The sequence below is a fragment of the Pocillopora damicornis genome, chromosome 11 (assembly GCF_964200805.1).
Source record: "Pocillopora damicornis chromosome 11, jaPocDami1.2, whole genome shotgun sequence".
NCBI classification, from domain to species: domain Eukaryota; kingdom Metazoa; phylum Cnidaria; class Anthozoa; order Scleractinia; family Pocilloporidae; genus Pocillopora; species Pocillopora damicornis.
The window spans coordinates 16,705,517-16,772,201 of record NC_142680.1 but is presented as its reverse complement, the minus strand read 5'-3'; the positions used below and the strand labels follow the sequence as shown (position 1 = coordinate 16,772,201).

The following is a 66,685-nucleotide window of genomic DNA, read 5'->3' as shown; positions in this document are numbered from 1 at the left end:
GTGATTTTAAAGCTCTGCCCTACTATATTATCTACTTAAATTGGTTAAAATCTATTTTATTGAGCTACTCATAAAAAAACGGTCGGAGTTTGCTCGATGAACTAATTTGCATAATCGGCTGTCACGCTAGCAATACCACTAAAAGTTTGAAGTCACCTCTGCGAAGAAAATCAATAATTGCAAGATGTTTTTATATTTTTCTGCAGCCAAACATCTTATTAGCAGAAATCAAGCGGAAGTTTTAATGATCTGGTCTGGACTTGAGCAATATCAACCAAGAAAGAAAGAGTACTTTTGACCAATTTCAGAAAGCTGTCCAACGAGTGTTTTTAAATAAATTATGACGAGCCTCTGAATAAACGAATATCAAAATTGAAAAGCTTTTTATACACCTTATATATCTCACAGTTTAAGAATACAAAATATTTTTTGCTGCATGCGGTGTGAAACGAGGACCGGGCTATTCGACTTTTAAATTTTCGATGTCGCAAGAGGTCAAAAAAGGGCCTTTTGAAGCTTTGACTTTTGAGAGCTCTAAAAGTTTTATTTTAACGTATTTCCAGACAATAATGTGGTTTAATTTATTTGTTACCAAAGATAGTTTATTGGGCAAAGTTTGAGTGAAAACTTTTTTTTAGATGCGAAATGCCCCGGACCGCTCTTACAGAGATCGCCACTTAAAATCATTTTTAACACCGTGAAAGACGCTCATGGTATTGGGAAGTATCTTGAAAGTCAACTTTACGTTTACGAAAGATATAGTTTTGATTGGTTGCAACAAACATTTGCTGTAATCGATAAAATTATTCACGGCCCGCTAAGCATTCTTCAGTCAATGCCTGAGTCTGTATTTTTGAAAGGAATCATAAAAACTAACCATGGAATTAGCTTTTTGTACAGCCACATCCAACATACATACATACATTTTATCACTTGGATTTGTATTTGCAGGTTTTCATGCGCCCACAGTTAGCTTGAGTGCTTTTCTAGGTGAGTCACATGTTAGACGTAAACCTATTACATAAGCTTTCAAAAATTACCAATAATCTAATAGTATTGTTTATAAGACAAATTCATTGTTACAGAATAAATAAATTTTCAATATGATATAGAGATATAGAGAGATTAGAAATTACAAGTTTGCCTAGGGCCTAGCTGAGGATATAACATGTTAGCTGCTATAAAAAAATAAAAATAAAGAAAATTTTAAAAAATTAAAAAAAAAAAAACGCGCTAGAATAACCTTAACCCTTTAAATGATTTGTCGAATGTCCATAAAATAGTCTTCTAAAATGAGAATGTCAAAGAGTTTTCTTTTTATTGTCTTTTCTCAATTTTAAGGGCACCTCAGATCAAAACTTTTTTTCTAATTCTTGAGAAAGAATGTAGTCGAATTGATAGTCTAGAGTTTTGTTTATGAAAGTTGGCAGAAGCAGAAGATCGAGTGTTATAAAAATGCATCTCAGAAATATCTTGGAAGAGTTCTCGAATGCTGCAAGATGCAGCATTCAAGTGTATCTACATTGGCTATGCAGGATAGCTTTTGAATTTCCTGTCGGTTTATTTTCTAAGTCTAAATGCCGCTCTGGGTCCCACTCTAACACCTTACAAATTACATTAAAAAACAACAACAACAACAAAAACAGTAGCCACTGTATACTCACAACAAATACTCAATTTCGAATGGAGAATAATACATGGGTGCAGGTAGATACGGAATTTTTGCTTCCAGGGCTGGAAATCCTTCTCAAACACTGCAGTTTATTCTATATAGTAATTTAATTTTGGCTGCCTTTGTGGATTTTGACAATATTTCAACTAATTTTAAGTTTCACAACACCACTTGAAGAACAACGATACAAATTTTTATGTAACAGAACACAGCTTTGACTTAATTTAATAATAATAATCTCTCAAGTAACGGTTAAGAATATATGAAAGTCATATATTTGAACTGGGGATAAAGACGTGAATGAAAGTGATCCTCGCAGTAATGTGCACTACTTGGACCAGCTCCCAGTTGGCTTGTTAGCTCAGTTGGTAGAGCGCTGAACCGGTATCGCAGAGGTCATGGGTTCAAATCCCGTACAGGCCTGAATTTTTTTCAGGCCTTATTTTCACTACTGCCTAAGTAGTGCACATTACTGCGAGGATCACTTTCATTCACAAATCTCTCAAGTGTTCTCCTGCATAGATGCATGTTTTTTGGAAAGTTTTCAATTTGACATTTCACCTCCGACTCTCATTTTAGAATAGACAAGACCATTGCATGCTTTTCTTCGTGGAATTCTTAGTAACCCCTTGCTATAAATGGCCACACGAAAATTGTCGATCTCTTCGCCTGACGAAGACCAGCAGTGTAGCAGTCGAAACGTCGCAGTCAGCATTGATGGATATGACGGCGACACGCAATTTAACAGTGTGAACGCCATAGCCCAGCTTCGGACACGTGGATAACTGATTCGCCTCTAATACCTAGGAAAAGTGCACTTAGTACTGCTGTTTTGCGTGGGAAGCTTTATGCAGTCGGAGGTTATGTTGGTGGAAGGTTTTTGAACACTCTCGTCGTATACTTCCCTAAATAAAATAGTTGGAAGTTGGTAAGCTGTATGAACCTGGGACGTAGCGGAGCGGGGATTGCAGTAGGTTGGAAACTTAAGTTAGAGAGTACCAGCGCTGCAGGATTCAATTCAATGTTCCTTGAAAGTTGGTAGTCACACAAACAACATATAACATCACGTACTCATAAATGGAAAGTGTCGCGCCATCTTTCCCTCTTAATATGTAGGGTGAAGTGGGGATTTACAACTCAGGATTAAAACAAATCGACATCTTTCATACATGACATATGATTAAAGGAGATACTGTTTCTTTTTGTCTGATGACCCATTTTGACTAACGTTTACGGAAGCCTATTTTAGACACTTTTAGCTACTAATGCAGATTGTGGGACAATTACTCATTTGACATCGATCCTTCGTGAGCGTATGAAAGGTCACGGAAGAATGTCACGATTCAGCATTCTCCAAACAAAATAGTTGCTGTATCAAAATGTTGGTCTGCTTTGAGAAAGTTGCTCTTCAGCTCTCCAGGATTTCGTCCAATTTTCCTTAACATCTTTGCATCACACAAACCAGGAATTTACATAACGTACCCATGCTTTATGAAGTAAAGCGATAGGCTTCTCTCCGAGCGTGATGTTTTATTTTGAACTCGTTCTCGCGTTATGGTCTCGAAATATTTTAAAATTAGCCATAAATACTAGAAAACAGGATAGATCATCATTTTTCTTCCCGTTAAAGTTTGGTTCAATTAATGCAGTGCAGAAGGTTACAGAGATCTCACTTCTATCCGTCTCTGATGATTTGGTTTTAATAATGTAACCAGGCCACTGTAAGGAGATTCTGAAGCTAACTTTTTCAGCGTTAGCCCTTAGCTTCGCTTTAACAGCCAATTTACTTCATCAACTCCCTCAGGTGATAACACAAAATTATCTGGAAAAAATCTCTACAGACAAACCACCATAGTTTCTTAGCTTGTCTGCTTTAGAAACTTCAAAATCATTTATTCGTCTCTGGTCGGAGGTCCAAGCGCTTTCGTTTAGCTCGCCAGTTCAATATTCGATCTTGTATGTGCGTAAGAGGGTAAATTATAAAGGAATTGGCGTCTTCGCACAGCCCTGTTATTATCCACATCTGAATAATGGCTACATTTAAAAATGGCCAGGGTTATTTCTATCAAAGCACCTAAGGTTTTGTTGACAAGAGATAATGAAGGGCGATTTATGGCGTTGCTGTTTTGGTTGAGCGGTAATTCATAGTCTTAATTAACTGACAACCCGGTTCACGGTGGCAGTCGTTTTGCTCTAATATTGTATCTATAAGCGGCCAAACAAACGAGAACATTTATGAGTCGACATTGAGAGGAGAATGCGGAAATATTCTCTACAGCAGCGAAACTATAGAGCACTGACAGAGGGGAACCTTCGCTGCACATAGTGCAAAGCCACCCATTCTTAACATAGATTTCGCCATAGAAACTAAAACACTAACGCAGCAAACAAAAGATTCAGTATCGGAATTTTTTGTTCTAATTTTGACCGAAACACCACAGGCGAGGAACCGTTTTGGTCAGTCTTCGTCGAAATCTTCGTTTGATGCAACGCGGTTCTCCTTCGTAAGGCTAAACCTTACTCGCAACTTCCATTTCTTCTTTACCTCTTGAGTACGATGTATCACAACTCTCAGTAAAGCTTGCCGAAGATAGGTCTACATCGCTATCGCACATTATTTCAAGAGTATTTCAACGCAGACTGATACAAAATTACAAGCGATGCAAGAGATTTGCAAAAGTCAATTGAGAGTTTTCACAGTTTTTTACTTCATCAGCCACTACTTTGCGAAGATTTTGAGAGAGATTTCACCTAAGCAAATTGAAGAAAATCAAAGGCAAATCAAAATATCGCTGACGAGGGCCCCTCTTCGTGGAGGTGGAGCGTTCGCTTAATAACGAAAATCATTTTGATAATATTTACTACAGCAAACGATAGTTGGAACCTTGCTCATTGCCTTTTGATAGCCTTTAGTGACCTTGCAAAGCGAAAGCATAAAAACTTTTCCGGAAAACATTACGCTGGCGCGCGCGCCATTGAGTAAAACCCCGTGGAGTCTCCTTGAGTATATTTCTATAAGCAGGGCTCATATTTAGTTGCTGTTGTTGTCGTTAGTCTTTTCCAGGCGTTCGTTTAGTAAAACGGAGTGACATGGTAGAAATGATAGCAGCAATGGAGTGCAAAACGGAGGAGGCTTGGGTCGGGTCGGGTCGAGTGAACGCCTATCTTTACCTAACTCGACCCAAGCCTCACTCTTTTTTCGCTCCGCCGTGGCTATCGCGCCGTTCACTGTGCACTTCGTTTTACTAGCTGATCGCCTAAAACAGGCTATGTTATCACTCGATAGGCTGTCAATAAAAGCTTCTTTTTTTTCTTTTTTCTCAGAGGGCACGGTAACGAATCCTGCAGTCTGATTGGTTCTTTATCTGATCAGTATTCCTATCTCTGCCCACGGGCCACGGTAACGCTTTCGTAAGTCGCCGAGTACATCCCTACTCTCGTTGCCACTTTTCATAAATGTATCTCGTTTTTCCGAGTGGGCAGTATTTTTAAGCAATGATGTTGGTCACAACCTCAAGCCGATAAATAACTTATGAATCCTCTCTTTTCTCTCTATCAAGTCACTGTGGTTGACAGAAAAATATTGGCTTGAGAATGAATTTGTATAAGCAATCGTGTCATTAAGTGACAAGCGGAATTAATTTTAATTGTTCTCAAAAATTACCTATGAAAGTTAACACATGAGGTATTTGGTTACAGTTGAACAAATCGATGGAACTTTCATCCATTTAATATCTGAATTTTCTCATACAATTTGTATTCGTAGTAAAAGAGCGAGCGAAGTTTTGATTTCAGTTTTACAACAAATGTACGCTCTTGGTGAGTCTTTCCAAGTCTGTTCAATTTGGAGATTTGTACCGTAAATTGCATAACAGAAATTGGAGGAATTCGATGAAAAAAAGCCGCATTAAATCTTCTTGTGTCTCGTTGGAGTGTATCATTCCAATTTAGTTTTTGTGGAAAACTTACTTAATGAACAGAGGTAAATCTTCGTTCATGAATTAATCGTCGATGAGAGTGAATAGTACTTTCCGTTGGATCATAGACTGTTTTTGAAGGAAACATTGTCGTGACAGTCCTTGCCAAACTAGCTTCGTTGTTTTTCAAAAGTGTTCATGCGCTTTTTTTTTTCCTTACGCGCTCTCTAATTGACAGGTGTCAGATATTTGTAAAAATAATGTTTCAAAGTTTTTTTGGAAGCCTTTTAATTAACAAATAGAGAAGCCTTGACTGTGCTCTGTTCTGTTATAAAGCACTTAGGAAGCGGCTAGAGCACTCAAGAACAGAACAGAGCACAGTCAAGGCTTCTCTATTTGTTGTATAATAAAGAATCCATAAATTCCCCGAGCATTACTTTCAATTTTCAAAACAAACTTTATTTCCAAAGCGAAGAACAGTGTCGTCAGCATGCTCTATACTCTCATAAAGCACGCTACAATAAGCCAATCAGAATCCTTGTTAGAATGGTTCAAATAATCGGATTGGCTGTACAAGACTAAAGCTGTCAAAAGTGTCAAATCATCAAAGTTCAAAAACCATCAAAGTCCACATTCTACGATAGTTCACAAACTTAAATAGTTCGGCAAGTCGAATTTAACACTTTTGCCTGAAGTTTTTAAGTCTCTAATACAGAATCTTGAAGTGAAATGTTCAGTGAAGGGCGCACGCGAGTTTTTTCACATGACAAGGTATAAAACAAACTGTTCAAGGCGAGTGTTTTTTGAATGAACGACAACCGAATTCACCGAAACATGAAGATCGCTCGGGATACGGCAAAACTCGGCTGCAGTGACTTTCCACTCAACACATCGGAAAGAATATCAGAGCAAGCTCTTATTTTTTCACTCGAAGGGCGGCCGATACAATTTCTGAGACTTGCTTTACTGTGATGACCGGAGATCGCCATGATGAGCGAGCCGCGATGGACTTTAGCATGATCATATTCGCTCAGACACCGTCGTGATTAGAATGAATTTTAACAGTTATGCCAGTTTGGTTATATTTTTCATCATTTCTGTTTTGTGCTGTTTTGTTTTTGAACACTGAACTTTAAATACTATATGAGTGTTAGCTGCGTTTGATTTTTATTTCCGTACATAAGCTTGCTCTAACTGAGCGTGAATTAATCTTTAAAACTCGGAATGTCTATTTTGTTTTTCCTTTGAGGATTTTCGCATCTGCTCACGTTTTAATTACGTAAATTGCGGCGCCTGGTATGTTTACAAACCGTTATTTGGTTCCGGCTCGCTTGTTCCGAAACTTTACTTTCAATTATCGGAAAAAAGCTAAAAAGAAGTCCCGGAAAAGGTCGAACATAGTACAATTTGGCAGATAGCGTGACAGCTTTAGCTCAGTTCTATACTCTATACTCTCATAGAGCACGCTCTCTCAACCAATGACAGCGCGCGTTATATCCGAACTTTATTATAAATCACCTTTATCATTATGCAAATGAAAATGTTTCGGTGAAGCTCTTCTCCTTAATTTGCATCACCTCTATTTTAACTACCGTTTACTCGATCAAAAATTGTTCTGTTTATGGAAGATCTTGCCGTATTTAGAGCCCTAAATCATTCGGGTTCAGTTTTGGCAAGAATTCAAAGTATATTATTTACTGGCTTAGGGTCGGTCTGTACGGTGAAAAACTGTGACCGAGGTCACAGTTTTTCCCCTATGGGACCTCCCAGCCGGCAAATAACATATATTAATGCAGACTTCGATTGATTATTACCGATATTTTCTTCGATTTAGTATTAGAGCGATTTATCAACGGTTAGACAAATGGAATGCAATCACCTGTCGTATACACCCAGACAAAAGAAGATACTGATGATGCCGGCTTCAAATTTGAAAGGCGAACAAAAACATTTGAAGACCTAATTTGCTCACATCATAGGCAGGTGGATTATAACAACAATCACTTCATTTTACCAGTCCACATTCTCCTCTCACTTATGGCATTTTTGGGGAACTTTCTCATCCTTGTTGCCCTTCACAAAGTATCTTCCCTCCATCCGCCGTCCAAACACTTGCAACGTTGTTTGGCAACAACTGATCTGTTAGTTAGTATTATTGTCAGCCAGCCTTTCATTGCCCCTTATTGGATGTCCTTGGTTCACAAAGAGTGGTATCTTTGTCGATTCGCATACAAAGCAACGTACATAACAGCCTATATGCATTGTGTTCAGTGTGGACAGACTTTTAGCTCTGTTGTCGGGGCTAAGATACAGAGAAATTCAATGTAATTTTGAAGCCCACCTACTTCGTGGTAGCAACCTTTTGGGTGCAGTTTGGTGTCACTGGTTTAAGTTACATTTTAGACTACCGAATAGATACGTAGTCCTACCTTTTATACTCCGTTGGCGACGACTTATCCTCCCTCCGTTTCCCCTAAGAATCATGTTATCCCCCCCCCTCAAAAAAAAAGAAAAGAAAAGAGAAAGTCAGTCTTTTACAATATGACCACTTCTTCCTTTTAATATCCTCTAGCTCTGACATTTCCACATAATGAATATACTGGTCTTGAATAATCGTACAGCCTGATTAAGAATTTGACCCTTCACTTGATTACTGACGCTCCTTTTAGTGAAAATTTTGTTCCATAGATTTCTTAGACTCCTAAATAACACCTACAAGTGGACGATGCGTTCTTTGGTTTCATCGTGAAACACAGGGATTACATGCGAAGGAAGGTTGTCAGTGGAGAAATATCAGTCAAGAAGCTTATTTCATCTTCTGTAGAGCAGCTCTCTTAAAAATGTACAACTCGGTCGTTTATCGTGTTAGATAAACAGCAATTCTATCTTTACGTTAAACTAATATACATTTTTTTTTAATGAAAGACTTTAACAAAGTAAATATATCATTATTATTTTTCTATATTTAAAGATTAAAAGTGAGACTTAATTTTTGACACAAAAGTCTCTTACAGGTGTAGTTGCGGTGGGCAGTTGACTTACATAGCAATGTAATACAATAATCCTGAATGTGTTTAATGCAATAAATCGTTTATTGTCGCGATCCTTCAAGTGCTAAATCTATGTGGATTAAAATATTTGAAAACTGCCCAAGGAAAGTGGCAGAAAGGAGAGCTGGGCCCCTATTTGTTGACCTAAGATTCTAATCAAGTTGCATGCCTCGCATGTTGATGATTGTTACAATCGCTCACGTCAAGTACCGTGCGATTATTTAAGATCAGACTATTTATTGTATGGAAATGTCAGGCCTAGAGGGTGTTTAAAGGAAGAGGTGGTCATAATGTTAAAGAACCTGACTTTTTTTTGTTTTTTTTGTTTTGTTTTGTTTTGTTTTGTTTTTTTTTGTTTTGTTTTGCTTGTTTTTGTTTTTGCTTTTGTTTTTTTGTTTTTTTGGGGGGGGGGTCGCATGTTTTTCAGGGGGAACGGAGGGAGGATAGGCCGTTGCCAACTGAGTATAAAACGGGGACTACAGAGAATTGACAGCCAATGAGAAGGGAACATTAGAATACTATGGAGCCTTATGGGGAATCAAGGAATATTCATCGTGACACAAATAAAATCCTCCCATCCATCTCCCCCATCCCTCCTTATTTAGGGTTACAAATACCGACCTGTTCAGAATGCTTAAATTCAGGTGCTTAAAGAAAATGCAACTAGAAAGTGGAGCGACTCACAAATAAGAAATGTATGCTCTGATAAAAGATGTTACACTTACAGCATTTCCAGCCTTAGATTACTGCTAAAAGTATCTGAAGATGACTCCGTTAGCTGGTTGTCTCTCAAATACCAAGTAACATTGACTTATGTAATCTAATGATGTTAAAGAATGGATGTCACATTTTGCAGGACGTATTAGTTGATAGCTAATCATCTTCTTTGTGAATAATAATTACTCCGTCATGCACCGATCAATTCGAATCTCAACGTTTCCTTTCCTCCCTCTCCCACTCCCCCGGGAAACCCACGGGCATAGGTCCGTCGTCCGTACCTGAGGGATAGGAATTTGAACCTTGCCCGGCTAAGATGGAAATTTTGAACTAGAATCGGAAGGGTCATAAGTAACTCACTACGCATTTGAACCGTACACGTTATAAACTCCTGCTTGAGAAAAGAGGCGATTTGGTATAGAAATCTGCAACACAACCACGAGTAAGAACTGAAAAATAGGGTGTTCAATTCGTATTGATAGCGTTGGAAAATCGGGAAATAAGGCCTTATGTCATTCATTACAAGCTGGAACAAATGTTTGTTTGGTTAAGAAATTCGATTCGTTATCTTTTACAGCAAATGTAAACTGGCACACAACTTGATTAGATTTTTTATTTCCACACGGACCAGCAAGCACATGGCAAATCATTTTCTAATCAGTAGTCTCCTCCTTGAGACAGCCGAGCAAATAAAAAATGGGTAACTCACTTTATCAAAGTCCTGAAAATGGGGAGATAAAAGTTGACTTGTATTCCCTCAGTTACCCCTTTTTCTCCCCCTTAGTTGCCCTGTATTTGTCATATCATTTGTTTCCATTTCGTCGTCTTTATGATATCCACTTTTCAAGTTGTAAACTTTATTTTGTTTTACGTCTTGCGGGGTTGATTCTGTAGATGTGCTGTGTACGTTGTCTGACCCGACTTAAAATACTCAGCTGACTGTACGCTACGCAAGACTCTGTACCTCAATAAGAATCGAAAGAGTTAATAATCAGTCTATTATTTTCAACTGTTATTAGCAGACGACTTTATTCCCTTTGGTGTTGGAATCGGATTTAGACTATCAAAGGGGAATCGTTCATCGCACAGTAAAACAGCAACAAAATGAATCCAATTACTTGCCCTATACATGACAGTGTGTTTGAAACATAAAAAAGTAACAAGAAATTTAGGGTAGTTTAGTATTTTCGCCTGTGTTGATAACGTTAATTGGCCACTATAAAAAGTTTAAAAGCTGACGTTTCGAGCGTTAGCCTAGAGCGATTGGAGGAATTTTGGATTGTGTGTGGGCTTATGTACAGAAAGTGGAGCTACGCTATTGGTGGGAATATGGTGACGAGAGAACAAGAATGAATTATTTCAGTGAAAAGCACTCGTTGATACCGTGGGGATTAAGAGTGCTGATTTGATAGATACATTTTTGTTCTACAGTTTTACTGCCTTCCGAACTTCGTAGGTATGGGGAAAGGCCGCAAATTGCCATATGCTGCTTAGAATGATTAGGGTGATTAAAGTGTCTAGCGGCTGGTTTGGATGCGTTCTTGTCGTTTCTTTCTACGTCGCTAAGGTGTTCTCGGAATCGGTGACCTATTTGCCTTCCTTCCAAGAAACAGGCCTATCTCACTATTAATTAGATATTTGAAAAAATGGGACCTCAAGCTTCTTGACCTTTAATTTTCTCCTGGCCACAACATACAATTCGGCTAAATTTTCGGTTTTCAAAGAAGTGGGTAAATAATAAATGAAAAGTTAAGATAACATCTTAAACTTGTCGCCGTTTCGTTCCCAAGTCCAGATAGGAGCGACACGAAGAGAAAAAAAATTCGAATATTTTCAGAATAACTTTGTATCTGTAACCGACATTAATTTAAATTTTAAGTTATTCTCTCAGTTTTCCTAAGCGGAAAACTATTCGTGGCATTACAAGATCACGTGAATTAATAATTCACGCTATTATCTGGGTAAGAAAACGAATCCGATCCACGTCGGCGGATATGTTGGTCAAGACGTCCACCGACAATTGGTCGACTTTCTATCGACTGCTGGTCGACTCTTGATATCCTATCACTGAAGCTTTATATAAATAAAGATTTTTTTTCTAATATGTTGGGGAATGAACCTAACAAAAGTGCAGTTTTACTTTCTCCTAATTACTAATTAAAATTCGCGTAGAGAAAACGGCTTTTTTCCTCTTTTGTGTAACAAACCTCACAGCTTTCGGGCATTTTACATAGTCAGACGCTACTGATGAATTTTATTCTCTATAAATGCTAGTAAAAACATAGGGTTTAACTGATTTTGACTTGGGGGGTGCTGCTAAGGAGCTAAGGATAATTAACCTGCAAAAGGGTGGAAACGACAACAGGATGATGGCGACAACAAATATAACGGGAAGTGGAACACATACGCAAACATATAAAGAATCGCTATGCTCCACGGTTTGGGTAGGTGAGTTTAAACAACAGTCCATTTCATTCTCAGTAGTCAACATTCTCCTCTCCATCACAGCAATTCTTGGAAATTCTCTTGTCCTCGTTGCCCTTCACAAGGAATCTTGCCTTCATCCGCCATCCAAGCTCTTGTATCGTTGTCTGGCAGCAACTGATCTGTTGGTTGGTCTTGTTACCCAGCCTCACTGTGCTGTTTACTGGATGTCTGTGGTTCACGAACACTGGAGTCTTTGTCGGTACGCAAGGGACGCAAAGGAAATAACAGGCTATACATTGTGTGGAGTTTCTCTGTTTACAATGGCGGCCATAAGTGTGGACCGACTTCTCGCCATGTTGTTGGGACTGAGATATAAGGAAACTGTAACTTTGAGGCGCACGTATATTATTTTAGCTATCGTTTGGGTTGCAAATTTAATCTCTAATTTATTCTCTCATCTCAATTTCCGCATAACCTTTTGGTGCAGCATTATAGGTATATCATCTTGCCTGGTAATCTCAATCACCTCGTACACAAAGATTTTTCGCGCTCTCAATCATCATCAGGCTCAAATACAAGATTTCGCGCAACAACCGCCGAGCCAACCAAATGTACTGAATATGACGCGATACAGAAAGGCAGTGTACAGTGCACTGTGGGTGCAGTTAGCTTTAGTTGTCTGTTATGTACCACAATTTACAGTAGGAATTATGATCTCTCTTAGTACAAAGCGATTTTCGAATTTATTCATACTACATGGAATGGCAAATGTCTTAGTATTCTTTAACTCTACTTTAAACCCGTTCCTTTACTGCTGGAAAATAAGTGAAGTAAGACGAGCAGTAAAGCAGACCATCAGACAAGCAATCTTCTATGCAGAAGGGTAGACTGTTTCTTCTATAGCTAATTTAAAAAAAATTATAGTCAGTGGTCAGGAGAGAGGAGAAGATATTGCATTTCATTATGAAAAGAATATGGAAAGACATGAAGAGCCTCTTCTGAGTAGTACATTGTATACGAATTATCTAACGAACAACTAACGGGTGAAATATTGTAGTTTAGTGGCCATAACAAAACAATAACATGTCTTCGATTTGCACATTTGTAATGAAGTAGTGAAGGCTATTATTTTGGAATCAAAATATGCTCAGGAATTTTTTTTTTTGCGATCAAATCGTGATGAGATGCGTCTCCTTAACTCAAAAATATGGTTTAGAGATCAACGGATTTTGTCATGACTGGGAATTAGCCATAGTGTTTACAACGAAACTTTGTAAATTAAAGATGCGGACTTTGTTAACATCTGTTCAAATACACAGAAGGAAATGTTTAGAAAAGAAGTTGATCATCTCTATTTCATGTCTGACACATTAGACAGCTTGTTCGAACATTTTTCAGAGTCAAACGCCACTGATTTAGTGTTTATGTAACTGTTATTCAAAAGGTGAGGTTTGACGGATATTGACTTTTCATGGAAGATAAGTGAAAAGAGACGAGCAGTAAAGCAAACAATCAGACAAGCAATCTGCTATGCAGAGGGTAGACCTGTTTTAGCGTTAGTATGTACTGTTTCTTCTATAGCTAATTGAAAAAGGGGGAAGGGGGAGATATGCCATTTCATGATAAACGGAGTAAGAGAAAATCTGAAGAGCTACTTATAAGTTGTATATTGTATTTGAATTATCTAACGAAAAAATAACAGGTGCAGAATTGTAGTTTAGTAGCCATAACAAAACAATAATATGTCGCCATTTTTGCGCATATAAAATGAAGTAGAGAAGGCTATTAGTTATTTTGGAATGAGAACGCACTCCAGATTTTTCTTTGCGATCAAAACTTGATGGGATATGTCTCCTTAGCTCAGAAATGTGATTTACTAATAACGAGCTGTCAAAGGAGCCAGGCGCTCGATTTTGTCATGATTAGGAATTAGCCATAGTGTCTATAACAAAACGTAAATTAAAGATACGGACTTTGATAACATCTATTCAAATACACAAAAGGAAATGTTTAGAAAATAGGTTAATTATTTGGGACCAATCAATTGCCGAAGATTGAGCTCGAAAACTCTCACAGAAGAAAATTATGATAAGAGATGTTAAAAACAAAACTTCTAACATGGTTGATAAGACCAGCTAGCTATTTCTAAGTACGTTACCAGCATCAATTAAGACTGTTTATCCAATGCAAAATTGTAGTCCTCAGAAAATTATCCACAGATTTCATTGTGCAAGTAGTTTTAGAAGCCCTTTTAATAGCAAATTCGAATATTCATATTTGCTCCTATTAAAAAAGGTTTGTACGACAGCTCACCACTGCAAGGATCATTTCCGCGCTTAAATCTCATTTGATGGTCAAAAAATGAATTAACTTTATTAAAATTCGGAAAAACAAGAGGTATGATGGAAGGAATGACTTTGGTTCCCTTCAGCGCTTCCCTTTCGTCCTAGGAACCTTCACGAATATCACGGGATTAATGACAGGTTTTATGCAAATTTTTGATCAGTAAATGATTGTAGGAAGTTGTCATAAATGAAGATATGTTTCATCGATAAAACAAGAATCAAATAAATTTGGTCAGCGATGTTTAAAAGTTCAAAATTATTTTTCGATCGACTGATTTCGGACTGCGATTTCTAGATATCGTAGACTTCTGTTCTAAAATACTCCAGAAAATTTCAAAAATGTTTCTTTTTTCAGCTCATTTATTCTACAAAGCAATGGATGAAGTATTTTGGTGAAGCAGATGTTGACGGAAGTTGTATTCCGTAGACGGAAGTTGCATTGTAGGCCGTGGACAGAAGTAGTCTCGCATGCTACCCTTCCCTACTTAGTAAAAGTCAAAATCAATTTCTATGAAGCTCAGAAACTCACGTGGAAAGAAATAAAATGTTTGTAAAGTTTAATAGAAAGAATAAACTAAAATCACATTTCCGAACTTCTAAAAATACAACTTGAATCGAGAAGCTGAAATGTTCACACCTATCTATGACTGTGACAAAATGCTCTAACAAGCTGCCTTGTGTGTCAGACGAAAGCGAAAAAAAAGGGTCAGGTTTTTCTGCGAATTTGAATCAGCAATAGGCGGCAAAAAAATATACACAAATAATAGAAGTACTTCATTATAAGAAAACAAAAAACCCGGAGCGGGTTGCTTTCAACACATGCTGTGACCACGCAGAAGAATATCAGAGGCAGCCATATTTGAAAGCCGCCCATTTGCGGTTGACTTCAGCTGGTATAAAGTGGTCATTGCTCTATCATTGTGCTTTCCTCGGGAGCTCTTCAACATAAACTCCACACATTAATCATAGAGGCCAAGATAGGCTCATTAAATTTTTTTTCGAGGCTATGCAGAAGGGTAGACCTGTTTTAGCGTTAGTATGTACTGTTTCTTCTATAGCTAATTAAAAAATCATTCTAGAATTTTCAGAAGAGAGGGGGAGATATGCTATTTCATGATAAACGGAGTAAGAAAAAATATGAAGAGCTACTTCTAAATAGTATATTGTATTTGAATTATCTAACGAAAAAATAACAGGTGAAAAATTGTAGTTTCGTAGCCATAACAAAACAACAACATGTCGCCAATTTGCGCATATGTAATGAAGTAGAGAAGGCTATTAGTTATTTTGGAATGAGAACGCGCTCCGGATGTTTCTTTGCGATCAAAACTTGATGGGATATGTCTCCTTAGCTCAGAAATGTGATTTGCTAATAACGAGCTGTCAAAGGAGCCAGGCACTCGATTTTGTCATGATTAGGAATTAGCTATAGTGTCTATAACAAAACATTGTAAATTAAAGATACGGACTTTGATAACATCTATTCAAATACACAAAAGGAAATGTTTAGAAAATAGGTTAATTATTTGAGACCAATCAATTGCCAAAGATTGAGCTCGAAAACTCTAACAGAAGAAAATTACAATAAGAAATGTTAAAAACAAAACTTCTAACATTGTTGATAAGACCAGCTAGCTATTTCTCAGTACGTTACCAGCATCAATTAAGACTATTTATCCAATGCAAAATTGTAGTCCTCAGAAAGTTATCCACAGGTTTCATTGTGCAAGTAATTTTAGAAGCACTTTTATTAACAAATTCGAATATTCAAGAACATTTCGTGACTCTATCACAGGCGGTGTGTACACAGCTGGTCTTATGAGAAAACATTCTCTAGTTTTAATGACAATCGAGTACAAAAGTTGTTAACACTCCCTCTTAAATACCTACCCCCGCTCCTAATTAAAAAGGTTTGTATGACAGCTCACCACTGCAAGGATCATTTCCGCGCTTAAATTTCATCTGATGGTCAAAAAATGAATTAACTTTATTGAAATTCTGAAAAAGAAAAGAGGTATGATGGAAGGTATGACTTTGTATTAAAAACTATTACGCTCTAACCTCTTTTATGTGATTCCCTTCAACGCTTCCCTTTCGCTGTAGGAACCGTCACGAATATCACGAGATGAATAACAGGTTGTATGCAAATTTTCGATCAGTAAATGATTGTAGGAAGTTGCTATGAATGAAGATATTTTTCATCGATAAAACGAGAATCAAATAAATTTGGTCAGCGATGTTTAAAAGTTCAAAATTATTTTTCGATCGACTGATTTCTGATTGCGATTTCTAGATATCATAGACTTCTGTTCTAAAATACTCCAGAAAATTTCAAAAATGTTTCTCTTTTTCAGCTCATTTATGCTGAAAGCAATGATTGAGGTATTTTTGTGAAGCAGATGTTGACGGAAGTTGTATTCCGTAGACGGAAGTTGCATTGTAGACCGTGAACGGAAGTGGTCTCGCATGCTACCCCTCCCTACTTACTAAATTTCAAAATTAATTTCGATTAAGCTCAGAAACTCACGTGGAAATAAATAAAATGTTTGCAAAGTTTAACAAAAAGAATAAACTCAAATCACATTTCCAAACTTCTAAAAATGCAACTTGAATCGAGAAGCTGAAATGTTCACACCTATCTATAACTATGACAAAATGCTCTAACAAGCTGTCTAGTGTGTCAGACGAAAGAGAAAAAAAAGGCAATGTTTTTCTGCGAATTTAAATTAGCAATAGGCGGCAAACAAATATAAATTTGTGATAGAGTATTTCATAATACGACAACAACAAAAAAACAAGGAGTGGGTTGCTTTCAACACATTCTGTGACCACGCCGAAGAGCATGAGAGGCAGCCATATTTGTAAGCCGCCCATTTGCGGTTGACTTCAGCAGCTGGTATAAAGTAGACATTGCTCTATCATTGTGCTTTCCTCGGGAGCTTTCTTTGAATCTGTGAGACTCCACTGTACAACTAGATGTTCAAAAGTGGAAAAAAGGACTGAGAACGTTTAACATTGGATGATGCTTAGCAAACAGATTCAAGCCCTTTTTATTTATTCATCTATTATGGAATGGATGGAGAGATTATAGTAACATCAAATTTCGTTAAGGAAATTCAAAGGCTGCTGCGACACTGATGTTCGTATTAAGCTTCATATTAATTTTCTGTTCAATTTCGGACTGTTCAACACCTAAACTTGAATGCAATAAAAATATTAATAATTTTAAAAAAATCCAAAATTGTGCGCAATCTCGGCAAATTATTGATAAAGAAATTGGTTTTTACCGACGCACTTTTGTTCCGACGAATCCTATGCAATGACCAATCACGGGGCGCACGGCGTTTAGTCCGTTTTGTGATGAACACAAAAGGCAACTTGTGTAGCTGAAGAGGTAACAGCAGATATTTCTCACAGCAGGCCTTCCATTTTCTACGCAATAGATTATTTTCACGGAAATCAGTCTTCAAGCCTGAACTATGATTACAGGGAATATAAATTTGCCGCTGTTAGACGATGCTATATCCAAAATGTCGTTTACCAATTTGATAAACAGGTAACTAAGGCAAACAGCATTGTTCAGAGGCAAACTTCCGCCCTAAAACCAGAGATAACTTACACACAAAAATTCCTTGTTTGTAGCTAAGGATAACCTGCAAAAGAGTGCATTGTCAATGTTGTTTTAAATATATTGTTCACCGCTAGGTCTATTATCAGACTTTTTAGGGCGTAAAGGCTGAATTCAATGCAGTTTGATAGGTAGAGAGAGTGTCAGTGTCTTAAAGTCCCAGTCAGGTGCGACACTTGGAGAACAAAGAAGAAAAACTCGAATATTTTAGGGGTAACTATGCATCTGTAAACATACATTAATTTTGAATAGCTTCAGGTAATCTAGTTATTTTTCTCAAAACCGATATTTTTAACAAACTTTGCATCCGAGTCTTTCATTAATTTTGAAATTGGACGTTTTCTCTCATTGCGCCTGAGCTGATAACAATGCATGGCGTCCCAAGATCAAGTGAATTCAAAATTCACGCTATTATCTGGGTAAGGCAGCGAATTTGATTTAAACAACACTTCGGCCGATGCGTTGGTCAAAGGTCGACTGTCGGTATCCTATCACCGAATGTCTATTTAGGTGAAGGGGTTTTTTCTGAAGTATTTTGAAATTAACCTATCACAAATACACTTTTTTTCCCCTTATTACTAATTCAAATTCGCGCAGAAAAACCGGCTTTTTTTCCTCTTTTGTGTCACAAACCTCACAGCTTTCGGGCGTTTTACAAAGTCAGACGCTACTGATGAATTTTTACTCTCTGCAATTGCTATTCAAAAACTAAAGTTAACTGATGTTGACTTGGAGGGTGCTGTTAAGACGAGATCTTCCTCGTTGTAACTAAGGATAACGTACATAGGGGTAAAACGACACCAAGATGACGGCGACAACAAATATGTCGGGAAGTGGAACACATACAAAAATATTTGACGGATCGCTATGCTCCTCAGTTTTGGTAGGTGAGGTTAAACAACAGTCCATTTCATTCTCGGCAGTCAACATTCTCCTCTCCATCACAGCAACTCTTGGGAATTCGCTTATCCTTGTTGCCCTTCACAAGGAATCTTCTCTCCATCCGCCATCCAAACTCTTCTATCGTTGTCTGACAACAACTGATCTGTTGATTGGTCTTGTTACCCAGCCTCTCCATGCTACTTATTGGATGTCCTTGGTTCACGAACACTGGGGTCTTTGTCAATACTCAAATGACGCAACCGGCGTAACATGCTATGTGTTATGTTTAGTTTCATTGTTGACGCTGACGGCCATAAGCGTGGATCGACTTCTCGCCCTGTTGTTGAGACTGAGATACAAAGAGATTGTAACTTTGAGGCGCACGTATATCATTTTAGCTTTCTTTTGGGTTGTATCTCTATTCGCTGGTTTATTCTTGCTTCTTAATAATCGTATAACCATTTGGTGCAGCTTTATAATTACATTATGTTGTCTAGTTGTCTCCTTTGCCTCATACACAAAGATTTTCTGCGCTCTCGGTCATCATCAGGTTCAAATACAAGATCATGCTCAACAACAGCCATGCCAACCAAATGCATTGAATATGGCGCGATACAGAAAGGCAGTGTGCAGTGGACTGTGGGTGCAGTTTTCTTTAGTTGTCTGTTATGTACCATACATCGCAATGAAAATTGTGATCTTCCTTAATACGAAGCGATCTCCGAATTTCATTATAATCGAGGGAATGATAATTGTCTTACTGTTATTTAACTCTACTTTAAACCCGTTAATTTACTGCTGGAGGATAAGTGAAGTGAGACGAGCAGTAAAGCAGACAATCAGATATGTAATCTGCTACGCATAGAGACCTGTTTTAACGTTGGTATAGACTGTTTCTTCTGTAGCTTATTTGAAAAATTTTAATCGTTATAAGAGAATGGAGAAGATATGCCATTTCATGATGAAAAGAGTAAGGAAAAATTTAAGAGCTACCTCTAAATAGAATATTGTATTCGAATTATCTAACGAACAACTAAAAGGTGGAAAATTTTAGTTCAGTAGCCATAAAAAAAAACGTTTCCAATTTGTGCATTTGTAATGAAGTAGTGAAGCTTATTATTTTGGAATCAGAATGCTCTGCGATCAAAACTTGATGAAATATGTCACCTTAGCTCATAAATATGGTCTAAAAATAATTTGCTGTTCATGTGTTGCTCGTTTTTGGCATGATTGAGAATTAGCCATAGTTTTTTAAACGAAACATTGCAAATTAATTAAAGATGCGGACTTTGTTAATATCTGTTCAATTAGACAAAAGGAAATTCTCAGAAAAGTGGCTGATCATCTCTATTTCATATAGAGGTATCGTTTGAGACCAGTCATTTGCCTAAGATTGAGTTCGCAAATTATAACAGGAGAAAATTGTAAGAAATGATTAAAAAAAACCCTCTAACTTAATTGATAAGACTAGCTGTCTTTTAGCATATTGCCAACATCAATTAAAGCTGGTCATTGAGCTGTCTCGTGAGTTCACAACATTTCGACCACTGTGATGACGAATATCGTTGTCGATTTGCTCAATGGAGAGTTTTCGCTAACAGCACCGTTTACCACTAAAACCTAAATTTATATTGTAAATAGCTGAAGATGATTTGTAGAAAAAATAAATGTCCAAAGAGAAGAAGAAATTTGTATTATCAATGGTTTTTCAAATAAACTGTTCACCGCTAGATCTATTTTCAGACTTTGTAGGGCATAAAGGCAGAGCTCAATGCAATTAGATCGGTAGATAAATTGTTATTTCCTCAAAGTTCCAATCAGGTGCAACACGTAGAGAACAAACAAAAAAAAATTCAAACTTTTTTAGGGTAACTATGCATCTGTAACCATTCATTAATTTTGAATAGTTTTGTATAATCAAGTTTTCTATTTTTCTCAATACCGATTAATATTTTCAAAGAAGACTTTTTACCCTCAACTAAGATAATTCACGGCGTCTTTAGTTTGGATAAATTATATTAAAAGTTGATAAACCACCTTATCAATGAAAGTCTATTTGAATAAACAGGGTCTTTTGTTGTCGTATTGTGAATTAATTCTATCCCAAATGTATATTTTCTTGCCGCTTATTGCTAGTTCATAGTCGTAGAAAAACCTGGCCCTTTTTATTTTTATTTTTCGCCTGACACACAGACAGCTTGTTTGGGCATTTTACATAGCCAAACGCTATTAATGAAGTATTTATGTAACTGTTATTCGAAAAGTGAGGTTTGACTGATCTTGACTTTACTGCTGGAAGATAAGTGAAGTGAGACAAGCTGACAGTCAGACAAACAATCTGCTATGTGTAGAGGTGGACCTATTTTAGTTTTGGCGTGTACTATTTCTTCTATTGCTAATTTAAAAATGTATCATCGTTAGGAAAGAGGTGAAGATATGCCATTTCATATTTCATATTAAAAAGAGTAAGGAAAAATATGAAGAACTACTTGTAAATAGTATATTGTATTTGAATAATCCAACGCGCAACTAACAGGTGAAAAATTGTAGTCTAGTAGACATGGAAAAAACAATAACATCTCGCTAATATGAGCATTTTTAATGAAGTAGTTGAGCCTATTATTTTGGAATGAGAATGCGCTCAGGATTTTGCATTGCGATCAAAATTTGATGAGATATGTCACCTTAGCCCAGAAATATGGTTAAGTGATGACGAGATGCCTAAGGAGCCAGCCGCTCGATATTGTCATGATTGGGAGGTAGCCATAGTGTTTGTAAAGAAACATGGTAAATTAAAGATGCCGACTTTGTTAACATCTGTTCAAATACACAGAAGGAAATATTTAGAAAATAAGTTGATCATCTCTATTTTCTATATAGAGTTATCGTTTGAGATCAATCGATTGCTAAAGATTTCGCTCGAAAACTATACCAGAAGAAAATTATCATGAGGAATGGCTTAGAAAACACTAACACGGTTGATAAGACTAACTAGTTGTTTCTCAGTACGTTACCAACATCAGTTAAGACTGTTTATTGAGTGCAAAATTGTGGTCCTCAGGGAGTTATCCATAGATTTCCTTGAACAGGTAATTTTAGAAGCACTTTTATCACCAAATTCGAATGTTCAAGAACGTTTCGTGACTCTATCACAGACCGTGTTTACACAGATGGTCTCATGAGGAAACACTCTCTCATTTTATGACAATCGAGTACAAAAGGTGTTAACGCTCCCTCCTGAGTACGTACCACTGCTCTTAATTAAAAAGGTTTGTATGGCAGCTCACCACTGCAATGATCATTTTCGCGCTTAAATCTCATCTGATGGTCAAAAAATGATTTTATGTAAAGAAAATTCTGAAAAGAAAAAAAAAAAAAAAAAAGAGAAAGAGAGAGAGAATCTAGTTATTATGGAAGGCGTAAAAATTTGGTTCAAAAACTACTACGCCTTAACCTCTTTTATGTGGTTCCCTTTAACGCTTGCCTTTCGTCCTCAAGGCCGTTACAAATATCGCGGAATGAATGACAGGCTGTTGAAATGAGAGTCAAACAAATTTGGTCAGCGATGCTTAAAAGTTCAAAATTATTTATAGATCGACTGATTTCCCACCGCGATCTCGTAAATCCAGCTAAAATGAATCCTGATTAACGGGCCTGTTCCCACACCGTACAAGATTGTTCAACATTCTTTTCGGCTGACATTTCGCAAGCGAAGAATGGTGAGCTCCTTATTATTGTTTATTTCACGCGCTTGAAATGTATTCATACTTCTTCTCTTTCCACATGACTACATTTGCGCTTTTCTCATCGTATAAAAATCTACCACTTGTACGTAGTTTCCATCGTATTTCAGTAACAGATTTGCATCACTGTTAATATATAAAAATCATATATGTGCACTGTAGTTGAAGAAACGAATATAAAAGGTATCCTCACAGTTATGAAATAAGGCGTGAAAAAAAATCCAGGCCCGTAAGGGATATGAACCCATGACCTCTGTGATACCGGTGCAGCGCTCTACTAACTGAGCTAACAAGCTCACATTATTTGTAATGAAGCTCAAACCCTTTCCTGAGCTGACCCATATCCTGTTGCGTGAACAACGCGAAACCTCTGGCGGACAGTGACGTAAACACAAGCTCGAGGGGCGCCGTATATTCTTCTAAACTAGGTTTGCGAAAATCCATCCCCCCTGCCCTCTAGAAACTAAGAGTAGCAACAGTAGCAATGTTATTGTGAGTAACAGCACTGCAACGAGATAAATAAGGAAACAAATTTTATTGAATTGGATGGTAGTGAATTCAAGTGCCGTCTGAAAGTCGATGCGAACGAAGTATTCATTTATAATGTTGATGTCAGTTATTTCCTTTGAGCGAAATGGGTCATATGGCAATGCAGCACTTAAACTAAAGAAGTTTTTCTCTATTAAAATCTCTATTTGAGATTAACTTGAATCAGACGGCTATAAACTCACTCATTTTCAGTTCGGTTTGACCGGCTCGACGATGTTGACGGTTTGCAATCTCTGAGGAAAGGAGCAACTTGCAGTGAAACTGCTCCATGAATCTAGGTGAAAAATCATTGCGCCCGAGATACAGCTGATTCTTTAGTCAAAACTTAGCTTTTGGTTTACCAAGGGAATTTCTCTACAACAACAAAACTCTAGTGCACTGACAGACGTGAACATTCGCCGCACACAGTGCGAAGGAATAAACTGTTATGGGGACAGAAACGATCAGAGCTACCCATTCTTAACATGCATTTCGCCATAAAAAACAAATCACTAAAGCAGTCCGGCAAACTAAACATTCAGTAACGGGAATTTTTTGTTCTTATCTTGACCTAAACACCACGGGCGAGAAACCATCTTGGTCACTCTTACCCGAAATCTTCGTTTGATGCAACGCGGCTTTCCTTAGTAGGGCTAAACCGTACTCGCAACTTCCCTTTTTTCTCTACTACTTGAGTACGATGTATTACAACCCTTGGTAGAGCTTGCTGAAGAAAGATATACATCGCTATCGGACATTATTTCAACAGTTCGGGCCATAACCATTTCTGGATATCGGTTTCGAGCGTTGTGATTGGGTGAGATCAAAACCAAAACAAAGCAAATTTGGCCGAGAGGTAATGGAAACAAGAAGAAGCTAATTTTTTTTTTTTTTTTTTTGTGGCGGCCATGTTGTAATGCGGTAGTAAGGTAGTAAGCTGAAACAAAATTCGCTAATAAGGACTGGACGTAAGGTACCATTAAAAATATTCGTTTATTTCAAACATTTAACATGCATGTCCTCGACATTCTCGCATTCTGGAAGAGTAAAGCGGATTCTTTCTAGCACAAATTCTTTGTAACGCTGTGGTCCTTCCACCAAGAGCGTCACAGGAATAAAAGCTCCTCCGCCAGCCTGTTTGTATCTGGAGAACTTCTGGATAAATTATGATACCTGGAAAATAAACGCCAATAAAAACATGAGTGGGATAAAATAAAATCAAGTAGTCACAATCTATATTAAGACGAATACACATGATCGAATTCAATGCAAGAGAATCATACAAGGTATTTTGCGCGCTATTGATCGATTTGCGGGAGAATCTAGGTCTCAGAACACTACAAATTCGGTCCGACAGCTTTTAGTCAGCAATAATATGTCCTCTACAATTACCCTTTGATTTGAACACCCTGTATAGAAAGTTTGTTTAGGTAATCACTGCAAAATGTGAAAGCACGAGCGGTGTTTCTAAACGAGTTTCACAATTACAAACAAGTCCCTTGTGGTTTTAGACGAAAATTTCACTCTCATCAGTTCGTGTAGTTAAACTCTAACCTTTGTTTCCGGAATGCTGTAATAGAGACACTTCGGCAAGGCTTTCCACCGATGTGATTTCTTTATTTTCATCATCATGCCGCTGTTATCGCACATTTCCCGGATACGATACCTAAAGATGCGAGAGCTCAGTGAACGAATACCTGTTTGTTTTATGTTTGCCCGAAGGAGAACTTACTCGCTGGATAATCACATTTATGTGTTAGATCCGTGGTTTCCTGAAATTATTTTTTAGTGTGCATTCGCCTTGGCTGAATGAATCTCTCTGATGTCAAGATCGACATTGATTCGAAGTTTCATCCAGAGCTCCGATTTAAAAGATTCTTTGTTTGTAGCACTGACCCAGGTCCGTGGCAGATTTGTGCCACAAAGACGACAAAGTGTCTCGAGATACTGAATGTGTTCATCCATGCTGTTGGCTTGATCTGAAATTCACAATGTAGGATTATAAAGGTCCGATAAATAATTGCCCTTTTACTTTAAATTGGTCGGCCACAACGTATGGTTAAAATTTATGGTTTACACGATACTCCGATGGATCTGAACAAAGGAATCCGTCTGGTAGTTTACACACTAACAGACTTTCAACATTCGTGCACTCGAGCAAAAACCTCGTGCACTCGATTGGAATTTTGACGAATTGGAAGCAAATTTATTCTAGTTTTTTAAAAGATTTTTTTTAGGAATCAAAAAAAATGTTGCATACCTGAAAACCTCAACTAAATAGAGGTTATTCCTCGATCGAGCCCTTCGCAACATGGACCTCCACCCGACTTTTCATCTGAATTTTTCCTTCTCGTCATCGCGACCACCATCAGTTCTTTGCTTGTTGTGTGTAATTGCTTGTCTTCTGTAATTTTGCAAGGTTTCATGGGATATGGGTAGGGAACTAAGTCGCTAGGGCTCGAATAAAGTAATGAGTGAGTTTCCTCGATGTCCCACTACGACATCCATGTTGGTGACGTCATCAAGTATCCAGAAATGGTTATGGCCCGGACTGTTCAAGTGTATTTCAACGCTGAATGATACAAAATTGCAAGAGATGTGAGAGATTTGTAAGAGTCAACTGGGAGTTTTCAGAGTTTTCTACGTCATCAGCCATTAATTCGTTACCAGTCCACGGGACACTTTTAAGACTAAATAAGAGCACTTTAAGGCCCGAAAAGACCAAGTTTTAAGCTTTTCGAAAATTTTCTTCTATCAGAATTGGTTTTTACATGTGACGAGCTAAGTATTTAGGCAAAAAAAACTCGTGTCTTAGGCACTTTAAGGAGACTCCATAGGTTTTTTTTCTGACGGCGTGAGATCTGCGTGCGAACATAGCATGAGCTTATAAAGTGCCAATATATAGAACAAACATGGCTGCTCGGTACGATTGTAAGAACTACTAACCCCGGTTATCTCTTATGTGTGGAATCTCCCCCTGTCAACTCATTCCTGGCCTGAATCTTGGAAAAGAGCGAACACCAGTCCATTACCTAAGGTTGAAGTACCTAGGGAGAATGGTGATTTCCGGGGAATCAGTGTTACACCGGTGATTGCTAAAGCTCTTGAAAGGGCTGTATACAACAAACATGTCGGGCGCGTCATGAAGGATTACCTGAGCAGTAGCCAATTCGCGTACAGAGAGGGTGGGAATTGCACATCTGCGCACTTAGCTATTCAGCACCAGATTTTGCAAATACCTAGATGATAATAATTGTAAAGCTGTGCGACTTTTTACCATGGATTTTTCCAAGGCATTTGACTCGGTGAAACATAATCTCTTGTCTACCAAGCTTAAACAATTACATATATCTCCATATCTTGTTAATTAGTATCACGGTTTTTTATCCGGTAGGCAGCAACGCATATTGTCTGATAGCCATCACTGTAAGTGGAGAGCTGTCAATAAGGGTACTACACAAGGTAATGTTAGTGGCCCCCATCTCTTTAATATTTTTCTTAACGATCTTTAAATTACATATGACGGCTTCCCTGCGTTATTCAAATATGCTGATGATTCGAAAATTGTTGCACCGGTACTAGGCAATCCTGATACCTTTGTAACCTTAGTGAATGAGTTTTTAAATTGGTCGCGAGAGAATTGTATGTCATGTAATCCTTGTAAATGCAAAGAACCTGTAGTTAGAAAGAAATCGAACAAGGGCACCTATAATCCAGTCAATTGCATTCCACAACATAATGAATTGTGCTTACTCGGAGTCACACCTGAGAGTGTTTGCAAGTTTACTTCTCATGTTTAAGTCAAACTAGTTAAAGCTAACAAGTGCTTCCATATACTAAGAACTTTGAGAAAGGAACAATATGACCAGACTGAAATAGATCTCCTTTTTAGGACAATTGTATTACCTAATTTAACTTATGGCCTTTCAGTGTCTGGTGCGTATGAACGCGATTTAAACACAGTACAGAACTTTTTAAACAGATGTTACAAGTGGCGTTGTATTTCGATTCCATTGAATGTAAAGGATATCATGCATGTGCAGGATGACAAATTATTTATTGGAGCTAGGACCCTAAGCCATCACCCGTTAAATGAAATTCTGCCGAAGCCTAAACTCCAGCAATATAATATACGTCGCAAGGTTTGCCTCCGCCCAAAGAATAACACAGAACATTTCCTGAACACGTTTGTGAACAGACTAATTTTTGAGTACAACCTGTTATAATTACACAATTTAATTTTTGGCCATAGCATATTATTTTAATTATCATTACACAGTTTCTCGTTTATGTAATATAGGATATGTATCTTTTATCTTATGGTTAATTAAAGACTTTAAAGACTAACATCTGCGCTGCGATCTTTTGTTTTTCAGTCTGCCATACGTATGTGATCATAATTCTGACAAGTTCCGAGATCACAGCATTGGCATCAGCACTTTGTCATCAGTCAGTAGCTTTCAGTAAAGGGTTTCTTTAGTCAAATACTGATTTTTCATCATTTATTTTTGAAGCAGTGGTCACAGGGAGTATAATTTTGTCCATTATACGATGCCATATCAAAAATGTCGTTTATGACCACCTCTTCCTTTTAATACCCTCTAGCTCTGACATTTCCATGCAATAAATAGACTGATCTTGAATAATCGCACAGGGTGGTTCAGAACTTGACTCTTCGATCGCTTCATTACTGACTCTCCTTTTCTTATTTTTCAGTCATCAGAAAATTTACCCGAGCTTATGGTGAAAATTGTGTTCCATGCATTTGGTAGACTCCTAAATAACACCTACAAGAGTTTTTCATTCTGAAACACAGGAATTCCATCCGAGGGAAGATTTTCAGTGGAGAAATACCAGTCAAGAAGCTTGTTTCATCCTCTGTAGAGCAGCTCACCAAAAACTTAACAACTTGGCCGTTTATCGTGTTAGATAAACAGTAATTATATCTTTATCTTGAATGAATATACAGTTTTTTGTTTGTTTGTTTGTTTGTTTTTTTTTAATGCAAGACTTCAACAAAGTAAATATACCATGATTATTTTTCTGCATTTAAAGATTAAAAGTGAGACTCAATATTTGACACAAAAATCTCTTACAAGTGTAGTTGCAGTGAGCATTTTACTTACATAACAATGCAATACAAAAATTATGGATGTGTTTAATGCAATAAATCGTTTATTGTCATAGTCCTTCGAGTGCTAAATCTATGTGGATTTGCATATTTAAGAGGCTGTCTCTCTTATTTCCACCCGGTCAATTTTGCGTCAAAAATAATTTTTCCTGAAACTCTGTCAACAGAAAGACTTTACCTAGGAAAGAACTAAATTAGATTTGGTTTGATTCGAAATAATTTTCTGACTGCATTAGGGGCCATAATTATTTTCCAGTCCGCAGGGACCGTCGCAACGTCTCGAAAATTGAAAAATAGGCATATTTTGTAACATTGCAAAATATTTGATTCGCATAGTTAAGCCACAGAATTTATATCAGATTGCTTAAAAACCTTTCTAGTTTGCCAAGAAAGTTAGAATTTGCCCTCTCAATATATTTTAAAAGGCGAATTTTAGCATATCCTGACCATTAGAAATCGCCATCGGCCGATGGCCGTAAATAACCTTGATTTAGACGTTAAGTTTTGGGATTTGGGACCTGGTTGACGATTCTATCCTACACAGCCGTTAAGTTTAGACCTTTATAGGTAAAAATATGCAAAAACCCCTGTACGTTTTCGATTTTTCAAAAGTTATGACCGTTTGAATCAGCACATGTACGAGCATTCGCGATTTTTTCGCCTACACCAAAATCGAACCACTGGAGCAGATTTCGTCATAAATACAGCTTACCCACTTTGCAGCCCGACTTCATGGCTCACTTCAGAATTTTTCTAATAACCAAATTAGTGAAATCCATGATAACTTCAACAAATAGCAAGGTATTTCCTTCGAAAAGTAGGCGGCATCCATCGTGATTCGTGGTATCAAAACAAATGTCGGAATTGGCCACATTTCGCGGTGAATCACCCATTTAACATCGCTGCAGAGCTGAATTTTTTTCCAAAATCAGAATATAAACTCTCCATGTCTGGAAGCTGAGGGGGAAATGAAAGTTTTAGGCTTCTGAAGTGAAGAAATAATCTTTTAAATTTAGGTCCAGTTCGATGTTATACTGTTCTCACAAAGGTCCGCACAAAAGAGAAGACCGCTGATAGCTTGTGCCGTACGTTGTGCCGTATGGTTTTGTTTCGTATCCCAATGTAATATTTGGGGAGAAAAATTTTGGACGAAAAGAATAAATGCTTTTACCTGGAGTTTGATATCATATAATCAATAAATCGATTTTAAATATCCTGAGCTTGCTTCTCTCGGTTCCGCGTCGATTGTGTCCACAGAACAGCAACCTGTCAATAGCCGGAGAAATCGGCTACCAACGTGTTAAAAACTTGACACATGCTTCGTATGAACAGATGTTATAAGTGTTGCTTTTGGTATATTTTCAATCGATTTCATCAAAACATTTCACTGACTACTAGATATTATAATATAATACACTATAACAACGCCGTCAGAACTTGATATCGGAAGTAAAGGTAGTTTGTATCTGTAGAGCATATTCTACACTTTCAGCCACCGTATAAGACATTGTTTATAGAAGTCTACTGAGAAACACATTGAAAATCACTAATCACGTCCGAGAGTTTGTCTCTCAATTTTACAGGGATCTCAAAATGACTACAGATGGCTCTCAACAAAACCACGTTGAATTTCTGAAGTGTGTTACTGTGGTAACGTTCACAGAGGTCCTACGTATTGTAGCAGATTGGATGTGAGACTTTGATCTCTTTGTTAACTTTGTCTACCAGATCTTGTCTCTCGGAATTTTCCTGGACGCATTGGATATCTTCTATCCTCATCCAGCGATATCCCGATCACACCCTGATCTTTTCGCCGCATTGCTGCTAGCCGGGAGAAAAAGCTCTGAACTTGGCTCTCTGTCAGCCACTGTTCTCTAGTGAACAAACGTGCATTTGATTCATTTTTCGCATTTCGCATGTCCACTGCAACTTGTAAACCGTGCCGTTAGATATTCTTTTACCTTCTCTGAAAATCTAACGCTGCCCCTTGGTTTGCTTACGGCCCATCCTGTTCGTAGAGACGAGTGGGGCGAAGTATCTACGGGAGAAGTGAGTGGTGTACTGGAATCTAACGAACAGCTCGAACACTCGATACCAGCGGTACCTATCGACGAGAACTTAAGGGCCCAGTCCCTTTTGATTGCATCATACTGGCCTAACCTGCTGACTGTATGCTTTCCAACGTCCAGGTGCAGCTCCAGCTGCGAAAAGGCTTCGAACACTTCAACACATCCAAACACAGAGCATTCAAACAATTGCTGTTTCCTTGCTGCCCTTTGAACGACGCTTGACCACGCGCTTTTCAGGAGGATCATAAAACCCTTGAGATTCTAGGGTTTGAAGGGACTCGTTGTTGCGAACTAACCTCGAAAACTAAAGCCATGTTTCGCGCTTAATGTCCCGTTGAAACTTTGGATCGCAGCTGCATTCTCTTCAAGAATCAGTCATAGAACTCCACTTTTAAGTCTACATATGTGTCGAAGTTTGGCGTTTTGGAATTTAAAGCTGAACGATTGCACTATCGCGCATAACAGATTCCACAGCTTCGAATATGGAGATATCGGTCTGAGAGTTTGGAAATGTTATGGCATCGGTAAAGGGAAGTACATTCGATATGACGTAATTTATATCAAGCGCCAAGGTCAAACATACAGTACAAAGATAGATAAAATACAAAAAAGCGACATTAAAACGCCTTTGCGGCGTATAATGCGAAAAAAAGCCTCACAAAGAAACACACCTCTGAGCTTTGAAAAAGCGCGGATCGAAAATACCAACACATGATTGGTTACTCTCTTTCCAGAGAGAACCGATGAAAACGGAACACCGTTGATCCTAACCGCAGGTAAACCAAGTATAAAAGGATGGTTTTCCACCCTTTTTGGCGGGATTGGAGTTGAGAATTTCTCTGCCTGTCCCTGATTAACACAGCCTGACTTAACAAACCAGCTGAAGAGATTCTTTAAGAATCGAAACCGCCGGTCCTGCCAGACGATATACTTCACTTTCAGTTTTACCTGAAAAAGATGTCAGCTTTTGAAACACCATTGCGGCCACCAAAAACGCCAGACTACCGTCCAAATCTGGACGAGGAGATGGAATTAACGTACACTGATCCGAACCTAGAATCGGACCCAGAGGATAGCCCTCCAGCATCACAACTCGAGCCAAGGCATAAAGTTGAATTAGCCAAACAACGCAGCAACGAAGGTCTACGCCTTCAAAAAGAAAGCCGTCAAAAAGAAAACCTTCCGAGGAATAGCCCATCCACGCGGCAGCCAAGGAAGAGGAAACATGAAGACACCATCAGCGCTATCCAGTTCAAGAAGCAAAAAACTGAAACCTCCATTTTAAAACTGGAGAGACACTTACAACAAAAGACTTGCCCTAAGTCGCTTCAATACAAGGCGAAGGTAAACGTCACGCCTGACGAAACCTTTCGACAGGAAATAAGCGCTATTAAAAGTCACGCCGAAGAACAATACGTTAGCGCCCTAGTGCGCTTCCATCAGCGTAGACTTGTTAGTCACAAGAACAAACTTGAAAAGGCTAATATTGCCAAGTCTCGATCACAATACAATGTAAATACACGTGAAAGATCACGTCCGCCTTTGAGGAACACTGTAAATACTGATGTCGACAGGATAGACAAAATAGAAAATCAGCTTTCAGAGCTGAAAGATCTTATACGAAGCTATTCTCGACGTCAAAACTCACTACAAACCGACCGAGACCTATCAATATACACACTATTCATCTTGCCACCCACCAGGTGTTAAGAAAGGCTTTATTAAAGGAGAAGCTATCAGACCTCTAAGAACAAACTCCTCGGAAAAAAATTTCCAGGAGGCCATGTGCAACTTCAAAACACGACTTGAAGCACGTGGTTACCCAAAAAGGCTAATTGAAAAAACGTTATCTAAGGTCTCGTTTGCCGCAAGGCAGTCGACACTTAAAAAACAAAATATTGCCTTTTGTGACTGCATACCACCCAGGGGTTAAAAATTTAAAACAAATACTGATGCAAGAATGGAACCTCATCCAAAATCAGCCACTGCTGAAAACAATTTACAAAACGCCTCCAATTATATGATACAAAAGAGGTAAATCGCTCAAAGACATACTCGTCAGAGCGAAGCTTTAATTAAAGGCTTTTGCGTCGCAAACGTAAAACCACACAGGGGAGTCTGTGTAGGCCTGTCTATGACCTTTTCAATGACAGTATAACATTTTTCTCCCCAAATATTACATTGGGATACGAAACAAAACCATACGGCACAACGTACGGCACAAGCTATCAGCGGTCTTCTCTTTTGTGCGGACCTTTGTGAGAACAGTATAACATCGAACTGGACCTAAATTTAAAAGATTATTTCTTCACTTCAGAAGCCTAAAACTTTCATTTCTCCCTCAGCTTCCAGACATGGAGAGTTTATATTCTGATTTTGGAAAAAATTCAGCTCTGCAGCGATGTTAAATGGGTGATTCACCGCGAAATGTGGCCAATTCCGACATTTGTTTTGATACCACGAATCACGATGGATGCCGCCTACTTTTCGAAGGAAATACCTTGCTATTTGTTGAAGTTATCATGGATTTCACTAATTTGGTTATTAGAAAAATTCTGAAGTGAGCCATGAAGTCGGGCTGCAAAGTGGGTAAGCTGTATTTATGACGAAATCTGCTCCAGTGGTTCGATTTTGGTGTAGGCGAAAAAATCGCGAATGCTCGTACATGTGCTGATTCAAACGGTCATAACTTTTGAAAAATCGAAAACGTACAGGGGTTTTTGCATATTTTTACCTATAAAGGTCTAAACTTAACGGCTGTGTAGGATAGAATCGTCAACCAGGTCCCAAATCCCAAAACTTAACGTCTAAATCAAGGTTATTTACGGCCATCGGCCGATGGCGATTTCTAATGGTCAGAATATGCTAAAATTCGCCTTTTAAAATATATTGAGAGGGCAAATTCTAACTTTCTTGGCAAACTAGAAAGGTTTTTAAGCAATCTGATATAAATTCTGTGGCTTAACTATGCGAATCAAATATTTTGCAATGTTACAAAATATGCCTATTTTTCAATTTTCGAGACGTTGCGACGGTCCCTGCGGACTGGAAAATAATTATGGCCCCTAATGCAGTCAGAAAATTATTTCGAATCAAACCAAATCTAATTTAGTTCTTTCCTAGGTAAAGTCTTTCTGTTGACAGAGTTTCAGGAAAAATTATTTTTGACGCAAAATTGACCGGGTGGAAATAAGAGAGACAGCCTCTTAAAGAGCGCTCGAGGAAAGTGGTAGAAAGGAGAGCTGGGCCCCTATTTGTTGACCTAAGACTCTAGTCAAGTTACATGCCTCGCATGTTGGTAATTGTTACAATCGTTCACGTCAGGTACCGTGTGATAATTCAAGATCAGTCTAATTATTGCATAGAAATGTCAGACCTAAAGGGTGTTTAAAAAAAGAGGTGGTCGTAATGTTAAAGAACCTGATTTTTTTCTTTATGTTTTGTTTTGTTTTGTTTGTTTGTTTGTTTTTTGTTTGAGGGGGGGAGAGCATGCTTCTCAGGGAAACGGAGGGAGCATAAGTCGTTACCAACTGAGTATAAAAGGGGAATTACAGAGAATTGACAGCAAATGAGAAAGGATCTTTAGAATACTATGAAGCCTTATGGAGGATCAGGGAATATTCGTCGTGACACAACCAAAATCCTCCCATCCATCCCCCCCCCTCCCCCTCCCTCCCAGAGTTACAAATACCGACCTGTCTAGAATACTTGAATTCAGGTGTTTAAAGATACTACAACTAGAAAGTGGAGCGACTTACAAATAAGAAATGTGTGCTCTGATAAAAGATGTTACACTTACTGCATTTCCAGCCTTAGATTACTGCTCAAAATATCTGAAGGCGACTCCCTCCGCTGGTTGTCTCTAAAATACCTAGTAACATAAAATTATGTAATCTAATGATGTTAAAGAATGGATGTCACATTTTGCAGGACGTATTAGTTGATAGCTAATCCCCTTCTTTGTGAGTATTAATTACTCCGTAATGTACCGATTAATTCGAATCTCAACGTTTCCTCTCCTCCCTCTCCCACTCCCCCGGGCAACCCCCGGGCATAGGACCGTCGTCCGTGCCCGTGGGGTGGGGAATTTGAACCTTGCCCGGCTGAGATGGGAAATTTGAACCAGAGTCGGAATTGTCATAAGTAGCTCACTATGCATTTGACCCCTACACGTTGTAAACTCCTGCTTGAGAAATGAGGCGATTTGGTACAGAAATTTGAAACACAACTGTCCACACGGACCAGCAAGCACTTGGCAAATCATTTCGTAACCATTATTCTCCTCTTTAAGACAGCCGAGCAAATGAAAAATGGGTAACTCGCTTTATCAAATTGTTGAAAATGGGGAGATAAAAGTTCAGTTGCATCCCCTTAGTTACCCCTTTTTCTCCCCCTTAGTTGTCCTGTATTTGTTGTATCATTTGTTTTCGTCTCTTCTTCTTTGTCATATCCACTTTTGTGCTAAGCAAGACTCTGTACTTCCCTAAGAATTCAGTTAATAATCAGTCTATTATTTTCAACTGTAATTAACAGACGACTTTATTCTCTTTAGTGTTCGAATGAGATTTTGATTACCAAAGGTGAATCCTTCATCGCACAGTAAAACAGCAACAAAATGAGTCCAATCAGTTGCCCTATGCATGACAGCGTGTTTGAAACATAAAATAGTAAAAATAAATTCAGGGTAGTTTAGTATTTTCAACTGAGTTGACAACGAAAATTAGCCACTGTAAAGAGTTTAAAAGCTGACGTTTCGAGCGGTAGCCCTTCGCCAGAGGGATTGGAGGAATTGTGGGTTGTGCATGGGTTTATATACAGAAAGTGGAGCAACGCTATTGGTGGAAATATGATGAGGAGAAAACAAGAATGAATTATTTCGGTGAAAAGCACTCCTTGTTGCCGTGGAGATTAAGAGTGCCGATTTGAAAGATACATTTTTGTTCTATAGTTTTATTGCTTTCCGAACTTCCTAGGTATAGGGAAAGGCTACAAATTTCCATATGCTGCTTAGAATGTTTAGAGCGATTAAAGTGTCTAGTGGTTTGGATACGTCCTTGTTATTTCTTTCTACGTCGCGAGGGTGTTCTCGGAATCGATCACCTAGTCGTTTTCCTTCGAATAAAAAATAAAGAAGCTAATCTCACTATTAATTAGATATTTGAAAAATGGAACCTCAAGCTTCTTGACCTTAATTTCCTCCTAACCACAATAAATAACTCTGCTAAATTTTCGGTTATAAATGAAGTGGGTAAATAGTAAATTAAAAATTTAAGATAGAGACGGGCTAAAGACGTAACATGTTACACCTGTCGCCGTTTCGTTCCTAAGTCCAGATAGGTGCGACACGTAGAGAACAAAATTCAAATATTTTTGAAATAACTTTGTATCTGTACCCTACATTAATTTTGATATTAACATTTTTCTCTTAGTTTTCCTTAGCTGAAAACAATTCCTGGCGTCCCAAGATCACGTGAATTAATAATTCATGCTATTATCCGGGTAAAAAAACCAACCCGATTCAAAATACACGTCGGCTGATGCGTTGGTCAAAGCGTCGGCCGGCAATTGGTCGACTGCCAGCCGACTGTCGGTTGACTTTCGATGTCCTATCACTGAAGGTTTATTAGAGTGAAGAAGTTTTTCTTTTTTTTTCTGTTTTGTTGGGGAATTGACCTATCAAAAATGGAGTTTTACTTTCCCCTTATTACTAATTCAAATTCGCGCGGAGAAAACGGCTTCTTTTTCTCTTTTGTGTAATAGACCTCACAGCTGTCGGGCATTTTACATAGTCAGACACTTGTGATGAATTTTTACTCTCTGTAAATGCTATTCAAAAACTAAGGTTTAACTGATCTTGACTTGGAGGGTGCTGTTAAGACGAGATATTCCTCGTTATAAATAAGGATAGCCTACAAGAGAGTGGAAACGACAGCAGGATGATGGCGACAATAAATATAACGGGAAATGCAACGCAGACGAAAACATTTAAGATATTGGTATGCTCTCCGGATTGGGCAGGTGATTTTAAACTACAGTTCATTTCATTCTCAGCAGTCAGCATTCTCCTTTCCATCACAGCAACTCTTGGGAATTCTCTTATCCTCATTGCCCTTCACAAGGAATCTTCCCTCCATCCGCCATCCAAACTCTTGTATCGTTGTCTAGCAACAACTGATCTGTTGGTTGGTCTTGTTTGCCAGCCTCACTATGCTATTTATCGGATTTCCTTGGTTCACGAACACTGGAGTCTTTGTCGCTACGCAAGCTACGTAGTTTCCATAACAAGCTATACATTGTGTGGAGTTTCTCTGGTTACAACGGCCGCCATAAGTGTGGACCGACTTCTCGCCATGTTGTTGGGACTGAGATACAAAGAGATTGTAACTTTGAGGCGCACGTTTATCATTTTAGCTATCGTTTGGGTTACATGCCTAGTCAATGGTTTATTTGTTTTGCTCAATTACAGTATAACCTTTTGGTTCAGCCTTATAAGTATACCATTTTGCCTGTTAATCTCAATCGCCGCCTACACAAAGATTTTCTGCGCTCTCAGGCATCATCAGGCTCAAATACAAGATCATGCTCAACAACAGCCGAGCCATCCAAATGCAATGAACATGGCACGATACAGAAAGGCAGTGCACAGTGCACTGTGGGTGCAGTTAGCTTTAGTTGTCTGTTATATACCACTATTTACAGTGCGAATTGTGATATCTAGTACAAAGCAATCTTCGAATTTATTAATATTCCTGAGAATAACAAATATCTTAGCGTACTTTAACTCTACTTTAAACCCGTTACTTTACTGCTGGAAGATGAGTGGAGTGAGACGAGCAGTAAAGCAGACAATCAGACAAGCATTCTGCTATGCGTAGGGGTAGACCTGTTTTAACTTTGGCATGTACTGTTTCTTCTATAGCTAATTTGAAAAAATATAGTTGTTTGGAGAGAGGGGAAGATATGTCATTTCATGATAAGAAGAGCTACTTCTAAATATTAAAATGTATTTGAATTATCTAACAAACAACTAACAGGTTAACAAAACAATAACATGTCGCCAATTTGTGCATTTCTAATGAAGTAGTGAAGCGGAATCAGAACGCGCTCAGGATTTTTCTTTGCGATCAAAACTGGATGAGATATGTCGCCTTACCTCAGAAGTAAGATTGAGTGATAACGTGCTGTTAACGGAGCCAGCCGCTCGATTTTGTCATGATTGGGAATTAGCCACGGTGTTTATAACGAAACTTTGTGAAATAAAGATGCGGCTTTGGTAACATCTGTTCAAATATACAGAAGGAAACGTTTAGAAAAGAAATTGATAATCTCTATTTCATATAGAGTTATCATTTGAGACCAGTCGTTTGCCTAACATTTAGCTCGCAAATTTTAACAGAAAAAAATTTCTTAGGGTTAGGGTTAGGGTTAAGAAATGATTAAAAAAAACTCCAACATGGTTAATAAGACTATTTGTTTTTCAGTATGCTACCAACATTAACGAAGGCTTTTTAGCGAGTGTCATCATAAGCCCACAACATTTTGACCACTGTGATGACGCATATCGTTGTCGATAAAAGCACAGATCACAACAAACCATGGCCACGGTCGATTTGTTAAATGGAGATTTTTCAAACACAGCACTGTTCACTTCAAAAACCTAACTGATATTGTAAATAGCCGAAGATGATCTGTAGAAAAAATTGTCCCAAGAGAAGGAGAATTTTTATTGTTAATGATGTTTGAGGTAAACTGTTCACCACTAGATCTATTTTCAGACTTGTTAGGGCACAAGGCAGAGTTCAATTTAGTTTGATTGGTAGACAGCTTGTCATTATCTCAAAGTTCAGGTCAGGTGCGACACGTAGAGAACAAAGAAAAAAATTCAAATATTTTTAGGGGTAACTATGCAAATCCAAACATACATTAATTTAGAATAGTTTTATGTAATCCAGTTTTCTTTTTTTTACCAATAGCGATTAGCGTTTTCAAAAAGGGCTTTTTACCTTTAACCAAGATAATACAAGGCGTCCCAAGGTTGCATGAATTATATCAAAAGTCGATAAACCACCTTATCAGTGAAAGTTTTTTTGAGTAAGCAGGGTTACGTTTGTTGCTTATAAAATAATAATAATAATTATAATTCTTATAAAAAATAAAGAAGCTAGTCTCACTATTAATTAGATATTTGAAAAATGGAACCTCAAGCTTCTTGACCTTAATTTCCTCCTGACCACAATAAATAACTCGGCTAAATTTTCGGTTATAAATGAAGTGGGTAAGTAGTAAATGCAAAATGTAAGATAGAGATGGGCTAACGACGTAACATCTTACACCTGTCGCCGTTTCGTTCCTAAGTCCAGATAGGTGCGACACGTAGAGAACAAAATTCAAATATTTTTAAAATAACTTTGTATCTGCAACCTACATGAATTTTGATATTAACATTTTTCTCTTAGTTTTCCTTAGCTGAAAACAATTCCTGGCGTCCCAAGATCACGTGAATTAATAATTCATGCTATTATCCGGGTAAAAAAACCAACCCGATTCAAACAACACGTCGGCTGATGCGTTGGTCAAAGCGTCGGCCGGCAATTGGTCGACTGCCAACCGACTGTCGGTTGACTTTCGATGTCCTATCACTGAAGGTTTATTAGAGTGAAGAAGTTTTTCTTTTTTTTTTTTTTTCTGTTTTGTTGGGGAATTGACCTATCAAAAATGGAGTTTTACTTTCCCCTTATTACTAATTCAAATTCGCGCGGAGAAAACGGCTTCTTTTTCTCTTTTGTGTAATAGACCTCACAGCTGTCGGGCATTTTACATAGTCAGACACTTGTGATGAATTTTTACTCTCTGTAAATGCTATTCAAAAACTAAGGTTTAACTGATCTTGACTTGGAGGGTGCTGTTAAGACGAGATATTCCTCGTTGTAAATAAGGATAGCCTGCAAGAGAGTGGAAACGACAGCAGGATGATGGCGACAATAAATATAACGGGAAATGCAACACAGACGAAAACATTTGAGATATTGGTATGCTCTCCTGTTTTAACTTTGGCATGTACTGTTTCTTCTATAGCTAATTTGAAAAAATATAGTTGTTTGGAGAGAGGGGAAGATATGTCATTTCATGATGAGAAGAGCTACTTCTAAATATTAAAATGTATTTGAATTATCTAACAAACAACTAACAGGTGAAAAAATTTAGTGTAGTAGCCATAACAGAACAATAACATGTCGCCAATTTGCGCATTTCTAATGAAGTAGTGAAGCGGAATCAGAACGCGCTCAGGATTTTTCTTTGCGATCAAAACTGGATGAGATATGTCGCCTTACCTCAGAAGTAAGATTGAGTGATAACGTGCTGTTAACGGAGCCAGCCGCTCGATTTTGTCATGATTGGGAATTAGCCACGGTGTTTATAACGAAACTTTGTGAAATAAAGATGCGGCTTTGGTAACATCTGTTCAAATATACAGAAGGAAACGTTTAGAAAAGAAATTGATAATCTCTATTTCATATAGAGTTATCATTTGAGACCAGCCGTTTGCCTAACATTTAGCTCGCAAATTTTAACAGAAAAAAATTCTTAGGGCTAGGGTTAAAAAATGATTAAAAAAACTTCAGACTATTTGTTTTTCAGTATGCTACTAACATTAACGAAGGCTTTTTAGCGAGTGTCATCATAAGCCCACAACATTTTGACCACTGTGATGACGAATATCGTTGTCGATAAAAGCACAGATCCCAACAAACCATGGCCACGGTCGATTTGTTAAATGGAGATTTTTCGCACACAGCACTGTTCACTATAAAAACCTAACTTATATTGTAAATAGCCGAAGATGATCTGTAGAAAAAATTGTCCCAAGAGAAGGATAATTTTTATTATTAATGGTGTTTGAAGTAAACTGTTCACCGCTAGATCTATTTTAAGACTTGTTAGGGCACAAGGCAGAGTTCAATTTAGTTTGATTGGTAGACAGCTTGTCATTATCTCAAAGTTCAGGTCAGGTGCGACACGTGGAGAACAAAGAAAAAAATTCAAATATTTATAGGGGTAACTATGCAAATCCAAACATACATTAATTTTGAATAGTTTTATGTAATCCAGTTTTCTTTTTTTCCCAATAACGATTAGCGTTTTTAAAAAGGGCTTTTTACCTTCAACTAAGATAATACACGGCGTCCCGAGATTGCATGAATTATATCAAAAGTCGATAAACCACCTTATCAGTGAAAGTTTATTTGAGTAAGCAGGGTTGCGTTTGTTGCCGTAGTGAGAAATAATTCTATCACAAATGTGAATTTCCTTGCTTAAATTTGCAGGAAAACCCGGCCCCTAACACACAAGACAGCTAGTTTGTGAATTTTGCATAGTCAGACGCTACTGATGAAGTTTTAATGTAATTATTATTCACAAAGTAAGGTTTAAATGATCTTGACTTGGGGGGTGCTGTTTAGACTAAATATTCCTCGTTGTTACTATGGATAATCTACAAAAGAGTGGAAACAACAAAGGGATGTTGCCTTTTGCCTTCTCGATACCGTCTGGTGTCGCTGGTTTATGTTACATTTTAGGCTATACCGATTAGATATGTGGCACGGCCATATAATATACGGCCTATCTATGCCACATATTGGATGTCCGTGGTTCACGAACACTGGAGTCTTTACCGATACTCATTTCACGCAACAGGCGCAACAGGCTATGTATTTTTAATTTTCTTTGTAAAGATGTGGACTTTGTTTTCATCTGTTTAAATATTATAAGGTCAATGATTAGAGAAAAAGTTTATTATCAGATAGATTTATCGTTTAAGAGGAATCGTTTGTCGGAGAGCAAGTTCGCAAATTATGACAGAAGAAGCTTGTGATAAGAAATAGTTCAAAAACTCTAACATGGTTGATAAAACTGGCTTTTTTCAGTCTGTTACCAGCATCAATTAAGACTGTCTATCGAGTGCAAAATTGTAGAAGGTTATCCATAGATTTATTTGAGAAAATAATTTTAAAGACACTTTTATTATCAATTTCGAATATTCAAGAAGATTTCGTGACTTTACTACAGGCCATGTGCACACAGCTGGTCTTACGAGAAAACATCCTCTCATTCTAATGACAATCGAGCAAAAAAGCTGCGAACACCCCCTCTCGAGTACCTACTACTGCTCTTTGTTAAAAATGTAGACTAGCTATTCATAGCAAGGATCATTTCCGCGCTTGAATTTCATGATGGTCGAAAAATGATTTACGTCCTTAAAATTCTGGGAAAAAAAATAGGTATTTTGAAAGACATAGATGTTTGCATGGTTCAAAAACTAGCACGCTCTAATATTTTTATGTGGTTTCCTTTATTATTTCCCTTTCGTCCTCGGGACCGTTATAATTACTAATATCACGGAATAAATAAGAGGTTTTATGCAAATTTTTGATAAGTTAATAATATGAAAAGGTGTACCACATAGACAAAATGAGAGTCAAATAAATTTGGTCAGCTGTGTTTAAAAAATCAAAAAATTTTTCATCGATCGACTGATTTTCGACCGCAATTTTTAGATATCATGAACTTATGTTCTCAAATACTCCAGGGAATTTTAAAATGTTTTTTTTTTTTTTACTTTGTCTTGCTGAGTCATGGTCTCAGCCAGGCAAGCCAAGCTGACACTGATCTTTCAGTAGAATTGATGAAATGATGTAGAATGTCGCAGGCTGTTGAACATATCACTATAAGCAGGGCTCATATTTAGCTGTTGTTTGTTATTACAAGCCTTTTCCAGTCATTCGTTTAGTAAAACGGAGCGAAATTGTACACGGCACGATAGCAGTGGTGGAGTGAAAAACTGGGGAGGTTTCGGTCGGATCGGGTCGGGTGAATGCCATTCTTCCCCGACTCGACCCAAGCCTCACTCTTTTTTCGTTCCGCCCTGACTATCGCGCCGTTTACTGAGCATTTCGTTTTACTAGCTGAACGTCTCGAACAAGCAACGTTATCACTCGATAAGTTGTCAATAAAAGCTGTGATGCAGACTTCGAGTGAATGCTACAGGCATTTTCTTCGAGTGAGCAGTGGAGCCACTTTATCACGGAAGAGGAATCGAGATACTTTGTACATAACAACTTTAATTGTTACTACGATGTTTTGCAATCAGATAACTAATCAACAGAGAAATTAACTTACCCAACGCTTTATAAAGCAAACAATATATTTAAAAAGGTTTTTATAGCTTTATGTTTTGCGCCTATTGTAATGGGGCGGACGCTGACATTAATTGAATCCAACAACGTCATATCGGAGAAATGTTTTATATTGATGGGACCTCCAAGCGTCCATCGAACCTCAATTGAGTTATTTAACTTGAAAGTTTATAAAAACTGAAATACAATAAATTAAAAAAAAGTCATTATCATACACTACACACTGATCGAAATATTCTAAACTCGAACACGAGGGGCGTGTATACAGATAAATCAAATCAACACAAATATCCTAAGCGAAACAAAACTACCTTTGATTGTACTCGTTTCGGTATATAACTAGATACATAGATAGATTCTTTATTGAAATACATCGCAGCTCGTAGAGCTTATTTAATTTACGTATTTTCATTAAAATTCTAATTGAATGTACAAACTTACAAATTGAATAATACCTAAGAGCTAATGATAGTAATATCTAAAACATTTAAAAACCATAAACATCTTGTTGAAATCATATTGTGAAAAGTCTAATAATTTAAACGTTATTCACTAGGGCACATGAAGCCATAATAAAACTATTCTTAAATCTGTTTGTTTTACAGTGCGGTATGCCGAAGGATCGCGCGTGCCTAATATTTTACTTGCTCTCATGTAGAGGCGGTAGTAATTTCCTGAGTTTATGGCCGCTGTCATTGAAAATACTTTCAAACGTACGCTTGCAAATATCTCTGTGATGCTCCGCTACGGACGGTAGGTTCGATAGCGCAAACGCGTCCCGATATTCCATGCCAGGGCAGATGATTCGCATTGCGCTTTTCTGATCTAATCGATAACGGAGCGCGCACGTGATGTTAAAAAGACAAAGATCTTTCTGAGAAACGCGGGCTCTTTTAAGCTGGATGAGAACATAGAGCCGCTTAGCTGCCGTTTTTATCACTTCTGTGATATGTGCGTTCCAAGATAGGTCACTTGAAATAGTTACACCTAAGAGTTTAGCAACCTTTATGCACTCTCCTCTGATAACTACAGGAGGGGAATCATGACTAACTGAAGTAAAAGAAATGCGAAGTTCCTTACATTTGTCAGTATTTAGTTTGACTCTATTTCTGTTAGACCAGTCTGCTACCTCATCTGCTACAGTTTGCGCATTGCTCACTTTTCCTTTCCTAATTACTTCAGATGTCATCGTGTCGTCTACGTATTTCAAAAGTGATGCATTACAAATTGCTAGGTCACTAATCATGATTAAAAACAACCATGAACCTACAGAACTACTGAAATAAACCAAATGACTTACCTCTTTCGTCGTTCTATTAATTACTGTAATATTTCAACAATTCTTCGATCTATCTCCTCTTATGACTGTACTTGCAACTCACACGCGTCTCGTGGCCGAATGAAACTCGAAAGTATGTCACACAAAACAAAAGGGTATTGAAAGTCACGTAAATCCCAACTAAAAATAGCCTTTGCTACACCTACGAAATAGCTGAATATTTTTATTCGGTAGCAAAGCCGTATTGTAAAAAAGGCTCGTATAGTTTTTCGAAAGCACAAAAACAAAATCTTGGCTAATTAACATGGTATTGGTGAACATATATTCCTTCAAAGGAAGTCTTCAAACTACTTCCTGACCGTGTAACATCTGCCCTGTAACCTTTCTGCTTTTCAGTTTGTCGTTCGTATGTGAGTAAGTCCCGAAATCACAGCATTGGCACAAGCACTTCGTCATCTGTCAATAGCTTTCAGAAAGGGTTTTCCTCAGTCAAACAGAGTTTTCCACCATTTATTTTGACACACTGATCACAGAGAGTATAAATTTGTCCCTGTTAAACGATGCCATATCCAAAAAGGTCGTCTATCATTTTGATAAACAGGTAACTAATACAAAGAGCACGATTCAGAAGCAAAATTCCGCCTTAAAACCAGAAAATGTCTCCCGTGGAATGAATATTTGAATTATTTATAATCTTTTGAGCAACATTCCCACCCTAGCCCATTGATCTATCTTGAGACCTTACAGGGTATAACGGCAGGATAAATTGTCGCTAAACGACCGATTCCCGATTAATGCAAGGTACACATGCCAACCTCTGTGGAAAAGATTTATGTGCTTTGTGGCACAACGGACTCTTGAGATGGTTTGGGCGTTTCAAACTGGGTAGGTAATACGGTTTTAATGCTTAAGGATACATGCATAAAAGGTGAGATCGAACCCAAGGTGGATGTGAAGTTGTTGTGAAGGCGAAATATCTCTGTTATACCCATAGAAAAGTAGATACTGATGATGCCGACTACAAATTTAACAGCATTTGAAAGGCAAACAAAAACATTTGAAGACCTAGTTTTCTCGCCATCATAGGCAGGTAGATGTGACAACAATCACTTTATTTTACGGAAGTCCACATTCTCCTCTCGCTCATGGCATTTTTGGGGAACTTCCTCATCCTTATTGCCTTTCACAAAATATATTCCCTTCATCCGCCATCCAAACTCTTGTATCGTTGTTTGGAAACAACTGATCTGTTAGTTAGCATTGTCAGCCAGCCTCTCATTACCCCTTATTGGATGTTCTTGGTTCATGAAGAGTGGTATCTTTGTGGATGCACATACAAAGCAACAAACATAACAGCCTATATGCATTATGTTCAGTGTGGACAGACTTCTAGCCCTATTGTCAGGGCTAAGATAAAGACAAATTCAGTGTACTTCATGGTAGCAACCTTTTAGGTACCGTTTGGTGTCGCTGGTTTATGCTACATTTTAGACTACCGAATAGATATGTCGTCCCCCTTTTATACTCTGTTGGTGACGACTTATCCTCCCTCCGTTTCCCCTGAGAACCATGTGATCCCCCTCTCCCACCCCCCCCCGAAAAAAGAGTCTTTTACATTATGATCACCTCTTCCTTTCAATACCCTCTAGCTCTGACATTTCCATGCAAAAAATATACTGATCTTAAATAATCGCACAGCCTGGTTGAGAATTTGACTCTTCACTTGATTACTGTCTCTCCTTTTCTTATTTTTCAGCCATCAGAAAATTTACCCGAGCTTATAGTGAGAATTGTGTTCAACACATTTGGTAGACTTAGAAACAACACCTACAAGAGGAAGATACGTTCTTTGGTTTTCATCCCGAAACACAAGGACTCCATCAGAGAGAAGGTTGTCAATGGAGAAATATCAGTCAAGAAGCTTGCTTCATCCTCTGTGGAGAAGCTCACCTAAAAAGTTAAAACTGGGTTGTTTATCGTGTTATATAAACATATTTTCTATTTTTATGCTGAATGAACATACAATCTTTTTTTTAAGACAAGACTTAGACAAAGTAAATATCCCATGATCCTTTTTGCGTTATGAAATTCAAATTGTCTGAAATATTTAAAGATTAAAAGTGAGACTCAGTTTTTTTAAACAAAATTTCTCTTGCAGCTGTAGTTGCGGTGAGCAATATACTTGAAATACAATGCAATACAATTGCCATGACCTCTTCGAAAGGCACTTTTGAACACCCTTACTTTCCTCAGAGATCCCAACTGATTTTATGAAGAACTCTTTGAAGTGATTTTGTGTATTCCATTCACGCAGTGTGAAGCTCTGAGTTAGAAGTTGGCACTATAAGTCATGGACCAACTTTTCTGTGCTTGAATTTATGACCCAAGTGCAAAGTGCACAGGTTATAAATCTGAGCAAAAAAAAAGGGAGGTTCTGTAACTGACAACACAGACCAAGAAAACAACTTAGTGAGATATTATATCTCAGGGTTCAAATACAGGGGGGAGACTTACGTACAAACAAATTTTGAATTCAGCGGGCTGTACGATGAAATATGGCCCATTAAATTGACTGATCATAGTAAATTTACTAACTGAGAGATACATGGATAGTTAAATCTTGAGATTAATCTTAAATACAGTATCACTTTTCAAAACGGTGGTTTTTTTGTTTCCTTGTTCTTTCCATCAAGAAATTCAAGAAAATTACTCAGAGGATAAGATTTATGCTGTTCTTATGACTGTATTCCTTTCACGAGCTGTTTCACCATTGTCTCGATTTGATTGTTGTTCATGTATTCAGAGTTCGACACAGCATTGGCAACAGTAATCGTATGAGGTATTGATGATGAATTGATCCACACTCTACCATTCATTCCCACAGTGCATTCAAATGAAAAGTGCTTTCCAAGACATTTTAGGAGAACAAATTCTTTGCTGAGCAGTCTATGAGAGAATCACATAGTCAAACAATCATTAAAATTTGAGCCACAAAAGTTTACCAAAGGCACAAGGTACATGTGAAGTTGGTTTCAAAACCTACTAGCCATTCCAGCCAGAGCTTACAGCATATTGGTTTCTAAACCAAAAAGTGAATAAAAAATAAAACCACTCTAACTTCGATGGGATGCTAGTCATAAACTACCCCTCTGGTCCTCTGCCCTCCCCTTCCCTTCTCCCCCTTACCCTTCTCTCCCCTCCCCTCTACTGACATTTTTTTCAAGTTCCCCTGAGAGTTTGCCTGTACCCACCTATGTTCCTGAGTGGAGAGAGGCACTATCATTCATCTCATCTAATCCCTAGCCCTCCCTCCCCCCCCCCCCCCTCCTTCCACCACTCAAGGATTTTGCTAGCTTTCTCTGACAATTCACATGTACCTATTTACACTCCTGAGTGGAGAGAGACAGCGTGAGAAGCAATTTCATTTATCTAACACAAGCCCAAGCCCTTCCCCCCCCCCCCAGTCACCCTTCCAGGATTTTGCTAGCTTTCCCTGACAGTTCACAGGTACCCATTTATCGTCCTGAGTGGAGAGATGCAGCATGAGAAGCACTTTCATTTATCTAAAGCAAGCCCAAACCCTTGCCCCCCACCCACCCTTCTGGGATTTTGCTTGCTTTCCCTGACAGTTCACATGAACCCATTTATACTTCTGAGTGGAGAGAGGTAATGTGAGAGTAAAGTAACGTATCCTACTTAACCCTGTAACTCCCAAGATCAGATTATTAATTCTCTCCTTTAGCTGCTAACCATTTCCTTGTGAGCAAATTACATGAATTTGGTGTTACATCATTGATAAGAACTTCTACCTGATAAGTTTGAGCATTCTTATTACTTGTTTGCTGAATTGTGTATGGATATTGTAGGGAGATGTTACATTTTAATCACTTCTGGGAAATAAAGGGTTAAGGACAAACAAAATTACTCCACCAGGTCTCAAAACTGGACCATTGGACTGGGCTTTATTTCTTGCCAGAAAAAAGCTCAGGTTGACCCAGATGTGCAAGTGAAAATTGATAAAAGGAAATGATACCATACCCATTATTAAACAATCAGGTATGTACTCATATTCTTATCGGTATGAATATTTATAACCTCCCTTATGGAAATTCCTACATACTCTAGTAGGCCATATTCAATATATTCAAATTCAAATTTGGCTCTGAGGCTTGGGAGAATAAAACAAAACAAATCACTTCGAGGTTGCAAGATAAATGATGAATTTCTTTTATTTAATTCCCCCTAAACTCAGAGTCAAGTAAGACCTATGGCCTATTAGTGGCATGTAGGTGACAACATTTGGAGGGGCAACATGACTTGGGGCCACAGGACCAATTACCGTATGAGATTAAAAAAACTCAGAAATCTCACTTACTTTCTTGAAAGTCCAAGTGAACAATTGATCATAAAGCCTCCAGACAGCTGTCCCAGACCAGTGCTTTTTCCACTGCCATCTGTGCAATCCAGTTCAGGTTCCATGTCCTTATTTGCAACACAAAGCCTGGCGTAAACAATATCCCCTATCTGAAATTGATAAAATTGATCAGTTGTAAATCCTTTTCTCAAAACACTAAGGTAGCTGATTATCAGCTGCAAGTGCAGGGCTAAAAACTAACTCCAGTGCTTGGTGGCCAGTCAGGCCAGTTTCTTTGAATTCTTAGTGGCCCATCCCAAAATGAAGTAGCCCTCAATTTCCTCTCGTTTAAAATGAAAAACTTAAATAAATGCCCCATGGCTTTAATTGGAGCATTAAGTAAAAGGAAAGAACAAGCTCGTGAAATCACTGCTAAAACGGCTTGGAATTTCCACTTCAGAACTAAAAATTCACTAAAATGGATGATCTTAGAGTCCAGGCAGAGAAACAAAGAGAAAGTTAGTCCAATGAAACTAAATATTAAGTTTTATTTTTAACTTTGTACTTCGCATAATTTACATTGCAACTTCTCGAAATTCTGTAGCATAGTCGCACATTGGGCATTCAAACTTTAACTTTTGGTCAGGCACTGGTCAGTTTGAACTCGCCACTAGCGACCATGCAACCACCAATTTTTAGCCCTGCAAGTAAATGATTGACAAAAAGATTCCAAGTTTCTGTGTGTATGTTCAGTAATAGATCAAAAATGATGTCAAAATGTGGTAAAAACAAAAAAGTTCAAATTCTCCAAACTAACATCACACAACTTGTACAGCAAACAGTTAGAAGAATTACTAATGAGATCTTGAAGTAAAATGGTTCAGCCAGCCACGGATTGTTATATCTAATTTTTTAAAAAAACAGTTGTTTTTTAATTTTTTTTGTACCTGAAGATTAGGTTTATTCTTCTTAGTAGCTCCCTCAAATGATAAACTTGGTAATGATGCAGGCATTGCCCCTCCAATGTCTACTTTGTAACTATCAGAGCCTCTGTTTGTTATGATTCCAATGACTTTCTCTTCCTTCACTGGAATGTACTGAAAAGCATGTCACAAATCTATTTATTTTTATTTATCTTCTTGCAATGCTTAAACAGGTTGGCTAAGTTCAGCTTTAAACCGGGTTTGAATGGGGCTTGTAATGATACTATCTAAAATGATCAGACCACAACTCTGGGAACTACATTCCCTGTTTTTTGAGAGAGGTGCATGGGTCCCTTAACATTCCCTGCTGACCAATGAAGGGAGGTTGCAGGACACAACAAAGGAGGCTTTTGTCTGATTGGCAGAGAGCAACTCAGAAATCCTGGTATTCTATTAGCTCATCCAAAAAGACGGGAGACAGGGTTTACAATTTATCATTCTAATATGAGAACAATAGAATATCTAACCATTTGCAAATTTCATAATAAAGGCAACACTTTCTCCACAGTTTTTTCTTTATGACCCTGAGTGTTGGTCCACTCTAAGGCTTGGACCCTAAACCTCCCACAAGGCAATCTAGCGCTCCACAACATGAGCTTCAACCAAGTCTAGGTTAAAGGTTCTCAAGAAATGAATGAGGAGCAGACACACAGGTTACGGGGCCAAAAAATTCCTTGCGCATTTTCTCTACGCAAAGGTTATGTTAGGTGATACGATATTTAACATAACAATTTCCGCAACGTTTGAGCCCAGGTCCCGCATTTCGTTTGTTTAACTTCCCTCGCTGGAAAAGTGAATGAAATTCTGCGAACAACAAAATAATTTGATGGCAGCCATGTAACACAAATAAATTTCACAAACATTCTTCACCTTGCGTTACCATCCATTTTTTAACCTAAGTCAAAACCTCGCAACGTGATGCAAAGTTAAAAGTTGAAGGAAAAAGTTTTCTCCAGCATGTTACACGGTGTTGTAATTTTTGCGCAACGATAAATTGCAAGAAGTTTTCGTTACAATTGTTCCATATACCGTGATCAGAAAGAAAAAAAACCTGGAGTTGTGAACAAAAATACTTCGAAGATACTAACCCTTCTTTGATTGCAATCGATCATGTAGATTGACGGGTTTCGATGTCTAAAAACCCCCGCTTTGTAGGCCATGATCACGCCATTTACTTCTCTTAAGCCTGGACCGAGCTTGATTTTGTTTTTCCCTTCAAGTATTCCTTCCAAATCAGCTACACTACCGATAACATCGCCAGGCAATACAACGCGGTTTAAAAGACTTCCAACACTTTTGTCCGCCATCTTTGATAGAAGATCCGCTGATTGTCGACCGGCGGCTCAGAAATCAGCTGCTATTAGTTTCCAGGATCCTCCCCGACTTCGCGTCTTAGATTTCCTGGCTGCCGACCTCTTCAAGCTTTAAACATGATCAAGACTCTTCACTGGTTCGCCTAAAAAAAAAAAAACAAAAAAAAAAACAGACAAATAGAAGTTAAATTTTATATTTAATGCCTTCTTTTCCATTCTAAATTACAGTCTCATGCCCTGCCGAAATAAAAAGATGCGTTTCACAATTCATTTAAGTATTTACAACAATTTGAGACAACATATTGCAAGCGATTAGGAGGGCAGAAAATCTTTTAAATCCGCCTTTCTACGATTAATAATTTATTTCACCGTGTTGTTATTAAGAGCCTTATTGGCGGCAAAAGTTTTATAACTGATGGGTGATACGTGGTCTTTACGCCGTCGATCATTCTTTTGATTAACAGCGTGAGGAATAAGAAAGACTTAAAAACTTCCTTTCTAAGAACATTTGGAGATGAAACACCTTTGCTACCAAGTCCTTTCTCTTATATTTCTGTTTTTTTTTTTTGTTAGGAGGCTGGTTCACAGTTGCCAAACAAGGTGAGTAAGCCAGGATAGAACAATAAACTTCAATGTTTTTCCCTTTGAAAAGAAAGGACGTGTTTCGTCCTTTCTTGCCAGTGATAATTGCAATGTGCCGTCTTGTTTTAGTCAAACTATTTAGCTGTTCCTTGAAGTGAGCGGGCATTCAAAAGAAAAATGATCGTTCAAAAGTGATGCTTACATAATGAAAATCTGTATATTACAGCAGAAAAAAAGACCGTTTCATCGGAATGTAATCTGGATTTAAAATTGAAACCCTTGTAATGTGAGCTATCGAAGTGTCACTGAAGTAAGTCGTGGGAAAGTTACCTGGCTTAGTCAAATGAACCACACTTACTAAGAGATTAAGCATCAACCACTTCACCTATCACGAAGAAAGCTCAATTGACGAGAAAACGAAAATGTTAGTTGAAAACCAGATGAATCATGCACTAAAATCTGCCAAAAACAAATTTGCGGAGTTTAGGAACCTGGATCCAAAACTGTAACATCGTCTTGAAGTTCATGTATTATATAAAACAGAGCTTCTTATAAAGGGTTCCAGGAAAGCGTTACGAAAAATTGTAACAACCTCGGTTAAAAGAAACATGTTCGGAAATTTTACAATAAGGTGCTATAAGTAATTCTTGTTGTAAATATAAGCTTTTAGAAATCTCCAGGCTGCTTAAGCATGCTGACATACGTATCATAGAACTTTCTAGAACATTTCATCAAGTCACGAAGTTATTACAGAATATTACTTAAATAGTAGTATTATAAGCTTGAATGCGGAGGATTTTGGAGGATCACGTAATTTTCAGGGAGAATGGAGGGGGATCAATTGTCTCAAACGGAGTATAAAGAGGGGGGGACAATTAACTGCCAATGTGGAGGGGAGGGGGGGTCATAAGCAAATTACAAAGCCTAATAGGAGAACCAGATAAATTTTATCGTGAAATAACCAACAGTGTTCTTGAGGTTAGGTAAAGCCGGATGACAAAAGCACTATTTTTTTTGTTTGTTTATTTGTTTTCAAGTAACAGTTGTCTGCCTTATTTTTTTTCTGCACCAGAACAAGTGTTTGATAAACATATGCCACAATGATGCAACTTGTTTGAATGGATTTACAGATCAGGGTTTCCTTTGTTTGTGTCAAGCGGGATACGCGGGAGAATACTGCGAAAAAGGAGGTGAAAACTAAGAAACCATGATATACACTTTCAAATAAACGTTAAATGGTTTGAATTCGGGGGTACCATGTGATCGTGTAGTCTGATCGTGCGGGTTAGGGTAGTCTTTGTCGGCTGTGGTGACTGACATTCGGAAGCGGAAGTCGTCATCAGGGTCAAGTGAAGAGATATTGTCAGTCAAATGCATTGGTCTAGTTCCTGTAAACTGATTGGTCAGCTTAGTTGTGATGTTAATGGCCATGAGACACAAGTGGCGTCATTCGGTCGTGATTGCATGATTTGCTCTTTGTCATTGTCTTTGTTTTTAGTTTTACACTCAAAAAGGCGCTCTCAAGATACAATTTTTTGTGAGGGACACAGAGCGAGGCTTCAAATTAAGTGTACCCTTAAGCGTACCACCTTTTTTAGGTGGTGGTGGTGGCGGATTCTACTCTAGCGGAAGAAGTGGAATGATTTTTGATGGAAGCATTGGGGATCGGGGAGAAGGTGGCATGGGATTTCTTCAGGGAGGGGTAGGTGGAAGAGCTAAGACAAACAATATCATGGGTGGGTTTGGAGGTGGTGGTGGAGCTTATGGGAAAGGAGGATCGGGTGGGGGAGGGGGAGGAGGGTACTCTGGGGGAGGCAGTGGAGGGAGTGAAAGACATTCCTGTAGGGGTGGAGGTGGATCCTACAATTCTGGAAAGAGTAAAAAAAATGAATGCTGTTTCAATGAAGCTGGGCATGGTCAGGTGACCATTATTTTACGGTAGAACAAAGAGATCACGTCTGTCACCAAACACATTATCGAGTGAAATAAAACTGAAATAAGAGCACAGTCTGAAAAAAATATTAGACAAAATTTCAAGAAAGCCAAAATTAAAAACAAACATGGTTAAACCTCGGAAACGACGATTCCATTTCATCGAAAGGGATTCGGACACAGACTGAACAATTCCTTGAACTGTTTATCCGGACTTTGAACTTTTTTGCGCCTTAAAGATGTGAAGATATCATTGCATATTATTGTTTTGATCGTACGCGGCTGTTTTGACCAAACGCACGGTTTGAATAAATTATTTTTGCACGTGATGCGCGCTTTTTGCTTATGCTTAATTATGATAAGCCATCTAGTAATTTTTTCTTCTATATTATTAACACGTAATCACATGATTTTTCTCGTGGAATTTGAAATAAACAAGCACTTGTTAATTTTTTCAAAGACCACAAATTGCACTCGCCCTATGGGCTCGTGCAATTTTGTTAGTCTTTAAAAAAATTTACTCGTGCTTATTTATTCCAAATTGCACTCGTAATCATGTGATTATCTATACAAATGAGTTTAATTCGCATGTGAGTGAAAACTTATTGTCATATGAAAGAATGAGCACCAGGACTCATTTTGAAATTGAGTCCAAAGGTAATTCGGAAATGGCCTATTCATCGGAAAACTCGTGTTTTTAGCACTCTTTCGTTTTTCTCCTTTAAGTTTTTGCAACAAAGCCCTGTCAATCCAGGGCACCTGCATCCCTCCACACATCCGCTTCGATTATCTTTTCCTTTAGGATTGCGCACTCGCGGCCGAACGGGTCACATCAAAGGTTTTTAATTTGGAAAAAGTGTTTCATTGTGACAATTTTGAAAAGAAAAGTAAAAAAAGACAATATATCTTTAACAGTTTTACTGTAATCGGATTTTCTTTGATGTCCGACTTGCATGAGAACAAACTGTCTTACAATTGCATTCCCTATATCATTTTTTTAGATCCATGAAGTTTTAATATAACTTTTTATTCACTCAAATTGCGTCCATCTGCCTTGTCAAGAAAGATAATCGAAAGCAAAACACATGATGCACTTAAAAGTTTTTACCGGGAAGTTATTCAAATTCGCTTTCATATCCTAGAGGCTTCCTTTGAATAATCGGAAAAAATATTCAAGTTGGTGTGGATGAGAAGTTCTGGCCGTTTAACCGAATGATCCAGTTTTTCGCTCAGCAAGACTCATCTATCGATTTTTCAGAGTTGAAATAACGCAGCTGCACCTTTCCCACAAATACCCAGTTTGTGTATTTTCCTCCGGTGGGTTTCAGCCGAGGTGCTAAAAGCATCTGCCATTGCCTTAACTTTGTATTTTTTAGTTTTCGATTTCGTTGGTACTAGATCTCAGCTAATCGTTACCAATTAAAAAATAAACGGTAATATTTCTACGTTTTTAAAAAAATTTATGGAGTGTGAAAAGATTTAATACGTCGACATGTGATTAAGGCAAAATTAGCATGTGACACGCGAAATTGTACAGAAAAGCGAGGGTGAGTCGTGAATTTCATTCTGAGCCGGCGTGAGGCGTGATTTTAGTCCTGAAATATACGTGATATCTTACCCTTTTTTCTTTGCTTTCGTGTTACCGTGAGCTTATAAAAAGATTTCTTCTTAAAACTTCGTTTTGGTAATTCTATTGTAAACAAGGAAATAGCATTTCATTTGAATTTGAATGGAAATTTTGCTGCTACACAAACATGCTTGTCAAGATAAGTATATTTCAGTCGCTCGTCGAGTATTTCTAATAGGATTAATGATATCATAATTTAACCTACAAGTGCGGACGAAATACGTCTTTGAAGATTGCTTTTAATGTCTCTGAAAATTTAAGGATAAAAAGCAACACTAGCAAACAATGACGTTTCGCCGACGACATGAATGTCATCATTATCAAATGCAATTAAGAAAAGATTACCGATAATGTAAATATATTATGCAGAAGACGAAGTTGCGAAAGATGACATGAAAATGTGAACTAATTGGGAAGTTTTTGAGTGTTTTCGTGTCTGTTCGAGTGTCCATGGTTGGTCTTCGTTCCCATACGAGCAACATTTCATGAATGGGGCACTCAAGCGTGTCAAACTTTCCTCGGCAGTTTTTTAAGATCATTAAATGATGGCGAAGATTACTAAGCCCTTGTAGGTGTTCTTTTAGGTGTTTGCCAATCACAGAGTATTTGCGTTCTTCAATGTTTTAAAGGAGATAACAGCTCGTGAAGCTTATATATTTTGTATCACACGAACAAACGCATTGATTGAAGGTTTGAAGCCAATTCTAAATCGACTTTCGCTTCTAAGAACGCCGCTTTTGCAAATTTGTCCACGACTAACATGGCGTTAAGGATCGAGTTATTCCGTGCCCTCTTCAATCGGAGAAAGGCATTTCTCAAAGTTCATTCTAAATCCTTTAGGACCCTCAAGGGTTTCCACAGATAATATTACTTCCCTAGGTCTGTCCTCCTGCACTGCTTCGAAATATGCTCGGGAGGATGCCCTTTGGAAGCTTGCTTGAGTTGTCGAGCTATTTACACCATTCTTGTTATCCAAAATAAATGTAACGCCACATAGTCTACCGATTCGTTTCAGCATTCTTCTAACTCCAGCACGAAATTCCTTTTTGCGAATTGAATAAATAATTGGGTTTGTCAGTGAGCTTACGTAGAAGATACACCGCGTGAATGGAATAATTTCAAGTAAGAATTTCTTCTTGTTATAATAAAACAGGGTATTAGTTATCCACACGGGTAGATAACAGAGTAAAAATACCGTGATAATGATGCATACGTCGACGGTTGCCTTCCGATCTAAGATCCTTCGTACCTCAAATTGCTCCTGTTTATGCAGGTCAGAACCCTCGAGGGATCCGAGTTGTGCGGCTGCTACAATGTTGATCTGAAGTATGTTTGCTGTTTTAAAAACTCTCCAATTTAGGTAAAGGATTATAATAAAAGGGACAACGAACAAAGTTAATGTCAAAGGAAATATAATCTTGTGGGAACTCACTGCTGACTTGCAAAATGGCACTTCTGGATTGCGGTAAAAGAATACCGAATCGAAGAAGAAAGGAGCTGAGCACAGAAGTGAAGGCAGCGCCCATATGAGCACTAACTCCAGAACTCTTGAGGCAGTTATGGAGCCATCGTATATCAAAGGCGATTTTACAATGGCGATGTATCGTTCATAAGAAACGGCAATGAAACGGAGAACCGTACTCAAATAGAAATATCTTGTAACAGCAATATGAAGAATACACATTGTTTCACCATACAACCATCTCTCTTGAGCTACGCTTGCGATGTTGAGCGAGTTTCCCAGTATCAAAAGGAGACAGTCTGACACAGCAAGGCTAGCGAGAAGAATGTACCGCATCCTATGAAAACTGCTTTCCATGAAAATCGTTGTTATCACCAATAAGTTTCCAGGTAGACCGACAACGTCGATGACAGCATGCAAACCTGTAAGGATTTGCGAGTAAACCATGTTTGATTCGGCACGGCGCTATAAAAATTTTGCTCTCTTCAAACGATTCTTGGTTTATTTGTGTGATCCAAGGTTTCTCGAAACAGCATGGTTTTAATCTTAGAGAATCAACCACAAAGAAAATTTTTCAGGAAACAGGTCGAAACGGGGACAACAAATTTGCCTTAGATTTTTAAGGACTATACTTAAACTTCCGTTTGCAAATTTGCTTTCAATTAAACACAAAGAAACAGCCCCCGTAAATGACGCACGGAAATTAAATCTAACGAATCACAGGTTATTAAAATTCGGAGAAAAACTATGAGCCATGGAGTGTGGTGATAGGTTTATACATCGACATGATCAAGAAAAACAATTTTTGAGTAATTAGGATTAAAATAGAAAGTCAGGCATATTAAGGCTGGCGAGAAGAATATACTGCATTATATGAAACTTGATTTCCGTAAAAAATCGTTTTCGCAAACAGTAAATTTCCAGGCAGATCGACAATGTCGATGGTAGCATGAAAACCAGCAAGGAACTGCAAAAAAACCATATTTGATTTGGCACGGCGCTACCAAATGTCTTGTTTGTCTACAGACTCTTGATAAACAGATGGCGTCTAAGCATTTAAGGCGACAGCTAGATAAATGTTGTTAGGATACACGTTTAGAGAGCCAATGATACTGCTCTCGACTCTTAGGGAAAATAATTAAATTTCGTACGATTTATTTTCCTTTGCCCAAAAACTAATAATGAAATTCTGTTGTCGATTATGCATAAAATTTGGGTCGGAAGATCTTCGGGTTATTAAAATTCACACAGTAGCTTGGGAGTGACCAACGTTTTTAGGAATTACCATTAAAATCTGGAAAAAAAAGTCAAGATGACAATTTTTATTTAAAAAAAATTAAGAAAAGCAAATTGTTAGACAAAATGATCGAAAACGATGTAAAGAAAAGTTGCGTTTTAATGCAAACATTTACTTAGTGGACATGTAGTTCAATTAACAATTTTACAAGAACTGTAGAAGGTCTCGAGGCGCGGGCGCCTGACGTTGTTGACGTCATTTCAGTAATATATATGGTTATATGTGGCCAATTGTGGAGCAGAGAAGCTTTTGATTGTGTTCCGTTCTGTCTGAAAGCACGCCGCTAGCGGCTAGAGCACGAAAGAAGTGAAAGGGGACGTAGTCGAGTGTAGCCGAGTGTTTCTCCCTACCTCTACAATTCATGATGCCAGCGAACAAATGTGCGCAATTTTTTTTACAAGAAGCTTGTCAGAGTAAAACTAATAAGACTACCTTTAATCTGGCGACTAAGTAGACGATTATTTATATAAAGGAATTAATTGCGCGTTTCAGGTTTAGTTTATTCAGTTAGTTTTTATTGGATCGAGGTCATGTGTAACAGTTTGTTTTTCCAAAAGACTCTAGGGGTAGAATTTAGTAATCCTCTTTTATCGGGAGTCTAGGAAGACTTTATATAAAAGGATTAATTTGTAAGTCAATGTGAAGCTTTCTCAGCTCCAAGCGGGTCAGTAAAAATGCCAAGATCAGCACAGTTTAGAAAATTAAAGGACTTGAAATGCAAACTTAATATATTAAGGACTTATGGTATGTCTTTTCCTCTGCATAGCCACCAAAAAGGCCTGTAACTGCTTGAGTTTATCAATTAGAGGGGAAAAGCAATTAGGAATCACTGACAATTTAGCTGCAAATGTGTAAAACTGGCACATGCAAGTTTTGCATGTCTGACAGCGGACGGAATAATCCTGAAACTATCGAAATTTCAACTTTGATTCGATATCAACACATGATTTGGACTAGATAGAATAGACCAGGTCATGAAACAAGAGCGCAAACATCCCAAATTCTGAATGGCAATTATGCTATTATACAATTATGCAATATTTCAATTATGCTATATTTCCATGTAAACTAGTTGTGATATTTTGGTGTTAGATCCAGTTTGATGTGTAACATAATGAAACTGTGGAGGGTTATTTAATACTTGATTGTCACTTCTCATTGGCTAATTGCGCTACGTGTATAAACGTGTAAGTTAAAGGGTTAAAATTTCAATTCATTCAATTCTGGAACGTTTTCAAAAGTCACAATTTGATATAGAGAAAGATGTTTCTTTTTCGTCTTAGCACGAATTTTGGACAAAGAAAAAAACCCGCGTCCCGTTCGGGAATCAAATCGTGCACTTTCGGAACTTCTTTTCGCGGATCAAAGACATTCGGCAAAATTCAGGCACCGTAAAATCGCTCTCCGAAGCTCGTGACAAAACCCCCCAAAAAAATTATCTCTTTATTTCATGACCAGCTCATAATTAATCATCTTTCTCAATCTAATTAGTTACAATGTTTTGTTAGTTTTCAGTGTCGCTCGATTTATCTAATCGCTATTGATGGTCAGACGTTGGATCGCAATAATCCGCTCCTTTAAGGGAATCATAAAGGCACGAGATGAACACGCGCCAAGTTTCTGACTGGACACATGATTTTCATTTTCTTTACGCCTTAAAACCGATTTGACTACGACTTACTGACATAATTCCTACTATAAGGAAAATCTGATGGATCGTCAAGCTTCTCTGAAATCATTCCTGAATTCAAATTTCAATAATTTGAGAGTTTAACTCTCCTCTGCATCTAAAAATTAACAGAAGGTTAACGACCTCCTTATTTTTTCTTAAAATTTACATGAAGGTATCTACCATTCGTGATGAGGGTTCATTGCGATCAAAAATAAGTTCTCTCAGCAGTTCAGTTATGTTGCTATGTGCTCAGTAAGCCCAAACAACTTAAACCTGAGGTGAAAAAAGTCAACAGATTCAGATTTCATGACTACCGACGAAAAACAATCATCCCAATTTAGCTTGAAAACAATGATAAGCCCTCAACGGATTTATATCAAACAATATAGAAAGCCCACACTACGCACTCATTTACCATGGAAGTAAAGCGTTATTTACCATAAGTAAATTAAATCTATTTAGGCTGGTTTCTTTCTGTCTTACTATTTTCAATAAAAAGAAACTCTTTTTAAGTATGCAGACTGAGGCTACTTAAAAAGCCTACAGTCCTTCCAGTCTCCAGGCTCCAGAAGTGATCAGACAAGACTTGATCATGCATGGTTAGCTTTCTTACCATTTCACTAAAATAGCTTTTGTTTTGAGAGAAATAATTAAAGGATTTGTGGTTGTTGGGTACAACAGACAATGGAAAGCAATATCTTCCCCTATCTGCCAAAAACGTTAATTCTGTTAAGCATGGCCGCCAAATAACAACAGTTTTCTGCAAAATATAAGCAAACTTAATTCTACGCGAATATCGATCCAAAAATGTATCAACATCGCATCAGGTCATGCCTCTACTGTCGTTACGCTTTTATCATTCACAAACTACGTCTTATTTCCTTGGTCAAACAGAGACCAATGATTGCGAAAATGTTGGTGAAGAACATGAAAAAATTCCGTCAGCCTCTTCTGCAAGCATCTGTTTCGTTAATATCAAACAGAAATAATATTGCGGTTCTTAATTTTTCACGGAACGTTCTTAATCCGTGAAAAGAAGATTACATTGAAAAGACAAATACCTAGCAACAAAAAGCCGCAAAAACCAATTGCCTTTTGCTCGCAAAAAAGGGAAGAAAGAAAACCTGAAGAACAAAAAAAAAAATAAATAAATAAAATAAAATAAACGGCATTTGATAAGAGTCTTCTCTCGGTTTGATACTGATGTCAAGTCAGGCCTTTTAGGTACCGAGGCTATGAAATTTAATGTAAGTCTGTGAAGTGTCTCTTTTATGTTGCAATTAACTATGTCGTATATATGTCAACACGAATTAAGACTTGTGCTCGTTACAGTAACAATAACAGCAAGACGAAGTTAAGAAAGAATCATGCAATTTTACAGATAAAGCAAAAATAGATCCAAGAGGTGGCTTACCTACTATTATCAAATTTTCAGGTTCCTTAATCACCTGAGAGGAAACGGAAAGTCAATTATAAAGAAATTTTCCACAAGAGGACCGCCCTCATCGAGAAGCAGTTAGCATGGCTTTAGCGGACACATTCAGAAAGAAACAGAAGCAGAGACAGGAAGTCTGTCTACAAGACACTTTAAGTGCCGGCTGGTCACTTAAGAAATAGCTCAACTGAAAGATTAAGTTATAATTACTCATAACAAATTCTACAATGCATAAGATCCACACGTTTAATCCTCACTTGGACTTAGCTCAACGATCAGTGTACCAGCTTATGTTTTTGTTTCCATAAAGTTTCATCTTTGTATTGCTCTAAAAACGAGAGAGTGGAGGGAAAAAAAGCGATGGAAGAGAGAGTGAAACGAAGCGATGGAAGAGAGAGAGAAACGAAGCGATGGACCCAAGATTGAGCTTTTATGGGAAGAAGACTGTCTTCCGCCGGTAAACAAAATAGGTCTAGTACAGCAAGACAGGGAAAAGATATTCTAATTTCCGAAACATTTAAATTTGGCTGATGCGAACTTTTACAGAAGAGCTGACGTAAGTCAACTTCATCATAGTTCCTACCCTAATCTCTGTTACCCTTGTTGATAATGATAGTATGGTTGCAAGGAAATAATTAACTAAAAATAGCCATAAATTACACTTCCTTTGTTTGTACTGATCAAGACAGTTTCGGGTGTCAAAATGGGACGGTGGGTTTCGATAACTTGTACTCCGATTATTTTAGTTTGTGTGAGAAGAAAAAGGAAATTATGGTTATGAAGAGATGGCTTAGAAAGGATATCCGATCTTGAAATACACAGGAATTCGTTACTTTTATTACTAATACCTTCTTTCCTTTAATTGTCACAAAAGTGATTCAGCACATTTTCTGAACAAATGTATTACTTCATCGGAACAGTATGCAACCCATGATAGCCCAACAGGAATTTATCTTCTTGTGGATCTGGAGAATATCTAGGCAATAAACCGCGCATTCTATCGGTTTACCAGCGTAATTACTTCCTGGGGAATATTTTGAAAAACGAAGACAATTGGTTACTAACGGTGATAAATCGATAGAAAGAGCAGTCAATTGCTTTTATGAAATAAAGATAGTTTATCGGCATGTATAATAAATGTATAATATAGTGTATCTCAGTATAATAACAAAAGTATCTCAGTAACTTTATTAATAAAACTAAATTTGTCGCCAATTGCAGCGAACTTTGACATTATTGGCAACGAATCATCGAGAAAAAAAAAGTAGACATCATCGAATCGATGAGCCACACGTTACTTAAAACTCTTAGACCTAAACGCGTATCTGTTGAGGAACCGGGAAATTTTGAACACGTCATCGCAAATGTTACATCTGATTGGCTTTTTATGTAATTTTATCAACGGATCTCAAAGTCTCAATCCAGTTTCATTCAATGAGCAACTAATTTCGCGCTCTGCTCATCAATTTCTAAATCATTACATCTTCTGAAATAAAACCATGAAATCTTGAACGAAACCAACAATTTTTTTTCTGTTTCGCAACAAAACTCTCTATACATCACTGAGATTGAGAGCATCACATGAATTTCTGTGTAACGCAAGAAAGGACAATCATTATCCATAGTTTATTGCGGTAAGCATTCAGTTACATCATAAAGGGCGTGCATGACGTAGAACACCGTAGTCAGTGCGAAAGGCTATAAATTGTTACATTTCAATAACAGATCCTTCTGGCACTATAACCCTCCGACTTATTGATAAGGACGCCCACAGGAATGACCCAGTGATTTCAGTTGGGTAACGCAGGGTAACTGGGAAAAAAGTAAACAAACGCTTGAGAGCCCGTGGAATTTCAAACCCAGGGGGTCAACGTGATGTCTTTATACAGAAAGCTACGGAATGAAAACTTAATTATCCGAAATTTTTTTTGCTAGGTTATTTTGAAAATTTAAGGAATTTCAAACCTGCGGAGACGTTTAATTTTATTTCATAGAAAACTCATGAAGGAATTCCGCGGTAAGGCTTAAGAGTCTGGCACTGATTTTTTTATCTTGTATAAATGTTTATTATTTTTCATGTTCTTAGCTTAAAAGTCTTCACAACACTCAATTCTACGAGATCAACAACCATATTTACAAATTTTAAGTTTCCCAACAGACTCAGTGTCAAAGTTCTGAGTCAATCAAGTTAAATTGCAACCTTTTGAAACTAGGTTTAACCGCTGAGTTAAGCAAATTTACCCATAAACGGGTAACAAAGATTGCGCTACCATTTGCTTTTCTCTCAACAAATAGCGTTGTAGCTAAAGTAAGTCGCATCATTCAGCTAATGTACTAATGCATGGGCTCGAAATCCGTCGAAGCCTGAATTATTTAACAGCTTTTTTTCTTTTAATTTCTTAAAATGCTTTTCATCTGTAAGGATCACGTAATAAATCTATTTATCTGACATGGTGTATATGTTTGCGCTTTCGTTTCCACAGACAGAATCAGACGAAGCTAGCTAAAGAGAAATTGAATGGCTACAATACGTTTACCACGTGGAGAGCAGAAGGGCTGTCTCCCGTACTAGAACCCCTATGCATGCTTTAGTTATTACGTGGATGAAATGGAGTCGATAGTTGTTTTCCCATTGGCCTAATCGGTGATCTAAATGAAGCGTTGCAAATATCAGTTTTCTCCATCGCTACCTGATAGAAGTAGATTTCTAGATAACACATACAATTTATACACTTTATTCGATGGTATAACATGTAAAATGCGGAACATTTTGCGAGCTGCGTAGCATTTGCGAGTGATGAGCAAAATATCCGTTCGTATCATATGTTAAACGGTCGAATAAGGCATTCATTATTCACTATCACTCTACTTCACTGATATTTTGCATCGATCCAGTGACCTCAATTGAACATCAAAACAACACACACGAGAGGTGGTATTATGACCAAGAAAAAAAATCTGAAACGCTTAAAAGGTTTGGTTAGCGAAGACTGAAAACCGGAAAAAATCAAAGTTTGGATCGTTCAGTTTAGCCACTTTGGTGCTTCGCCTTCCATCCGTATTTTATGCCCTGTTCTACAGCGGTTTAAGACCGTGGTACATTTTGCGCTTTCTGTTGCCCTAACATTATAAGTTGGCGTTAAAGAAGAGTAAGAATTTTCATTATTGAATCGAAAGGAATCAGTAATACTGAAAAATCTAGAACTTGTTCTGAATTGTGTACATCACAACCGGAAATTCCTAATTCCATTTAATTCCATTAAAGCTCCATCATCTAGAGAAATCTCAGTCTCTAAAAAGAAAGAATAATCCTCTACCTGTCCGAATGATTTAACCAGGCAATGACATTACCACTAATCTGTTTAGGGTGACACGTGCTCCATTCATTAGAACTGAAAAACAAGCCTATCATTCAGAGGCATTACTTTCATTCTGCTGCACGCATAACGTTCCTCTTTCGCCACCTCTGTTCAGAGGAATCCCTGGGAAATTTTGATAGGGGTGAGCCGCGGGGCTCCCCAAATCCTGACCCTATTTCAGACCAAATTATGTTCTCAAATTCTGAGCCCAAAGGTCCCCATTACACTTTACACAACAATGCAAATACATATTAGGTTACTCCCTCTCCCCCTTTTTCTGAGAACCCTAGGAACTTTTGGTAGGGGTGTGCCAAATCCATCTGGAGTTGAAATGTCAACTTGGCTCATTGCTCTCGTAGATTCCTTAAAAGACGAATACACCGACAACCACAGTAGTCAATTCTATATACACTCGACAGACCAAAACTTCTCATAAAACTAGCCCAAAGAGCCAGGTTTATGAGAATAGGAGAATTGTTTTGGGGTTTTTGACCTTGGTTGTTTTTACTTATGACTATCTCACACAGTTTGCATAACAATCTTCGGAATCATTATGTAAGCTCAAATAGTACACGCGTCAAGTGTCTGACCAGGAATATGATTTTCCCATTCTTTACACCTAGAAAATCGCCTAATAGGAACTTAAACGTGTAAGTACTTTTTAACAATGATAAATTCGAACCGTCAGATTCCTGTTTCATCCTGTTCAATTTTCAAAAAAGAAAAGCAAATAGAAAAATATATATATATAAAAACAGTATAACAGAGATCTTGAGACCCTCCATCCGAGACAGCAGTTCATTAACACTTTCGAGTCTCATTTTTCGGTTTTGAAGACAAAATCAATCATCAATGCTTAGTTTTATTAACTCAGAAGGAGTTAGCCCCAATAAGACCTTAAGCTGTAATTGGATAAAAATTAAACCGTCAAAAGACAGTTAAAAGTATTTTTCAGGCCGAAACCGCGTCTAGTCGGCGCGTGCAAAGCCTTGACAATGCTACTGGCTCTCTTTGTGCCAAGAAAATTTGGCTTAAATGTCTTGATGATCTAAATAAACAAATATCAGTCTATAAAATCTGGTATTTACCGAGCGTTACGTGACTAGGGCTGGATAATGAGTGGCCAATGTGATATTCAGTCATATTTTCATGGTAGCATCTAAAACGTTTTATCATATGGCCAAATGCCGCATTCATGAAATTCTCGCTCGGCGTTTTTTCAGTGTGGCACGTTCCTTAGCAGATAGGTCAAAACACAACAGATAATTATCTGTAGTTAATCACCCTATGGAAGAAACCTTCTTAGTTCAAATTGCCGCAGATTAGTGAATAATTTTGTTCATAAGAACGGATTACTTGTTCTTAGCTGTTCTTTACTGCAGCTATTGAAAGCTTCATAGCAGTGCTATTTGAAAAGTGCATGAGTTAAATTTAGAGATAAGTTTTGAAGAATTCTTCGACAAGTCACTACACAACCATTTGAGTCATCCTTAGCTTCCAGCCCTTATTGAAATTTTCATTTATACAGACGTCAAATATCCAATAATTTCTTCGGTTTAAAAATTAAATTAGAGATGACAATTATGTCGTTGTTAGAAATTATATCAACTTGGCGTAATAACTTTTTTTTATGCAGAGCTTTTTTGTACTAACTCACAGTACTCAAGTTAATGAACTTTTTTATAATAGGAAGAAATAATTCTGAAGCGAACATGCTTTATTTTGGAAGACTGAAATAGCTTGTACGCGAGCTTAGTTTTCGTGCAGGTGATCACTGTATTCGGTGCCAGCTTCCACGCCGTGCTCTCCACTGGTATTTCATTATTTGAATATATTTTATGGACATTAACATAATACGAAAAACATCACTCGTCCACTTAAAGATGCGAAGTTATCTTCTCGAGTGAATAGAACCTCTCGCTCTTCCAATACGCTCACTTGTGAAGGAAATTATTGACACTCAAAATAAAATTATAATCCCCCCTCGAGGGCAAACATGCACGAATGAAGTGAAAAAAAAAACAAGAAAGAAAAAAAAAACAAGAGGAAATATGAATAATTAGTGATGGAGAAGATTAGTACGGTTTGCATGGGAGTAAAAACCAAAAATTTTACTTGAGCATTCCTTGACGTCACTCCTCAAGAAAAAATGATCAGGCTATCGGAAGTATTGTTCCTGGAAGTTTGTGCGAGTGGGCAGAATGAAAAAACTCCCTTTCAATTAGATCAGGATGTCAGTTAGAGATATCCTAACCAAAACTTCACTAGCTTTGCTTACGTACTGTCATGACGGATTCAAACAAAGACCGATAGCTGTCATAGATAATGCAAAACAGTCGTAATTTTAAGCGGCATCGATCACGAGCGTGGAATAAAGAAAATGTTCCTTCCTCGTAGGACTTATCAATGTCTAGGCCTGATACCTAAAAAGAAAAGCCTGAGCTACGTTTGTGAACTAGGACATACACTAAGCTCCACAATAAATAATGGTTATGGAAATCCTGGTGATGCAATTAGGGAAAATATGGAAAAAACCCCTTTCGATTACATCCGGATGAAAGAAATGTAACGGACATTCAAACCAAAATCCATTAGTTTTGCTTACGCACTGTCACAGAGGAATCAAACAAAGGACGATCGTTATAGAAGATGTACTTAAACACGTACTGTGTGTGTAATGGGCAGGGAACAGATATGACGTTTTTCCTTTAGACATTTTGTTAGTAATCTTTTAGAGTTTCCGTACTCTTTTAATGACGTCAAGACATTCAGTAGGAGACAAAAAGAGGTGTTTTGTTGTGTTGGCACTCTTACACTATGTTTATTTACCACTGGACGTGTTCCTTGGCTATTTTCGTGCGTTGCTAAGATACGTGCTTAAGAAAGAGACTTTAATAGAGCAGTGCTTCGCGACGTCGATGAAACGTGCTACGATTCAAATGATAACTGAAGTTGTCAAACGCGAACGTGGAAAAGTAATCATCATCAATCGATGTTTAACGATCGACAGGCCATGGCGTCAATTAACCATCAACTGCGTAGACTCAAAAATTAGTTCTAGGGTAAATTCTGAGCGATGATACTCAG

The 66,685-nt window shown here is 37.8% G+C and overlaps 4 protein-coding genes across 4 annotated transcripts; 2 read left to right on the top strand and 2 right to left on the bottom strand.

Moving 5' to 3' along the window:
• The first annotated feature begins 11,686 nt into the window (after positions 1 to 11,686).
• Positions 11,687 to 12,671, top strand: LOC113664897 (melanocyte-stimulating hormone receptor). The gene has a single exon (XM_027180515.2). It carries the CDS (start codon positions 11,723 to 11,725, stop codon positions 12,668 to 12,670), a length of 948 nt encoding a protein of 315 aa, XP_027036316.2. The 5' UTR covers positions 11,687 to 11,722; the 3' UTR covers position 12,671.
• Positions 12,672 to 35,660: 22,989 nt separating this feature from the next.
• Positions 35,661 to 37,570, top strand: LOC149037834 (histamine H2 receptor-like). The gene has a single exon (XM_089187440.1). The coding sequence runs from the start codon at positions 36,046 to 36,048 to the stop codon at positions 36,982 to 36,984; it is 939 nt and encodes a 312-aa protein (XP_089043566.1). The 5' UTR covers positions 35,661 to 36,045; the 3' UTR covers positions 36,985 to 37,570.
• Positions 37,571 to 45,554: 7,984 nt separating this feature from the next.
• LOC149037833 (putative exosome complex component rrp40) lies at positions 45,555 to 60,428 on the bottom strand. The gene is made up of 5 exons (XM_089188564.1): positions 60,219 to 60,428; positions 50,008 to 50,375; positions 48,884 to 49,033; positions 47,958 to 48,106; positions 45,555 to 46,528 (listed from the first exon to the last, which is right to left on the bottom strand). Exons 2-5 carry the CDS (start codon positions 50,224 to 50,226, stop codon positions 46,318 to 46,320), a joined length of 729 nt encoding a protein of 242 aa, XP_089044690.1. The 5' UTR covers positions 50,227 to 50,375; positions 60,219 to 60,428; the 3' UTR covers positions 45,555 to 46,317.
• On the bottom strand, positions 54,533 to 56,862 carry LOC113664878 (5-hydroxytryptamine receptor 4). Its single transcript, XM_027180497.2, has one exon. It carries the CDS (start codon positions 56,280 to 56,282, stop codon positions 55,152 to 55,154), a length of 1,131 nt encoding a protein of 376 aa, XP_027036298.2. The 5' UTR covers positions 56,283 to 56,862; the 3' UTR covers positions 54,533 to 55,151.
• Positions 60,429 to 66,685: the final 6,257 nt, after the last annotated feature.

Bases quoted from the DNA above. Each gene is read 5' to 3' on its own strand.
- LOC113664897 (XM_027180515.2), top strand. From the start codon at position 11,723: ATGATGGCGACAACAAATATAACGGGAAGTGGAACACATACGCAAACA.
- LOC149037834 (XM_089187440.1), top strand. From the start codon at position 36,046: ATGATGGCGACAATAAATATAACGGGAAATGCAACGCAGACGAAAACA.
- LOC149037833 (XM_089188564.1), bottom strand. From the start codon at position 50,226: ATGGCGGACAAAAGTGTTGGAAGTCTTTTAAACCGCGTTGTATTGCCT. The intron at 48,107-48,883 runs GTACAAAAAAAA...TATCAATTTCAG, and splicing joins AGAATAAACCTAATCTTCAG to ATAGGGGATATTGTTTACGC. The intron at 46,529-47,957 runs GTAAGTGAGATT...ATTCTCTCATAG, and splicing joins TCACTTGGACTTTCAAGAAA to ACTGCTCAGCAAAGAATTTG.
- LOC113664878 (XM_027180497.2), bottom strand. From the start codon at position 56,282: ATGGTTTACTCGCAAATCCTTACAGGTTTGCATGCTGTCATCGACGTT.